Raw genomic sequence first — 63,807 nt, forward strand, 5'->3', positions numbered from 1 at the left:
CTATCTCCAGTGTGTGTGGTGAGACCGGGCAATACAGCAGCCTTCTAATAAAAGCATTCATCACTGTTTAGTGAGCACCTGCTTTCCGTCAGGACCCGGGTTCAATGCAGGGACTCAGAGAAGATTGAAACTAATCGCTCTCCAGGAGAAGCTCGCGGTAGAGGAAAGGTGTGTAAACAGAAAATTACCATATAAATAGGCAAAGGCCGGGACAGGGGTAGGAAGGCCTGGGTTACAAAGCGGAGACAGCCTCCAAGGCAGGCATCCCTTCAGAGGTGGCTTTTGAAGAATCAACCATTACCCTTGCCAAGAAGCAAACACACAAACTCGTCTTACAGGTCTGCAGAAAACAAGGCCTTCACAGGCAAGCAGCCATGGCAGTGGAAGCAGGACACCCCATCTCAGGCCACAGCAGTGCCCACAGTCTGCAAAGCAGTGTGCGATCGCAGAGCCCGAGCAGACCGTGGTCTCTGCCCCCGGGCACAGTGCTAAATATAAGGCAAGCTGCCCTCAGGGTCGCACGTCCTGAGTAGGCGCGGTGAGGACAGGTGAATTTAACTCCGGTCCTGCGTACAGAGATGCGTGGGGTGGGGAGGAGGAGCAGTCTCAGTTGGGTACTGGAGGGGTCGGGGGGTGGAGTGAGGAAAAGTCAAGGCGGAGCTGTAGGAGGTCAGCCCCAAAGAGAAAAAGGGAAAACGAAGCCCAGGCAGGAACCAAGGGATTGGGGCCAAAGGGAGGGTGGGGCCAGTGGGCTCCACCTCCTCCCCGCCTCCCTCTCCCCCCACAACCTACTTTCTTTGGAGTCTGGTCCAGACAGGTGAGGGAGAAACTCCTAAGGCTGGTGAGAGGTGGCGGGAGGGTTCTGGGACTGGGGCAGGGGTGTAAGGAGGGGGGTCTGGCCCCTTTGCAGAGTCTGCCAGTCCTTGCCGTGCAGAGTTCAGGGAACGCCTGACAGGCTGGTTTGGGGATTCTGCCACCTCTGCGTTACTGCTGTGTTGCAAAGGAGAGAAGCCTGCTCCCCACCAACCTCCCAGCCCCTGTGGTAACTCCAGGCAAAAAACTCGAAATCTGTGTCAGAGTCCGCAGAGGGTGGAGGACCGTCGCAGAAGCGGGGGAGGGGGGGTGAAGGGGGGCGGGGTAGAGTGTTAGGAGGTATCTGGCTTCTGTCCGTGGCCCTAGGCCTTTGTCTGTAAGACTCTCCCATAGCTGGGGCCCTGGGGCGCTGTTCTGTCTATAAGCATTTTTTTCCCCTCCAACTGGAGCAAAGGCCGATTGGAGGAAATGGGAAGATGGGGTCAGACACGGGGTAAGTCCCTCCCCCTACTTGCTCCAACAGGGTCTTACTGGGGACCCCTGATTAGGAAGCTGGGGGGAAGGGTGGAGGTCCAGTGTGAGCAGAAACGGAGAAAGGGCAGGACATACCCCTTCGCCTGTCTTCTAGAGATGCCGCTGAACCCCAAGGCCCCAGGGCCCACCCAGGACTGGATCCAGGATGTGGAATGGTAGAGCTGGAAGGGAGACCCAGGGAAGGAAAAAGGAAGGCAGGCAGAGCCGTGACAGGAAAGTGGGAGCCAGAGGTCTTGGGCAGTTTTCCTGGCTTATTCCACACATACTGATACCTTGGGACAAGAGCGTGGTCCTGCAGAGAATCACAGAGCTGGAGAGGTCACTGCCGATCACTTATTTTAGCCATTTATTTGATTTGAGATTGAAGAACCTGAAACCCCCAAAAGGTGTCTAACATGGTTACTTTGGAATCTGACCCGGTGGTAATGCCAATTGCTAGTTTAGACACAAAACAGCTGTGTATCTTTTTGCAGGAGCCTGGGGACGGGCCATGGTGCCCAGCCAGTTGTGGGGGAGACTGGAGAAGCCACTTCTCTGCCTGTGCTGCGCCTCCTTCCTCCTGGGGCTGGCTTTGCTGGGCATTCAGCCGGACTTTGCCCCTGTCGCTTCCTTCCTTCTGACCTTGGGTTGCTTCTTCTTGTTTGCCTGCCTCCTGGCCTGTTTTCTGGAATGGGTATTCAGCTCAGTGCAGCCAGAGAGTCCAGGGGCCTCAGACAATGCTTGGTGAGTCAAGGGGGGGGGGGGAATTGAAGGAATACTCTGTACCCACTCTCCCTGTGTCTCTAGTATCTCAGACATATGGGCTCTGCTTTCCACCTCTGTCACTGCTATCAGTGAGAGGAGGGGCCTGGGGCTTATGGAGTGGGTCTTTTCTCAGTAGAAGAGAAAAAAGGGGAAAGGGGCTCCTTTGGGGAAGTCTCCAATGACCTTATTTCTCCTCCCTCAGGGATAATGAAGACTTGGAGGTGCCCCCCTACGGAGGGGTCACGGTGTTAGACCCACAGTGCTGCCCCCAAGAGTTGGATGAACCGCCTCCTTACAGCAGTGTCGTAACCACCCCAAGACTTGTAGAGGGACCGCCTTGCCATCCACAGGGGCCCCCGAGAGCCGGAGTGGAAAGGCGAGTGGGCTCAGAGGGGTCTATGACCCGGGGAAGCCCTGGAAGGGCTCCAGTCAGCCTTCGGCTTCGGGGACCCCGAGTCGTGTTCACTGCTCCTGACCTGCAGAGCGTGGACACGCTTCCCAAACGGGAGCCTCTTACTCCACCCCCTGACTATGACGTCAGTTTTGGTCACCCTGATGATGACAATGTTTTCTACGAGGACGACTGGATACCCCCCTAGCGGATTTTCCCAGGATACGTCATCTCTCTGCCAGACATCCCTTCATGTGACCACGTTTCCCAGAGCTGGCTACGTATCAGGAACATCACAAATGGGGGCTTTAACCCAGCAGGGAGTCAGGCTAAGGTAAGCCCTTCCCAACTGAGGTGTAGGTGGCACGATTTGAGTTTTCAGGCAACATTCAGAAGCCCTACCCATGTTCCCTATTTCCAGAGTTAGACTGACGGAGAGATGAGGCCGTGACCCCGAGAACCTGGGGAGGGAAGAAGAGAGTCAACCTCTGAGTGACAGTTATGTTGCTTCTCTTACGGGCACTTTGCTTCTGTTAGGTCACTGATGCTTCTCAGCCTCATGAGGTATTAGTACCCTCATTTGAGAATGAGGATTCCAAGCATCAGGGAAGTTTATTTGCACAAGGGCATAAAAATAACGTCAACTCTGCTCTTCCGATCCCAAAGCCTCTTACATTCATTCTCAAAACAAGGTAGCCAGGCCATCCGCACATCTCTCAGTCTGTCTTGGACAGCTGCTGGTGAGGGGTGGAAGACTTCGTGTAGACGGAATGGGAGACCAGCTTTGTCTGCAAACCGGGTGGACCTAGTAACCCGGAGTGTGCCCGGCCTCCTACAGGAGCAAACCTAATCAAAGCTCTGACGGCCCCTGCTCCACATGCGGAGCAGTTCTGGCCCAGGGGCTAGAGAGCAGTGCCCAAGGAAAGGGTCCCCATCCTATGGGGAAGCAGTGAAGTAAAACTGCCAAGGTTAGGGTCTTCCTATTGTGAGAATGGTGGATAGGTGGGTCAGCTGGGATGAAGCGTGTGCTGCTTGACAGAGATGGCGGAGTACCTAAGGATACTTGAATCATCCCAGGTGACGCCTCGAATCCCTTACACTGACTCTAATCGCTTCAGCCTCACCCCTTCACGCCCACCGCTAGAGTTTTACCCCAGTCCCCGGCCGGCTTCCTCAAATCCCAACAAAACACGACCTTGTCTGGAATCACGTGCTGCGGCTGTGGTGTAGGTTTTAGCCACTAGGAGGGGTTCAATCACCGCTGACCCACCCTCCTCTGGGGTGCGCTCCCCGCTCAGGGCTTCAGTCATTGCGCGGGTACCCGTCGAGCGCCTCCTAGTGCTCTCCGCCTCCTTACCCTGGCCCCCATATTTCAATAAAGTAAGAAGTCGGCCACATCCGTCTCTGCAAAGTTCTTGCAATAGGCCGAGAAGGCAGAGTGGGAGGTCGGGGGCGGGAGCCAGGATTTCCGCGGGAACCCAGGGCCAATCACATTCCCACGTAGGGCGAGCGCGGCTCCAAACTCTTCCCCGCCCCTTCCCTTTCCGCCGGGTACGCTGTCACTCCATTGGACGGCGCATCCACCGCAGGGCTGTGCGCCTGCGCGCACACCAGCGACGGGAGGGGGGCGAGGAGGGCCTCGCTTAGGGGTGGTGCCAACAGAGGTAGGGCGCAGGCGCGGTGTCGGCCGCCAGCCAGGGGAGGGATGCTAAAGACGTTAAGGGTTTGGGTTTCTTGGGGTTGTGGGCGGTGCGCTCAGAGCCCGGGAAAAGCGAGAAATGGCGTCGCCGATCGCGGGCTCGCGGCCCGCCCTGCCCCTGAAGGGGCTAATGACCGCTGACAGGGGATGCAGGTGAGTCAAGGAAGATCCCAGGGGTCCTCAGTGGGGCCCAGGGAAGGGGATCGCAGGTCCCAAGCGTGTGGCCCAGGGAAAGGGATGGTGGGTCCCAAGCATGTGGCCCTGGTGCCTTCCCGACCTTGGATCCCCTAGAAGCAGCCTTATCTGCGCTTCCTGCGATAGGCGGGAAGCCGGGCTCCTCCCCGAGGGGCGCACATCTCGGCCTTGCCCCTCGCTGTCCCAGCCTCGTTTCATCCAACCTAAGGGCTTTGAACAACGGGAGTTCTTTTCAGTCCTGCCAGATCTCGGCTTCTCTTAAAGATTCTCCATCTTTAAATCTTATAGAGGCTTTTTCTTTCCCCTGCTTCCCTTCTGAGCTATACTCAGCCCCCTTAGTCGATGACACCCGCAGGCCTCGGCATCCGGTCTAATGTGCACTTGATTTGCATTGAATAGATCATGAGCCGTATTGTTTTGGGTATAATGACCACATTTTCAAAGCAGTCAGCACAGGCTTTGGGGTGTGAGTACCTTCAAAGGACAAGGAGGTTCCGGAGGCTCCCAGTGTGTCTCCGCCTCTGCCCCAGTTCTTTCCTGTAATGGCAGACCTCACCCGGGATAACATTTTAAATGCTTGCTGGCCCAGACTCAGGTGATTAATTTAGGACATCCTAACTGGAACCTGGAGGAGCACACAGAATCAAGACTGAAGCATTCCCTTTGTGTCCTTTCCTGCACTCCTTCTCCTTGCAGAGGCGTTCTAAGGCTCTAGGTTACTTTGGGAAAGTCCACCTTTGAGATTCTCCACCTAATATGGAACAGAAAGGAGCAGGTGTGTGGAGAACAGATGAGACTTCAGATTAAACCCACGGAGTTTTTGATTGAAAATTCAAGTCTGGAACTTGAAAGAGTTAAGAACCGGGAGTCTATTAGGGACTTGTATGGATGAGACAGACTGGGGGCAGGTTCTTTTGGGGAGTCAGGGGTGGCTTCTCAATAGATACCAACATTCAAGGGCGGGCCAGAGGCCCTCTGGAGGACACAGGAGCCTGTGGGCAGAGAGAGGACCTGGAGAGAGTGGTGTAATGGGCCCCAAGGGAGGGGAACATTGTTTTTTGTTGTTCGTTTGCTTTAGGTTTTTATTCGTCAAAGGTTAACAGCAACAGGTACATACTAAAATGAGTATGGCTAAGCCTTTGACATGTGGCTTTACACTCAAACTTCCAAGAAAATGGCTGTTCAAACAAAGTAAACAAGAGTCTTTTAGAGTAACTAAAAGAAAGTGCTGGTTTCACTTAAAACTAGATTACAGCTGGGCTTGCTACACATAAAACAATGTAAAACAGAATACAAAAGTGGAATGTTTTAAGTTTAAAATGAGTCCTTAGATTTTTATCCTGGAAAATTTCTGTTCACATCCAAAGGCCCGGCACAAGGTTTCACCACGGGGTGGGACAAGAAAAGGCACTTTTTCCAAACCTGAACAAGTCTGGTTGCTTAGCTTTGTGCATAGTTTACGGCAACTGGGGCAGCCTGTTAGAGGCTGCCTACAGGGAGGAGAAAGCTTGAAGAAGAAAATGCTGCTGGTAAGCTAAGGGAAACCAGGGTAAACCTGCTCTGCCATTGGTGTGTATCCTAAGGAAATAGCTAGACACCCGGCTGCATGTGATGTTATCTTGTGGTTGGCCTAATTGCACTTATTTTTACCAGAGTTCATACATATCACTGTTACTGCTTTAGTGTGTTTTAAGGTGATTCTTAAATGGGGGTTTTGATCGGGGTGTCCAACCTTTTGACGTCTTGGGCCATACATTAAATACATTGCGGCACATGATCACACACACACACACAAAATCTCATAATGTTTTAAGTAAGTTTACAATTTTGTGTTGGGCCGTGTTGGTAGCCATCCTGAGCCGTGTGCAGTCCATGGGCTACAGGTTGGACCCCCCTGCCAGATTGTGTTGTTGCAGCAGGTTTTTACTGAAAGTTTAAGGTAACGAGAGTATTTCAGGGAACAAGATGTTAAAATGGAATTCCAAATATCACTGTTCCAAACCCAAACTTTAACCCAAGTAGGCTGCTTCGGTTAAACACTCCCCACCCTGAGAGTGTTTTCCTGACCACCTGCCCTGCCCTAGGATCCCACGTGCCGTCTTCCTGGGTCTCTCTCAGCTCTTTTTCCAAGACCACATTTTTCTCTCCTAACAATAAATCTCTAGCTGAGAGTTAAGCCAAGTGCATCGTATAAAATGCGTGGTATTTCACCGATTCTAAGATACACATTTTAACATCTTTGACTCAGGATGGATCTTTAAATAGGGTTTTAAGTTGTAAACTGCAGCTACTATCCCTTTCCCACTGCCATCAGGCCCACACTGTTGTCGTATGTTTGGAAACTGACTAAACAGGCTGGCGAGCTCTAGATTTATATAAATTAGGCACAGAGATGATATGCATTAAAATGGGATTCTTTTAGTTCATTGAACAGAAACTGATTTCTTTCCAAACCAGTCGCAAAACTAAGGAAACCTTGAAATGGAGACATCCCTAGTAAACTAAATTACCAGAATAGTTTAGCATTTATGTGCTTTGATTCTTAAGTCATTTCAAATTATGGTGATTGTGTCCATCGTTGCTATGTAGCTACTGTGACTTTCTCTCATACTTTGTACTTAACCAGTTCTTAGAGGATTCTGATCCTTTAAAACTTATACTACTTTCAGCAGCTTGAATAAGTAATGTGAAGTGTTTTCTGGAATAATCTCTTGACTGAAATTGGTCTGTCAGAGGACTATTCCTTCTCAGAATATGTGTGCCTTTCTGTGAAGACAGCTATTTCCCTCCCCTAGACAGACCATTTGTCTCAGACGATGCTCTCAGTTGGACGTATTCCATGAAGAATTATGTACACCATTTCCTTATGCTCAATGTGTCACTGCTTAATGCTTCTTTGACTTCCACCCATTGCGACAAAGTGTGCCTCATCTTGGTTCTTGCAAGTCCTGTCCCTTTTGTTCTTCCTGCGCCCGCCTCTTCCACGCCCCGCTTCCATGCCGTGTCTGCCATACTCGACAGCCTTCTGTGCCTTGCGTCGGCAGGGTCCTGGGCGTCTGTGGCATGCATCCCCACCATCAGGAAGCTCTGAAAAGGAACCGAGTGGTGCTGGCCAAGCAGCTGTTGCTGTGTGAACTGTTAGAACATCTCCTGGAGAAAGACATCATCACCTTGGAGATGAGGGAGCACATTCAGGTATCTGGAGGTGAAAGGGAAGAGCCGGGTCAATGGGTCGTAGGAGAAGGAAGAGAGCTTGGTACTCGTGAAAAACAGGCAGCGCCCTACTGAGGAAATGAAGTGCCCTTCTACCCTAGAGCATTTAGCAGAAAAGATGGGTAACTCAGGAATAATGGAAAGGACTTCACCTTTTTTTTTTTTTTTTTTTTTTTTTTTTTAATGAAAGGAACTGATGAGATGGATGGTGACCTTTTTAGGAAGCTCAGCTGGAGAAATAGAATTATAGCTAGATAAGTAAAGAGGCCTTTATATTTTTTTTCTTGTATTATAGGCCAAAGTAGGCAGTTTCAGCCAGAATGTGGAACTCCTCAACTTGCTGCCCAAGAGGGGACCCCAGGCTTTCGATGCCTTCTGTGTGGCCCTGAGGGAGACCAAGCAGGGTCACCTGGAGGATCTGTTGCTCTCAACCCTCTCTGGTCTTCAGCACGTTCTCCCACCGGTATGGAGCCCTAGGCGTGTGGTGTGTTGAGAAGGGTTAGTTTGGTGGGAAAGGAATTTTTGAAACAGGGGAGACGAGATCTGTGTTTTATTTGGACTGGACCATCTCCCTAAGACCTGGCATGGGCATCCTGATTTCTTTCAGTTGAGCCGTGACTACGACTTGGGTCTGTCTTGCCCGGTGTCTGAGTCCTGTCCCCCTCACAAGCAGCTCCGCCTGTCTGCAGGTGAGAATTGATGGGATAAAACAGGTCCCACAAATTAACTTCCCTTTTCTGACCTGGCACCTGGCTGCCCTCATGATGCCTGTTTTCATTCACGTTGGGAACAGTTTCCTCGCTGAATTTGTTTGGGACTAGCAGAGCAGTTTAGATAGGGGACTGCTTAGACTGTTTCCATTCTCTCACAGATGGTGTCTTTTTGGTAACTGGCCCTTGGAACAACTTGTATAGGGAGGAAATTCCTGCATATGGTTGGCCTGTCTCCTCTCTAAAGCTGAGCTGTCATAAAATGAGAATGGCCTACATTATGGGCCACTAGCCTGCTGATTGAGTTGCTTCGTGATTAGAACAAGGCTTTTCTCATATCTTATTCAGTCATTCAGCAAGTTGAACACCTACCGTATACAGGCGGAGTAAACAGGTCTCTGCCCTGAATGGATCTTACAAATTAGGGAGCAAGACCAGTAATTATTAAAACCCCAGTTCAAAGGGTGCCTGAAGCTGCAAGGTACTAGGGTTAATGCATAGATCGTGAGCTAGTTTTTCGGCTTTCTATGCCACAGATACGATGGAACACTCCCTAGACAACCGAGATGGTCCTCCCTGCCTTCAGGTGACACCTTGCACTCCCGAGTTTTATCAAGCACACTTCCAGCAGGTGAGTCTGGCAAAATGGCAACTGGAAAAGAGTTGCAAAATGAGACACCCTTCTTGGGCATCTGGACTTAGTTTGCGTGTACATTTTCTCCCTGCTTTACAAGTCAGAGAGCCTTTGCTGATAGAATGTCTTCTGTGGGCATGTTTCCATCTTGACCTGGTGGAGTTCAGAAGAATCTGATGTCTTCGTTTTCTTGAAATGTCTCATGGGAGGGCATGGTTTCTGTCCCCAGGAAGCTCACAGTCTAACTGACCTCCATTCCCCAGGCCTATAGGCTGCAGTCTCGGCCTCGTGGCCTGGCCCTGGTCCTGAGCAACGTGCACTTCACTGGAGAGAAGGACCTGGAATTCCGCTCTGGAGGGGATGTGGACCACAACACCCTAGTCGCCCTCTTCAAGCTCTTGGGCTACCAGGTCCACGTTCTGCTGGACCAGACTGCACAGGTACCCGCCGCAACCTTCAGGGCCGGAAGCGCCTGCTGCTCCTCCGCCTGCTGGGCTCTCCCAGACTAGTTACTGCCTCTCCTCACCTTTTTGCTCACTCTTTTCTGCCTCTCACCCGCAATCTAGTTAAAAAACAAGAACAAGGCTTAGCCAGCTGCTTCCCTGTTGACCCCCTGCAGTCGCTATGCTCTCCCCCAGTAAAAGTCCTGGGTTGCGTTTTCCTTTTTCCAGGTTCAGCAGGTTAATCCTCAGTCACTCAGGAGGTGGGGGGACACTGAGAGTCACCCAGCCGACTCAGAAAGACCCTCCTAAGCCAGGGCTGCACAGTCTATTGTTGTAAAGGTGACTTTGGCGGCTAAAATTCTTAGAAATGAAAGTTTCCTGGAACTGTCCTTGTAAATACTGTTTTGGGCAGTTGAACAAATTGGCCTGTGGGAAAATCCCTTATTTTTATCATTGTGTGGCCACAAAGCAGATCTCAGGGTGGATTACTTCTGGACTAGATTCCTGCACATCATAAGCATTTTCATTATAGGTTATTCTTCGTTAACCTCAATTATCCAGCTGCATGCCTGGCTTTATTACCTCTGGCTATTTCTGCTTTGAAATTGATAATAGCCTCTTAGTGAATTAATACTAATTCTTCGCTTTGATTCCAGAATAATAGTACTTTTCCTAAACTTGCTTTTGGCAACGTCAGTGGTAAAGTTAACGTTTCCGGGAGATTTGCTTTGATGTGTGGAGGCAGGGTCTTGCTTTGTCTTCAGCGTTGTGTGTGGTCTCCGCTTCTGTTTTCCAGCTGTCTTGCTTCTTGGGGAAAGTTAGGTGTCGCCCCACTTTTGGTGAGGTCAGGAGGCACTCAGGCGCCCTCCTTCCCAGCAGCCGCCGGTGCAGAGGCGCGAAGCCACGCGGGCCTCTGAGCCGGGGCTGGCAGAGCCTCGGTCGGGTCTGCTGGGCGCGGAGGGAGCGAGGCAGGGGCGTCGGCCACGGTTCCTGCAGAGGGGAGCCTGTGAGAAAACCGCTTAAATGCTCTCCACGCTCCCTCGCCGCTTTTGCTCCAGTCGTTCCTTTCACTGGGAATTGGTGATGTCCTGGTTTTCCAAATCGTGTCCAGTCGTTAGGGCTCTTACGTGCATGACCGTGAAAGCTGCAATCCTGAACAGTCCTGAGGCACCAAGGCAGCCGTACGCTGCTGTTTCCAGAGACAGTCGCCAGAACTGACGGACCCGTGAGCCCACTTCACCAGCGCCATTCCTGTTGGTGCTAAACCTGACGCAGACTCAAGGACCTCCTGGACCCTCGTCCCCTGGGCACAGTGTTCTGCAGTGGCGGAGCATCAAACACTGAGAGTGCCTTAGCGTGGGGCAGGCTGTGTTAGGTGCCAGAGATTTAAAATCTGGGCCTTGAGTGCTAGGGACCTCGGTTGGAAAAGGAAGCACATCTCTTGTATTCCCAAGAGCCAGGCAAGATTGGAGACAGTGTCTTCGACAGGAGTTAAGAGGAAGAAACAATAGCAGGGGTAGATATGGTCTGAAGGATAAATGGAGACTTGAACCAGCCTGGAAGGATAGAAGCTCCTAAGGAGCCAGGAGCGGTGCAGGGAGTCTAGTCCGGGAGTGCCAGCTGGAGGAGGTGTGTGTGATGTTAGGGACCTAGTGGGTAAATCAAATGCCTAGGGCAAAGGAGTGCCAAAGATAAAATTAGAGATAATGGGACCAGATGCACAGGGCCTTGAAAGTCTTCTCAGAGGAATTAGATGTCCTTGTTTTGACATTAACATCATTAGCGATTCTTGAACGGAAAGTGACGGAGGCGTTATTCATGTGATGGTTCAGGAAGACTACTGTGACGCTATCGTAAAGAACGGAGTAAGGCCAGGGGAAGGAAACCCAGCTCGGCGTGAACACCATCATGGCAACACGAGATGGCGAGGGCCTGGACAGTGCAGTGGACCGAAAGGGAAGGGATACACGTGAGAAGAGTATAATGACACAGGTGCACTTTCCGTGGCTGGTACATACAGAGGGGGATGGGAAAACTAAGTAGGAATTGAGGGCCTCGGGAAGTCAAGACCGGGGCTGAGTGAGCCAGATTCTTAAGTTGGGCTACAACGTTGACCAGTAATGGGTTGTTTTTGTGAAAAAATGATCATAGTGTTACCCTTCAGTAGACACGCACATATTAGTGGCAGATCTTTGCAGTTTGTGCCAGACATAGCTACAAATCCTTTTTTTCTTCTTACAAATGGATATTAGAGCCTTGAGGGGCTTAATAACTTGTACCAGTTTTGAATGCAGGGATCAAACTTCAGTTCTTCTGAACCTGTAGTCATGGTGCATGTAGTCCTGGCCCTGACAGAATCTTCCAGACAGCGTGCTCCTCCCTGAACCGGCGTTTATACAGACAGCATTGCTGTCCCTGGGCACGTCAGCGCTCAGAAAACAGCACAGGGGGACCGGTGCTCTGCCATCGTAGTTCCGTTAGCCCTTTGTCGCAGAGCAGTTTGTTTTCTCATAGCCCCGTAGGTGACCCTCATTCACGGCTCCACAGGGGCCCCCGCTCCCCGTGCCACTCGTGTGCAAGGGCGTTAGGTGATTGGGGAATGGATAAAGTTAACTAGCTCTTGATTAGCTTCGTTAGTGACTTGCTCTAATCCAGGAGTTAACCTGTCGCAGTCTGTGAATTTGGGGCAGTTATAATCAGAATTCTGGTCTAAGGTCACGCATTTTCTGGTGAGTCCCTGCTGGCTTTAGCCTCTCAGAGGGTCTCTGACTTCATGTATCATTGACCACAGAAAAGCGTGCAGCGGTGCCAATGGCAGCAAACAACACTAAAAGGGGTCTTTCTTCCAGGAAATGGAAGAGAAACTCCAGAAGTTTGCCCAGTTGCCCACTCACTGTGTCACCGACTCCTGCATAGTGGCCCTGCTCTCTCACGGCCTGGAGGGCGGCGTCTACGGTGTGGACGGCAAGGTGCTTCAGGTGCGTGCCGTGGCGGGCACTGCTCGGAAGGCGGCTCGTGCCCCCCTCGGCTGCCAGCTGCCCAGCGCTGGCCGCTGTGGCGGGTGCAGCGCTCGGGGGACCCTGCTGAGCACTTAACCCCACTTCCTCCTCGTTTCCTTCTGGCAGCTGCAAGAGGTTTTTCGGCTCTTTGACAATGCCCACTGCCCGAGCCTCCAGAACAAGCCGAAGATGTTCTTCATCCAGGCCTGCCGCGGAGGTGAGTGCCCGAGGCCCGGCCCGGGGAGGTGGCTCCTGGGCAGCTCCCCCAGCCCTCACTTTCCTGTTTGCTCCTCTCAGGTGCTATTGGATCCCTTGGGCACCTCCTTCTGTTCACTGCTGCCACCGCCTCTCTTGCTCTGTAAGTGTCCCCGACGCATGGGGTGTGCTGGGACTTGGCAGCCCGTGGCTCTCAGGTCGGTCAGCTCTCTGCACCGCCAGGCCCTGCTCTCAGGGCTCTTGTTGCTGTCTTTGCCTCCTTTTCTGAGGACTCTGGCTTTTTTCTGTGCTTATCAGTAACCCTGATGCGCTTTTTTTTGTTACCCCTTCCAGTTACGGATTTTCCGCCCCTCCTTCCTGTCCCCCTCGCTTCATCGCCTTCCTCTCTTCCTTCCTCCCTCTCTCGTCCCCCTTTGCACTTCCTCCTTTTCCTTCCTACCTGCCCTGCCCATCTCGCCTCCGGCCCCTGTCCATCACCCATGCGCCGTGCAGGAGAGCAGGCGCCAGGTCTGCCGACCCTTCTCCTGAGCTGCGCCCCTCCCTCTTCTCTCTTGCCCGCAGCCTCTGCCCAGGAGTCCCTGACAAGGCTCAGCAGACGCACGGGCGTGCCTCCCACCGGGGAGGGAGCCCGTAGGAATGCAAGTTCTAACTGCATGTCAGATTCTGCCTCTACCCCTGACTCGCTAGGTCACGTTAGAGAGGCCACTTGATGTCTGTCTGTTTTCATTCCCTTGATATAAAGTGTAGATAATCATCAGGCCTATTTCATGGAGTTGTGATTATTAAGTGAAGTAATATGTATAATCTGTTTGAAGGGCTTGCGTAGCACGGTAGCTGGCTCTTAGTAAATCCACAAAAAATGCCAGCTGTGGCTGTTGAAACATGACCAGCGCCTTCAGGGGGCTCGTAGTTGGATTTAAGTTCACTCTGTCCAAATAGTCAGATAATTTTTTTAAACCGTTGCATGTTCAACACATGTCAATGATTGATGATGTTTTTATTCTCCTCATATCACCAAAGAATATAATTTATTAAGGTCCTACAACAAGACCAGGACTACATTAGGTACTATCACAAAAGCAAATGAAAATGTGGTCTCTCCAGAGCACCTACTAATTACTAGGAAAATAAAGCAAACGTACATGAAGTACTTTCAGAATCGTTCAAAGGCCTCAAGTCAGCAAGGGTGAAATTAGTGAAATACAGACCGTGCATAAGAAGACGTAAGCCATGAGGAATGGGTCGTTTTTAAGTCAGCTTAGTTTGAAGAGGTTTTGTGGCTAGGGTGAGGCTTAATTTGGACCCATACGTGTGGAGCAACAGATAGAGCCTTTCAGGAGTAAAGGAGGAATATAATATGACCGTGGTTGGATCAAGAGAAGCCCCCCGCCCTCGAATGGTGTGCTGAGTCAGAAGCAAATGGATCTAATGAGTATGTAGTGAGTATTTAGTGAAGTGTGGCTCACCACATCAGGTCAGCCAGCTGATGATAAACATTTAGCCACAGCTGAGATTTTTGGGGCTTCTGCAGATAATAGTATGGAGCTTTTGGGAGCTTAAGTCAGAAACTAGGTGATTTTTTTTTTCCTGGGCATCACCATGGCAGGAAGCTGCACTAAGAAAAGAGTGTGTGGGGACAGGAACTGGCTTTTATTCACCTGCATTCCTGGTCCCAGAGCGTTGCCTGATAGATATATGTGGTAGCCCTTAATAAATAATGAATGGATGAAGATTCTTGCAATAACACAGAAAACAGATATGGGAATATTGTAAAGAAAGAATCAGTAACATTTATTGATTCATGGATCTGAAGGCAAGAGAGGAGTCTCCTTTCTCTTGAGGGACACATGCAGCTTGTCCTAGTTCCTTCAGGTCGTATCACCAGCAAAATAAAATGAAATACACAGTCATTGTCTCCCATATTCAGAGAGACATACGTTTCTAGACCTCAGTAGAGAGAAATTGTTCTTTTCTGGGGCAGTCGGGGTCTTCTCTTTAAAATTACATACTTTAGGGGACGACCAGGAGCTAGCTGTTCCGTGACAACAAGCTCACCTGTCTTCTGTATTTAGTTCACGTAACCGATGTCGGTAGAAAGTGCCACCCCCGGCCCCGTTGCCTGGTGCCTCAGCTGGAGAGGAAGCTCTGGGAGGCAGAAGTCTTTATCCCTACGGCTTAGCGCCAAAGCAGTGCCTGGCGCATGGCGGCTGCTCAGCACCTTTTTGTTGGATCAGTGAACCTTGCCCATTTCCCCCGCAGTTCTTCCAGCTTCTCTTTCCTTCTAGGCGCTCTTGAGTGTTGCGTGGAGCTGCAGCGTTGTGAAAGAGCATACTTTCCATCTTTCGTGTGATGAGCTCTATCCTGCCTGTTTCGTTCCTACCAGTGTCCCCCTCACACACACCCCCACAATAAAACATGAAAATAAGTGTATGTCTGGGAATAGATAAGGCCTTGGTCAGAAGTGGGGCAGGGGGTGTGCTCAGGGTAGGTTGAGAAACTCCTGCTAAAACTGAATAGTAGCGTTAGGGTTTTCCTCTTTAAATTGCTCTGAAATCTTGGATGCCTGGCACAATTTGATTTATGAAATTAATAAACAAGTGATTTAAAAATACCAAAAATGCCTTGGAAACAGCTGTTTGGGCTTTGTTTTATAATCTTTTTATTGATACAGACTTTACATGGCACACATGTCATGATCTTATTTTTGGCTTATTGTTCTTTCTTTTACAACAAAACTAAATATATCTGCCCTGCGGAGTGTGCCTCAGTGGATTGAGCGCTGGATTGCAAACCAAAAGATCGCCGGTTCGATTCCCAGGCAGGACACGTGCCTGGGTTATAAGCCAGGTCTCCTGTAGGGGGCACTCAAGAGGCAACCATGCATTGATGTTTCCCTCTCTTCCTTCCCCTCTCCCTAAAAATAAACAAAATCATTTAAAAAATTTTTGTAAACTAAATGTATCAATATTCTGTTGTGTATTACAATAAAAAGCGCCATGACTTCCAGGTACATTGTTCAGTGAGCAAGTGAATAATGAACATAGACCGTTTCAGTTCTGTTTACCAGGGGCTTGGGATGCAGCACCTCCCCCGCCCATAGGACGGATGGCTCAGACCATGTGTGTGTGCACCCCAAGCATCGGATGCTTATGGGGAGAGGGGGCTTTCGTGTTTTAATTCATCAGCCCTAGGTTGGAAGCAACCGCTGGAAATGGCTCTTCCCAGCCAAGGTTGTGGGGAACTTGGGCTTGCCTGTGACGGGCCCAAGAGAGATGCGAGGAAATAACATCCTTGTCCATTCTATCTGCCTTCCTACAGATGAAACCGATCGTGGGGTCGACCAGCAGGACGGAAAGAGCAGTGCCGCGTCCCCTGAGTGCGAGGAGAGTGATGCCAGTAGGCAGGAGCTGCTGAAGATGCGGCTGCCCACTCTCTCAGACATGATATGTGGCTACGCCTGCCTCAAAGGTACTGCGAGTTCCAGAAGAGCGGTCCAAACGATTACACTCTCTTACACACTTGCACCTTTTCACATAAGGCTCTCTGATGGGGGTGGAGGTGGTACAGGGGGCCACGGACGACTAGTTTGGAACGTCCAGCTGTGTGAGGAGGGTATCCTGTGACCTTCACACTGGTTACTACTGTCCTGGTTGCAGGGACTGCCGCCATGCGTAACACCAAACGGGGTTCCTGGTACGTCGAGGCCCTCGCCCAAGTCTTCTCTGAGAGGGCTTGTGACACGCACGTGGCCGACATGCTTGTCAAGGTCAGTCGGCTCAGCCTGGCCCCGCGAACCTCGGGGCCCCCCGACGGTGTTCCCCCTTTCTCCTCCCCACACTGTGTCTCACAGCCTCTCCACCCTTCCTGTAGTACTGATACCAGGAAAACACCCGGTTCTCAGACTTTGGACCCTTGGGGGGGGTTTTTGCCTTTCCAGGTAAATGGACTTATCAAGGAGCGGGAAGGCTACGCCCCCGGCACCGAGTTCCACCGATGCAAGGAGATGTCGGAGTACTGTAGCTCCCTGTGCCGCCACCTCTACCTGTTCCCAGGACATCCTCCCATGTGAGGCCACCTCAGGCCAGGACTGCAGGAGGCGTGGTGGAGCCTCTTCAGGATTAGACGTTCTGTCCTTCCCCCTCAGGGACTGGGGGTCCCGTGACCAGCGTCTTCGCCGTGGAGTCGGGGACTGTGGCTGGCTCCTGCTGTCGGGGGCTCGCTCCCCGGGGGGCCGGCGGCCCTGGCTGGACCGGTTGCCGGGAGCTTGGCTGCAGGACAGGAGCCTGGCAGCAGGTGCTGGACACACCGTCCTGACAGGGAGCGGCGTGCAGTCTCCTCGATGGGTGTGCTCCCTTTCTGCCCCGGCTCCTGCAGGTGGCACTTGAGTCACTGCTCTTATCACATCGGTCAAGACATCTCAGAGGTCACCCCCTGTCCTTCCTATCCCGGCCCACTTTTCTAGGAGAGTTTGGAAGGCGTTCTTGTTTAATATAGGCATTAGAAGGGACAAACAGGACCAGAGACAGACTGTGCTGCTGTGTGTGTGTGGAAACGACCTGCGTGCTCCTTCAGGATGGCAAGGCCACCACGGAAGGGACAGTCTCCCGTGGGCTCCAGGCATCCAGGCTTTCGGCAGAGACGGGGCTGGGACCCCTCGCATCTGTCACGCGTTGGTCTTGGCCCAGGGAAGTCCAAAGGTCTTTCCTCGGAGCTTTGACAGAAGCAGGCCCGACGGAGAGTGCCAGCCAAGGTTACAGGTATCGCTGTGACCTGTCTCCTTATCTTCTTCCTAAGAAACGTCCCTTTCTATATAGAGCTGCCTACTTGTCACCTCCCTGCTTCCTGTTTCTCCTCTGTTCATTTCATCCTGTTCACAGCTGCCTCCAGACCTGTCTAAAATGCAACTTCCTTGGGCCGTGGGGCTGGTGAGGATGCAGTGCAGCACCCTGTCCCCGCTTCCTGTTTCAGCTCTGAACCCCCGTTTGATTTTGTCTGGCCTCTCTCCCTGTCTCCACGTCTCTCCAGTTCAGGAGGCCTTTGCTCTATTGGTGTCCGTGTTGTTGACCCTGGGAGCTGGCTCTGTCTCTGTGGATGAGATACCCCTTTGGTGTCAGTATGACAGATTTTGGGTTTTAAATAAAAATCTGATCATCTCACTCCCCTGCTTGGAACCCTTTGGTTTCTTATTAAACCTCAAATAAAATCCGAACTCCTTACCTTGGCCTGCGGGCCCCTGCCTCCTGCTTAGACCTCCCCAAGTGTGGCTGTCCCTCTAAGGGACACATACTCTGAGTCCTTTCCTGTCCTGGGCCATCGCAGACACTCCTGGGCCTACTGAGTGCCACCCCTCCCCACTCTGGGCTTAGGTGGTTTTTCTCGAGTCCCAGTTTGAATGCCACTTCCTTGTGGAGGCCTTCTTAAGCTGTTCTCTCTAAATGGTTTTCTATGTTTATCACTGTGCCCTGTTTATTCCCTTTGCTGTGCTTTTCATAACCTACAATGATATATTTACTTGCTTGCCTGTTCATTTCTGTCTCCCCCACCAGGCTGTAAGCTCTATGAGAGGAAAAAGTTTGTCTCTCTCGTTCAGCAATACGTACCCAGTGCCTGGCACTTCAGTAAACGTTTGTGAAGGAAGCAGCCCTAGCTAGAATCCTCCCTTTTGACAATACGCAGTTTGAGATTAGTACTCTGGATTTTTCTTTCATGTGTTTTGTTTCATCCACTGGTGTTATGAATTCCTGAAGACATGCATGTCACATGCGAGACAACGTCCTCCACATCTCAAGGTGCCTGGCACAGCGCTCGGCCTGTATAATAGTTGAGGTGCTCAATAAATACTTGTTCCGCGAGCCACGGTGGTTCGGAGACTTGTGGCTAAGTCCCACCTACCCTTGGATCAGTGTTGTATGCAGATAAAACCTTCCCAGTTCCCACTGCCAGGATGTTGTATTGCTGTCAGGTGCCAAATACATGCTCTTATTTATTACCGAGTGTGTCCGATGTCTCTGTGTCCGTAGATAATCGCGTGATGCCGGCGTGTTTTCCTTGGCCCAGTACAGGGCGTACCCCTTCTCACTCTGCCGCCAGATTGTTTTATATGAACAGACCCACACCTGAGATGAGCTCGTCTCAGTGGCATGACCACAGGCATCTGCCCAGTACGGCCAGCAGTGGGCTGTCTCACGGTCAGAAGAGACGGAAGTCATCAGCAGGCCATGTTGGTCCTGGATTATTTCAAGTGTGGGGTGAGGGCTGGAGAAACACTGGGCTGGAGTCGGAGGACGAAGCAGCTCGTAGAATTCCTTGCCTCACGTGGTCTGATTTCGATTGAAGATTTTCCGGGGTGGGCGCTGGGAAGAGGATTCTCGGGCAGCCAGCGTGCGACCTCAGCAGTGGGCTCTGTATACTTTGGGGAATTCGGGTGTGACGCCTCCGAAGGGCAGACCTGGAGAGGCAAGCGCCCCAGTGCAGACGGGCTGTGGAAGCCTGGCAAGAGGTGGGACGTTCCACAGGAGCCTGTAGTAGGAAGAGCCCTGGGACTCAGAAGTTGAATACAGAGGAGAGAGAGCAAGAAGGGACTAAGACTGAAGCACCCCACCTGGTGGGGGAGGGGAACTGGCTGGAGCGGAGCCCTGGGGGCAAAGGGCATGAGGAAGGGCTTGAGGTTGGCTGTACTGTGAGAAACGACAGTGGGAAGTCCTCAAGGGAGGGAGGAATACAACGTCTAGGAGAGGTTAAAAAAAGTACTGGAATAGCGGGAATAAGCTGAGTCCCCATTTTCGGGACAGGAAGGCTTTAGGAGGTATGATAAATGTGGGAATTATAGGGCAGCATCTGTCTGAGCTGGATTCCATGGCCTCCCCACCCCCGCCCTTGAATACGGGTGTCAGGTGGAGTTTCACCGTCTGTGCCCTTCCCCCCATGCCCACCTCTGCCAGGGGATTCTCTTCTAAAATTAGCTCCCTGAGCCAGGGGCTGCCCTCCCGGCCTCCTCCAGCCTGTTTCCTCCAACCGCCAAAGGAACAGGAAGAAATGAAGCGAATGGGGCATGGGCAGAAGGGAGGCCTCCACGCTGGGGAGGGAGGCTGCAGTAGCTCCAGCCGACCGGAGTGTCGCGGGCACTGTGCCTGCAGCCGCTCCGTCCTCCCTGCAGTCCCACAAGGCAGTCGCTTTCCCATTTCAGAGAAGAGGGAAATGAGGCTCAAAGACTGCAATTATACAAACAAGGAGGGAATGACCCTGTTGGTTGGTTAGAGCATCATTCCTAATACGCCAAGATAGCCGGTTCGATCCCCGGTCAGGGCACATACAGGAGTCAACCAATGAATGCATAAGTTAAGTGGAACAACAAATTGATGCCCCCCTTTCCTCTCCAAAATCAATTAAAAATTGTTTTTTTATTTTAAAAAAGGAAAAAAATGAAAGGACATGAACTAGGAATCAAATAGATTTTGAATTCTGACTCACCCTTTGAAGATACTAGAGACCTAGCTGAGGTACCTAACCTCACAGAACATCAGTCTCCCGTATCTAAAAATGAGGAAAATTATTTCTACCTTCAAAGGTCCCTATGAGGATTAAATGTGATGGCGTACAGTAAATCGCATGGTGTTAGCACAGTAACTAGCTCACAAAATGAGCTTCAGTTTAGTAACCCGAGTTCACGTTCACCGCGGGAGCGAACACTATGGTAACTTTTTTGCGGGCATTCTTTTATCTCCATAACCCTCTGAGTCACTGCCTTTCTGAGGACACTGAAGGCAGCCTGCGAAGCAATCTCACCTTGAGCGCACCCGTTTTGCTTCTGTGACTTTTTTTCTTAGCATGAGATTTTTTTTCCCCCTCCTCACCTTTGGAAGCTATAGATTTTTTTTCCCACTGAGCTGGGAAAATGAACCGGAGACCAAAGACTTTATTATTATTCCATCTCAGCCCTAGTTAGGGAGGGAAGAGGGAGGAAAAAGAAGTGTATCATGCTTGAAAAACCAGAAGAGGGAGAAAGAGGCCTGCTCAGTGCTATCGGTAGGGCCTCTTGCTGGGCACGGGAAGGAACCAAGGATGTTTCAAGGATCTGGTAGGCAGGGTCCAGTAAGGAGTACGGGAGGAATGATCGTCTTTCGGTCGCTTCGACAACCTTCCTTCCCATAGCAATTCCATAAGCCTATAGGTTTTACTCTTTTAGTATCATGGACCCCAGAAGAATATGTATCATATACAGTATTTGTATTTTATAGAATACACGCATGCTTATGAATTTGTTTCCAAATTGAGCTCGTCACAGAACTCCCTAGAAATCCATCTTTGGGATCCAAATAAGAGCCTAAGCACTAAGAACCGACAAGGGGGTGAGTTGGGGAGGGTGGGCATAGCCTACATTTTATTCTCTTGTTCTCTTGCAGGATGATAACCCGTGAGATCTTAACTATCTAGAGTTGCAAACTCAAGGTGATGCCCCTCACATCCTACACAAGCAGCTATAGGTTTCCTTGACCTTCCTCATTTCCGAGTCTGGTTCTCAGAAAAGCAGCAGGTGCTTCTGCTCGGCTCAGTCCAGGTTGAGAGCTGCCCAGTCCCACAGATCCAGCCTCCAGCCCGTGGAATCTGTAACCAGGACCTGACTTTCTCTGGAAGAGTGAAGAAATAGTAATTGCCTTAGATATTTGTTTCTTGGGATTATCAAGACCCTATAGAAGCTGGAGACCTTCAGGAGAGCCATACTCAACAAACAGGTGAAAATCTTTCCTGCTTCTGATGTGCGCACCCCCCTCACCCCCAAAAGTAATTTCACTCTGGCACTGTATTTTCTTAAAGACGGTATTCGTTTCATCTCACGCCAAACCCATAAAACTCTTTCCTTATTTGCTGCCTGCTGAGGTGGTAGGCGTCACAGAACTTTTGGTCCCTCAAAGGGCCACGCGGTTATCTTTGTGGGTGGGTCACAAGCCTCCAGCTTGGAGGATTTGTGTGACAAAAGGTGCTTTGGCTGGTTTCCGTCTTCCCACCCGCTTTGGACAGGTCCATTTGGCCTAGGTCCAAATTCACTTATAGGCCAGATGTTCAGTGTTCCTACGCTAACGTGCCTGAACTTGGACTGTCCTGGGACAGACCTCACTTGGTGATGGACCCTAAACTACACCCTGGCTCCTGTTTCTAGCTTTTCTTCTATCGCAAGGAGTTTCACAGGAGAAAGAATGTCCTAGGAAAGTTGGCAAAAGAAAAAAAAAATGAGATGCCAGATAGTTTGCCCTTGGCCAGAAATGATTTATGGACCTGAAGAAGAGAACAGCAAAGCACTTCCCCATCATCCTTTATATTTGTCATGAGAATTACTCCCCGCCGCCCCGTCCTCCTACCCTTGGCCCCCTTCCCCTTCCTCTCACCACCTAGCCCCACCAGGTAGGCCAGCGGGTGCTCCTCAGTCCACGCAGAAGCCCAGCCGCTCCCCATAAACCCAGGCTGCTGGTGGGGCTGACACCAGACTGGGAAGTGGGAGAAATACCAGAAGCCTAGGCGCCCCCACCCATATTCCCGATAGCGCCCCCCCACCGAGTGGGCGAGAGATCAGGTGGGGTCCAGGGGTGGCACTGAAGTGTGATGAGCAGCCCCTGGTAGACAGGAAAGGCAGAGCTGGAGGGGAAAACGGAACATGGGACGGGTGGGGAGAGGTGGTCCAGCGGATGAGGACTGAACCTCGGTTAGATACGGAGCTGGAAAGCACCCAGCAGGGGAAGATGGCTCAGGGGCCTCGGTTACTCCCCCAGGTGAGTTACTGTCCAGTGTTTCCGGGCATTGGAATCACTGTCCAGCACGGAAGCCTCACCTTCCACTTACTGGAGAAGAAAGATGGGACATTTTCTTTCTTTTTCTTTCTTTTGAGAGACGGGACACTTAACTGGTGCAGGTTTACCACACTCTGGGAGCACACAGGTTTGAGAGCATGCTAAACAGTTTTCCTTCCTGGTCTGGGCTATATTTACAGAGGGACCAGTGGCTTGGGGCTGGAAGCCTCCTAGTGCCCAGGGAGGGGGCAGTGCTGCAGCCCAGCTGAGGGAACTCCCTGTGGGGCTGTCCCTCAGGTCGTCACCCCCAGCCCCCTCCCCCGCAGCGCGCTCACACCTGCTTCGACCCCAAGCAGATCAGATGTGGCAGTGTGGGGGGTCATGTGATGGAGAGATAGCTATAAATAGCTGGGGGTGGGCATGCTGCCCCAGACGCCTTGGGGACAGGCAAGAGGACAGGCCTAAGGAGCTGTACTGGGGGAAGCACGGGGCAAGAAGGCCAAGACCTGGCCGGGGGAGGGAGCATGGATCCATCAGGGTCCCAGCAGCGTGGGGGCGAACAAAGCTGGTGGGGCAGTGCCCCCCAGTACCAGTACGTGCCCTTCGAACACTGCACCAGCTACGGACTGCCCTCCGAGAACGGGGGCCTCCAGCACAGGCACCGGAGGGATGGCGGCCCCCATCCCAACACCCACCCCCGACAGGTAAAGTCCTACGGGGAGGGGCGGTGGGGTGGAGGAGCTGGTGGGGGGACTGATTAGGGGAAATAGGAATTGGGTGAAAAGAACTTGGAGCACTGTTATTTTTTTTTTTAACTTAAAAAAGAGAATGGCAATATGTTCAAAGTATGACGAGCGTTCAAAGGGCTGGGCCCAGCTTGGGATACACATGTCTGTCCTTCTATAACAACTTTGCCAGCAGATCCCCAAAATCCTATGGGGACGGCAGAGCCACACATGCACCAGGAGCTCATGCTTATTACATAAGCTACACGAGTGGTTGGCCGAGGAGCCCATGGCTCTGCACGTGCAAGCTCCCGCACACCCTCGCCCACAGGCAGGGCCCGCCACACGCGGCTGCGTTCTCGTTAACCAAACCCGCACGCAGCTCCCCTTTCAGACTGGACGCCTCCTCCTCTCCGCAGCCGGGCTTGGCAGCGGCGGTTGGCCCTGAACCAGCCAGCACAGATTTGACTCCTTCAGTGTTCTCTGGGCTTGGTATGGAGCCTTGGTATGGACCCTGGGACCCAAAGGAGTGAGGCAGCTTGTGGAAGGGTGTGCACTGAGTGCCGCTGCTAGGTAGTGTCTTTTCACTGTGTCCCAGGTGGGGCATGGACGGAAACACTACCTCCCTGGATCACTAACCTCATTCCAGGACATGAAACTGCCATGAACAGAGCAATTAGTGCATGCCTGTCCACTTCTCGGGCTTCAGCTCTGCTGTGTGTATTGTGAAATCAGATCTCTCCTACCCGGGCTCTCCCAGAACCTGCGACAAGGCCTGGCCTGACCCTGGCCCCAGGGGAGGGAGTTGGCGCAGTGCGGGTGGGGCCGGCTAAAGGCAGGTACGGCCCTGGCTCCCTCTGCCCCCAGCACGCCTGCTGCACCCGGGGATGGGAGCGGACGGCTGCTTGATCTGCGGGGCGCGCCTCCTCCCTGTTCACATTTGGGGGGGTATCTAATGACCCTGCTTGGGAAGAAGTGGATGGACCTGCCTTCTCAGGACTGGTCCCTGTTTGTGCACGCGCGCCCAGCGGGTGAGGGGCAAGCTCGGCTGAGCTTCCGAGGGCCCTTCAGCAAGGCCATGTACACTGGGGGGCGCCACCAAGAGTCTCCACGTCAGCAGTCCTAGGAGGGGACATTAGAGAGACAGGCTGAGACAGAGTAAACAGAGAGATAAAGAAAACTCATGGACACAGAGGCACAGCCTTCTAGCTCTACTTCAGTGTGGAGATTGGCCTCCTTGACGCAGGCTGCCAAGCACCAAGCTCAGTACAGATAGAAAGAGGGCAAGGGCGGGCAGACGGGGGCACAGAGAGGGGAGGGGGCAGTGGACGGAGAGGGGGCCGAGGGGGCACCGAGGGCCGTGGAGAGATCTTCCGTGAGGCCCTCAACACCCAGGTTTGGAAAAAGCTGTTCTTCTCTGTGAGTCTGCGTGTTTCCCTCTATCCCTTTTGACTCTCCCACATAACAGACATTTCCCATTCTCCTTCTGTCCAGATTTATGGCCATCGCAAGGAACAGTTGCCAGACAAGGAGCAGGACACGGGGACACCCAAGCAGATGGGCTCCAGGGCTACCGTGGACAGCGCAGAGGAGGACCACTACTCTAAGTGCCAAGGTGACGGGACCGAGCAGGACAGGAACGTGCAACAAAAGGAGGGACAGGGCTTTGGAGAGTAAATGGGAGGCCCCGTTGCATGGGTCCCACCCTGCCCTCCGGACGGGTGCCACAAAGCCCTCCTCCCAGGATTAAGGAGAGGCGTCTTTCCTGTTCCTTCTCCTATTGCCTTGTTCCCCACCTTCCCTCCCACCCAGCCCCAAGAAATGAGCTTTGGAAAAGTAGTCAAGGATCCAGTAGGGAACTGGCCTTCAGTGCCTTTGGAAGGGGCAGCACCTGGCAGAGAAGGGAAGAGAAACTCGGTGACTGAGACACGCAGACAAGACCCTACGTGACTGAGTCACAGAGACGAGACCTCCCCTCCAGTCCTCCATCATACACCTGAGTAGTGACTGCTTCCCCTCTTCTTCACCCCTTTCTCTTCCTAGACTGTATGTGCCGCCTGGGTCACGTGGTGAGAAGGAAATTGGGGGAAGATTGGATCTTTCTGGTGCTTCTGGGACTGCTTATGGCTCTGGTTAGCTGGAGCATGGATTATGTTAGTGCCAAAACCCTTCAGGGTAGGTTTCACCTGGCCCTGTCCCCTCGGCCTCTCCCTACACGGTGACTGTGTCTGGAGTTTCTGCTCAGGACAAGCTGGGAGTGTTCTGGGAGGGGGACATTGCACAGAGCTGATCAGGCCCAGAACAAGACCAGATTGGACCAGACTTAGATCCAATCCTCCTGCCCCTGCCACCCGCCACCAGCCAAGCTGTGGATGCCCCTCTATTACTCACCCCAGCTTTCTCAGGACTTGCCCGGTTTGGGCACCGAACATCCTGGGACCCAGTAGCGCCTCAGCTCTGCGCACACCAGGGTGGATGGTCACCTCTGTGGCCTCTAACATCGCAGCCGTGGCCCCAGCTCAACTGTGGTGGGCATCAGGGATTCCACCTCCTACGAATGGCGGGAACCGGAAGGGGGTAGAGCACCTCCAGGCACGCGGGTGTCCCACGCACAGGTTCCATGGGAATAGGAAACCATCTCGCAAGATTCAATGGACTAGGCCTGGCGAGAGCGAGCTCCTGTGCGGTGGGGTGGGGGGGCCGCGGGGTGGGGTAAGGGGCAGAGGAGGGTGGAGGGGGGACACGGCGACCTCACATCCACGCTGCCCTGAGCCCGGGCCCATGTCTCTGCAGCCTACAAGTGGACCTACTACCAGATGCAGCCTAGCCTGCCGCTGCAGTACCTGGTCTGGGTCACCTTTCCACTTATTCTCATCCTCTTCAGCGCCCTCTTTTGCCACCTCATCTCTCCCCAGGCTGTTGGTGAGAACTTCCCCAGGGAGCCTCCCAGGTCATGTCGTCAGCATAATCTCCCTGTCCTGTGGACCCTCCCCGCCACTTCCTCCCCCACCCGGCCCTACCCACAGCCCTTGCCTGCTTTGTCACTGTCCTTCCCCACCACAGCCCCCTCCCTGCCCCCCATCCCCATGTCCACTGTCTGGGTGGTCATCTCCCCTTTAACCTCCAGCCTGAACCTGCGCACAATCATTTTGCAACCCTGTTAGGCTCTGGGATCCCCGAAATGAAGACAATCCTTCGCGGGGTTATCCTGAAGGAGTATCTCACCATCAAGGCCTTTGTGGCCAAGGTTGTGGCGCTGACTGCGGGGCTGGGCAGTGGCATTCCTGTGGGGAAGGAGGTAGGTGGTGGTCCCTGAGGTGTGAGCTGGGCACAGGGTGGCTCCGGCAGCAGGCGTGACACGGGCACAGCGACCAGAGCCAGGGCCAAGGGACATCAGGGAGGGGGAGTTCCTGGGAGGGTCCTGGTCCTGGGGCAGGACAGCTGAACCGGCAGAGCTGGGAGGGCCTGAGAGCAGCCCCTTCCCCACCTCAGTCCCCACCCCCACCCACCTGGGCACCGTTGGCATTTTGAGCTGGATAATATTGGTTCAGGGGCGCAGCCCTGTGCACGGGATGATGTTTGGCAGCATCCCTGGCTTCTGCCTCCTCGATGCCAGTAGCAGGCCCCAGGGGTGGGAGTGGGGGGAACTTCCCCAGTTAAAGAGCACAGCCTTAGAGACACTCCGGACGATGCCCTTGTTTTAACAGGCAACAGCGGGGACCCAGCGGGAGGCTGTGCTTCCTTCAAGCCCGTGCTCATGCGCATTCTTGTCCCGGGACAGGTCGATAACCTGCACAGCAGCCAGGGCCATCTTTTCAGAGTGGAATCAGCAATGTCTGACCTCTGCCCAAAACTTCCCTCATGGCTTTCCATTCTTAAAATAGGATCCAGAGTTCCCGCTGGGGCCTCTCAGGCCTGTGGGGACCTGGCTCCTCTCTGTTCCCCCTCTGGCCTCCCAGCCTGCTGCTCACTCACTATTTGGGGGCGACAAGGCCTTCTTCCTGTCCCTCTGCCATGCCCGCATGTCCTGTTCTCGGGGCGCCTGCACTTGCTGTGCGTCGCCCCGGCACACACTTCCTCCTGACTCCCACCGGCGCTAGCACTCCTTTCCATACACGACTCATCTGTGACCTTCCCTGAGCACCTTCGCTAAGCACATCCCCCATCCCACCTCATCTGTCCCGTCTGGCTCTGTCCCTTTGACCTCCCTCAATCTCTTCCCAGCCCTTGGAATTTTCCAAAGTGATAAAATGCCTGTGTATCACCCCTCCCCCGCTCCCCGCCCCCGTCCTTCTCTCTGGGATGAAGTTCCATGAGGGCAGAACGTCTGTGGTACTCAGTTCTGAGTTTCCAGCACCTAGTACAGCGCCTGGAACAATAAGTGTCAGCCCAGCAAATGCCGCCGGAAAGCCCCCCTCGCCCCCCCCCCCCCCCCCCGCTCCTGACCCCGCCCCTCCGTCTCTCCCCCAGGGCCCCTTTGTCCACATCGCCAGCATCTGTGCTGCTGTCCTCAGCAAGTTTATGTCTGTGCTCTCCGGGGTCTATGAGGTAAGGCGGAGACAGTAAAATGAGGCGGGGCTGCGTGTCCGGGGCGTCGGGAGGGCTGCCTCTGCTCCAGGCTGGCCGTGAGGTGACGCTGCGGCGGAGCATGGCGCTAGTCCGCGCTCCTCTGTTCTCCACGTCCCCACCGCCTCTCCTCGCCACCTGGTGCCTCTGTCTAGCCTCTGTCTGTCCAGTAATGCCCCGTCCTTCTTGCTCTGCACCCCTGCATTGGAGCCCGCACACGCCCGCTCCTCTGCTAACCGGCCAGTCCACACCCCTCCCTCCATGTCAGTTCCCTTCCACGGTTCCCTCCTGTGCTGCCCCTGTCCCTGTGTCCTCCCAGTTCCTCACCCCGTCTCTCTCACGCCTGCCCCTTGACCCCAGCCCCCTGCCCTCCTCGTCCCGCGCGCTTCTCTGTTGCAGACCGTGGCTGGGCAGCTTGACCTCCTGGTGTCGGCCTGCGCAGTGGGCGTGCGATGCCGCTTTGCAGCCGCTGTCTTCGGAGGCAAGTCCTACTTCCTCCCACCCCTGTTTCCTGAGCATGACTTGGAAGGGGGGTCTGGGTGGCTGCCACAGCTTTGGGGGAGAAGGGGTTGCTGGCTGAAGGGACGGGTAGGTGGGCCTTCAGCCCCTGGGCTCCAGGCACCCGTGCTTTTCTACCAAGGGCCATCTGTTCTCTGGAGGCTGGTGGCTCTCTCATGCAGGCTTTATTGATAGTGCTGTTTGTCTGAGGTCCTTTCCTGGCTCTTTTCCTATTGACACCCCTCTCCCTGATTGTCCCCACCTCCAGCCTCACTCTAGTGATCATGTATTGGCTTACCTGCCCGCCATTTATTTACCTAACTTTTATTTCATTTTCTGTGTTTGGCCCTGCTCTACTATGTCACTTCCTGCGTTGGCCTGGGAATTGCAGGGGGCAGTGGGACCACTGTGATTCCCTGTGACTTAAGCCTCTCCTTCTGCCTCATTCCCTACCCTGGTTTGTTCTCCCTTCCTCTCTCTGCCCCTCTTCCTCCCTGCTCCCTTCTCTCTCCGTCTGTCTCTCCCCTAGTAGCAGCCATACTATTACACTGATATGCTGACGGTGGGCTGTGCTGTGGGAGTCGGCTGTTGCTTTGGCACCCCCCTTGGAGGCAAGTGATTTACCCCTCCTACTCCAGTCCGCATGCCTGACTTGCTCCCCAAACAGTTGTCAGCATCCCCACGTGCGAGTATTAGCCGTTGAAACAACGGTATAGCGAGAAGAACTGTCAGTGAGCGTTTATTATGTGCAGGCAACGTTCAGAGCGCTCTACACGTATTCCTGCCAAAAGCTGCGTGAGGCTGAGATTAGAGAAAAGAGAGGAGAGAACAGTATTTTCCCCATCCTGGGTGACTGCCAAATAGTCGTGGTCAGAGAAAGCAGTGCTATGTGTTTATTTACTCATCATTTTCTGTTGTAATCAGACTAGCAGAGCAGAGGTTATGTTGACCAGTCACTGGATTTGTTGGTGACAGAAGGACACCAAGTTGACAAATAGAGAAACAGAATTTCAGGAAAAGCGTATGTTTCTTAAAGGCACCAGTTGTTACAGGTATCTTTCCAATTATGAGAGTGTGATCAGTCCTTTCACAGAGGAGCCTTCCGGTAGCTAAGACGGCTTGGCCCAGGAATGGTATATGGAGAAGCACTCAGAGTCCATGACAAAGTACCGCATGCGCTCGTCCTGACGCTGAGCCAGTGTGCGCTGCGTAGGAGGTGAGGTCAGCTGACACCTCAGCGGGCACCCTGCTGGTCCGTCTGTTGTCAGCTCTTGTCATTAGAATCATTAGTCCCCATTGAGGAAGGGTAGTATGTAGGAATTTCTGCAAACGTTAAATTTCACACTGAATGTTTATGCCTATTTTCACCTTCATTTACTCTTTCATCTTACAAATCCAGAATATCTAAAGGACATTGTTAGACAGGTAAAAAAAATTTTGTTTTCATTTTTGTTTTTAATTAGGTTCTTTAAAAGTGAAGAGAATCTGAATTTTCTGCCTAAGATTGGAATTTCTGGGATGAATGTAGAAGGTTTTTCTTGGTCCTGCATATGTAGAGTATTGGAAAGACCACAGGAAAACTACAGATAAAACATGGCTCTAAAGCCCACAAAAACAAACAAACAAAATATAGCTCTTAACACAAGAAAATGTTAAGCATTGGAAAGTTAAGATGCCATTTCCAGAATGTTTGTAGTAAGTGGCAAATATTAAATGGACTTGCAAATAACATTACTTGACTAGTTTCATTTTATGAACATGGTTTACAAAAGAAAAAACCAGTGTTAAGATAATTTATTCGCTATCTAGTCAACTCTTAATTCCTTACATGGTTGAAAAAAATAGACTTCAACATTCTACCAAAACGACAGCCATCTTTGTGCATCCCATACTGCCGTGTGCCTTGTGCTGCGCCCTGGCCACTGTGCTGGAGGGATCCTGTGCTCTCTGAAGCTCGCCTTGCAAAGCTAGACAGGCAGGCAAGCAAGCAGCCCGGCACTCACAGGAGGGTCTCCATGGCAGCTGAGGCAGGTGTGGAGGGAGCTTTCTGCTAAGCTGCCTGGGTCAGGGGTGAGGGCTTGGCTGTGGAGCTTTACAAAAGATAGTGTTGACTCTGGCTGGCTAGCTTGGTTGGTTAGAGCGTTGCCCCCATATGCCAAGGTTGCAGGTTTGATCCCCAGTCAAGGCACATGCATAAATAGATGGAACAACAAAGGCAAGGTTTCTCTCTCTCTCTCTCCTCCTTTCCCTCCCTCTTCCCACCCAAATCAATCAACAAAAAATGTTTAGAAGAGATAGTGTTTGATCTGACACTTAAGGAAGAGAGTGAAGGTGGGGTATTCTGGACAGAAGAGACAGCATTGCAAGGGCAAGATTTTGGGGGCTATCCCTGGCCAGATGGCTCAGTTGGCTGGTTTATCATCCTGTGCCCCAAAAGGTTGTGGGGTGGATTCCAGTCAGGGCACATACATACCTAGGTTGTGGGTCAATCCCTAGTCAGGGAGCATATGGGAGGCAACTAACTGATCAATGTTTCTCTCTCACATCGATGTTTCTCTCCCTCATCAATTACAAAAACATATCCTCAGATGAGGATTAAAAAAAAAAAAAAAGACCCAGGGGCTATAATTATAGTCAGCGAGTATTACTAAAAGATGCAGGAGGAGGAATAACAGGAAATGAGTCTAGACAGGTAAATGGGGCGAGCTCATGAAAGTCCTTGTAGACTCGCACAAGAAAGTAGATTTTATTTATTCTCCCGGCCAGATGCCCAAATGTGCTTTTAAATTTACTTTTCTCTTTTAACTTATTATTTTTGTATTACAGTTGAAGTTCGATATTATATTCATTTCAGGTCACAGCATAGTGGTTAGACATTTATATAACTTACGAAGTGATTCCCCTCCCCCTAAGTCTAGCACCCACCTGACACCATCCGTAGTTATTACAATATTTTTAACTATATTCCCTATGCTGTAATTTACATTCCCATGACTGTTCTGTAACTGCCAATTTGTACCTCTTAACCCCTCCCCCTTTTCCACCCAGTCCCCTAATGCCGACTCCTTCCAGGCGACCCCAGAGAATCCCTTTTGCAAGGGCCTTCTCAAGAGACTCATAGCATCTCTTGGACTTGACTTTGGGAAATGCCGTCAGAGTGCAGGGGAGCCATGGAGAATTTTGAACAAAGAAGTGACTTGGCCAGCTTTGCATGGTGATCCAATCCCTTTGACATGTGTGTGCAGGATAGAACTGGCCTGTGGATTAACAGGTTTAGTCCAAGATTAACAAGAAGACTACTCTCATTGTCATGATGCTAGATGATGAGAGGCTGGACTGGGCAGAGGCAGGAGAGACAGAGAAGAGGATGACATATTTGTAAAGTAAAGTAAGAAATAAATTTAAAAAAGTAAAGTTGATACGACCCAGTGATGGTCAATGTGAGGATGTGAAGGGGAAGAGAGAAGGAGGAACCTCAGCGGACTCTTAAGCTTATAATAAGGAAACTTGGGTGGCCAGTGGTAGCAACCAAGACAGGGAATCTAGGAAGTAAAACAGGTCTGGGGAGGTGATAATTTTCACTTTGCATGCGCGGAATTTGAAGTTGCTGTGGCATATCCAAGTGATATCAAATAGGCAGCTGGGTTGGTAAGCCTGAAGTTCAGGAACTAGGCTGAAAACATAGCTTTGTTAAACAGTAGCCTGTAGGTGCTAGTTGAATCAATGGGCATACATGAACTTGAGAGAAAGACCGTACCTGTGAGTAGCAAGAAGAGGAAGAACAAGGCCCTGGGTTGGGCAGAGGCAAAGGAGGCAGAGGAGAGGCAAGAAGAACCTCCGGGGCCGGAGGAGAGAGCGATGCCGCAGGACTGAAGGCACCAGAGCATCTTCCTGAGGCTGCTTGTGTTTTGCTGCCGTGTTTCCTCAGTAGCACAGTTTCTGTTTGGCTCCGGCTAATATTAAAATCAGTTCTCATTCCTGAGTGTACAGTGACACACTGTTAGGGAACGTGTCCCACAACCACATCGTGGCAGCCTAGGATTTCAAACAGCAGTTGTAAAACGTTCGGCCATTGGATAGTTTCTACCCAGACAAATCAAAGCCGATTTTGGTTCTGTTCCTGGTAAAGGACAGAGACTCCGTCCCCCTGATTCTCTACCATGTCGATCCTCCTTTGAGGCCAAGAAGGCAGCTGCCTTACCTGCTGTGCTAGGAGGAGCAGGGGCAGAAGGGTGGCTGGCAAAGCCGTCTGCCCCAGATTCCCCAATCCCTCGCTCAGTTTTCTGAAATTCCACCCATCCTATCCTCTTCTCTTCTCTTTCTTCCTTCCTTCTCTCCTCCCCTCCCCTCCTTTCCCCGCTCCTCTCCTCTCCCTCTCTGTCCATCCATAGAACAGGCATTGAGCCCTGATTGAGTACCAGGCACTGTATTAAGTGTTGGGGTCCAAGGCCCTGTCAGTCCTAGGGGAAACTCAGCTGTAAGCTAGTAACTCCATCTGAACCTGCTAAGTGCTCTGATAGTTCAAAACTCCCAGAGAACGAGGTGAGGGAGGGGCTCTTTCTACCTAAGGATAGGGATCGGGGATGGCTTCCTGGAGAAGGCGACATTTGAGCTGAACTCTAGGAGTCCTCTGCCAAAATGCTATGGCCACTTCATGAGGGAGTGGCCATCAGGCCACCTTCCTCTTGGCACATGTGACTTACTCTAACTATTCGCTGTCACCTGTGGAAGAGAGGGGCAGGGGGCCTGAGGGATTCAAGAGATGGGGCTTTGAATGTGGAACAGGCAGAAGAAGGTGGTTAGGATGCGAGATCCCACCAGAGGAGGGAAGCAGATCGGGGAGTGGGGTTATAGAACAGCAACCGGTCACCATGGGGAGCAAGGAGCAGACCAGCCTTACATAGTTCATGATCTTTCTTGCGACCAGGCCTCCTCCACATTCACCTAATTATGGGCTGTATTTCCTTGGTTTCCCTTCCTTGTTTCTGGTCAAGATGAGGCTTAGCTAGATTTTAGATGATTTTTTCATTGAATTTTATTTTGCATCTACTATGTTTGAAGATGATTTTCTTCTCACCCCCTGAATCTTGCTTTCTATGCCTTGTTAAGAGTTCCTAACTTTGTCCCTCTAAGCCCTTGCTGTTTTCCTATATGTCCGCCTCCTAATTTTCTGTTCTAGCATCTACTCTCAGAAACAGTACTACTTAGGACTATTAATTAGCTTTCCTTCTGCCTCACCCGCCCTTTGTAAGCACAATTATTTTTTACTTCCTCTGGCCTCTTCATTTTTTCCCCTCGTTTTTGTCCTTTTAAATCAAGTTATTAATTTTTTTTTTTTTTTAATGTGGATGAACCCTCTACTTTCTTTCCTGGGAATATCAAGTTCTGTCAGCTCTTGGGAAGACCTTTCCTGTTCATTCTTCTTATTTCTCCCTTACAAAGTTGCCCCGGGTACATGGGGCATGGGAGGAGGGAGGAAGGATCGGCGGGTTGTTAAGGAGAGTCGCTGTCCTCTTGAGCCCAGCTCGGCAACTCCGGCGAGCAGCTGCTCGGGATGATTTCTCTCTCATAGCTTTTCTGCCGAATAGTGTCAGTGGCCCTTAAATCCCTGTGGATATCTGACGTTGTGGATCTCACCCAACCCTACTTTCTAAGGGATGGAGGGAGCATGACCACCTGGTCCTCACATTTTGTGGGCTGAGGGCCGCCCGTTTCCCATCCTCTCTGTACCTTGTTGAACCACATCCCTGGCCTGCAAAATGCTGCCACTGTGATTAGATATATGGGTTTCACGGCATGGCCTTGAAGAGGTCCCCGGCACCGGGGTGCGGAGAGAGCCTTTCCCGTTTGTCCACACCTGACCCCACATTTATGCCCCTGCAGGAGTGCTGTTCAGCATCGAGGTCACCTCTACCTACTTTGCTGTGCACAACTACTGGCGAGGGTTCTTTGCAGCCACGTTCAGTGCCTTTGTTTTCCGTGTGCTGGCCGTGTGGAACAAGGATGCTGGTAACAGGGGGCCTGGGGTGGAGGCGCATGAACAGGGAGGCACGTGATGGGGAATGGAGGGAAGCTCTGTGGGGCAGCGCAGGAAAGGACCGCATGGCCTTATTTGGGAAGTGGACCAAGGATACAGGACAAGGAGATAGGCCATGGAGCGGGAGAGTACTGGTTGTGCATAGAAAGAAGAAATTAAATAGCAGAGGAGACACTGGGCTTGCAAGAAGAAAGGAGTGGATCCTTAAAGCTGATCACCATTGGTTCCCTCTCTGTGGGTTTCTGTGACGCCCTCGTCCTGATCCTTGGCCTTCCCTTCTGGTAGTCACCATCACCGCTCTCTTCAGAACCAATTTCCGGATGGATTTCCCCTTTGACCTGAAGGAGCTCCCAGCCTTTGCTATCATTGGGTCAGTGAGGTCACCTGCCCTGGGCGTGGTGAGGGGGTGGGTGCGGCTGTGGGTGGAAGGGCCCCCGCTGGGAAGAAGGCGGGGCGCACAGGGATGAATGGTAAATGGTTGGGGGGAGGTGGGTGGTGGAAAGGGAAGGCAGATGCCTGGTGTTTGTCTCCCCCACGGCTAGGTCCGAGGGACGGGTTTCATTTCTGTGTCACTTACACCCCCAGGATTTGCTGTGGGTTCCTGGGAGCTGTCTTTGTGTATCTGCACCGTCAAGTCATGCTGGGTGTCCGAAAGCACAAGGCCCTCAGCCAGTTTCTTGCTAAGCAGTGAGTCACTGCCCTTCCTTAGCCCTCCCCACTTACTTTCTGGTTTCGCCACCACGAGTTCCTTTTTTTTTAAATCTTTGTGAAAGGCATTAAATGCTTGTCGGTGGCTTGTGACAAAATAGAAAAGCCCTGACACTATTCATAGGGAGTGAGTGGTGCGGCTTCTTCCCCTTTTAAATATAGCATTTTGGTGGAGAGAATACTCTGGGTTTAAAGAACCGAAACTATTGTGGACCACAGGCAACTTCAGCCTGCCAGCGCTCCGTGTGGTGTCTGTCTACCGTGCCTGGGTTAAACTCAGCGGATCCTTCATTGTGTTTCTCTCTTCCAGCCGCCTGCTCTATCCTGGAATCATCACCTTTGTCATCGCCTCGCTCACCTTTCCACCAGGAATGGGTCAATTCATGGCTGGAGAGGTCAGCTGCCAGGGAGCCTGAGGGTGGGGGCAGGTCACTGAGCACGTGACCCCGGGAACCAAGCCAGGACTGGGCCACGTGGAGAAGGGGAAACAGCACAGATGTTCCTCAGGTGTACTTTTGGCCAAGAATAGAATCTGTCCCTGAGAAAAGAGCAGAAGGGACCCCTGAAAAGTGAGACCGGGAATCAGTTCTCCAAAAGAGGAAGTACCGAGCATGCCTGGAGAACTATCCCCTTTTGCTTCCCCCTCTGGCAGTTGATGCCTCGTGAAGCCATCAGCACCCTGTTTGACAACAACACGTGGGTAAAACACATAGGAGACCCCGAAAGCCTGGGCCGGTCGGCTGTGTGGATCCACCCACAGGTCAACGTTGTTATCATCATTCTCCTCTTCTTTATCATGAAGGTACCTTTCCCTCCACTCCTGGTCCAGGGCTTCTGTTTGTTTTCAGCCTTGGATCCCAAGCTTTGCACAGGGTGAGAAAGGGTAAAACTCCACCTGGTGTTCGTCTAACCCAAAATTAAATAGCTTGGAAACCACGGCACAGGTTACTCACGTATGAAAATGAACCAATATTTAGGTTTATCGTCCCATTCACGTCACCTTAGTGATGGTGCCATAATTCTTATGACCTTTCCAAAGGTTCCACTTGCTAAATTATTAAGACATTGCAGCAGCCAAATAAACAAGGACAAGATGGAGTTCAGCAAAATAGATAACTTTGTAGAAACCTCAGATAAATTAACCACATTCCCCCACATATTAGATAATTAGGCACTCCATTCTCCATGTATCCATTTTTAGTGGATTTGCATATCCATTTCCCCCCAGACTAGTGGGTAATCTCGTTTCTAGAATTGCAAAAGAGATAAAATGCTTAAATCATTTTTATTAGCGACTATAGACAGTTTTTACTAATGTTATTAGTCTGTTAGCTAGTGAGAGCTCACTTTCTTCTTACTCCAGTTGGGAAAGAAAAGCTGATCCCTTTTTACATCGGCTCGTTTTCCTATCTGCCCATCAAGGATTGTTATTTAGAGACTTCTCAATTACTGCCTTATACAAAGATGTTTTTGTTTTCCACCCTCATTGTGACATCTATTACTATTGCTGATTGCATATTTTTCTTCCTGGATAAGTGCCTTATTACTTAATAGTACGTCTTGCCTGAATAATCTAACATTTCTCTCTGTATACTAGGGCTCTTATTCAAAAGTCTGTCCACTCTGAACTTTCATGTTTTGAATTCTTTGCTATTAACTTATTCATGATACCTTTTATGAATCTGTGTTTCCCCAGGATATGAGTCACTAAGTAATAGTTATATTGTAATAGCTGTAGTGAGTTCATTTAGTCATATAATCAATACATGTTATTATATACCTTTATGTGCCAAGTATATAATACTTGATTGATTGCTGACCTTTGGCAAATCTTGTTTTATAGTTGAAAAAAATGTTTTTGATTTCTTCCTTGGTTTGTTGCTGTTCATTTGATCTACTTGTCAATGATCTCATGCTTAGAGGTGCGGGGTGCTGGACACACCTGTTCCAACTCTGTAACTTACAGGATTTGCTGTGGGTCTCTGTGCTCTTTCCTATTTCACTCCAGGTAGACTAACTGGGTCTACCACTTTCACATTTTGCATATCTACCTTATTAGTTTTTTTGTTTTTGTTTCTTCCTTCAAAAGATTTGACATTTTTATCATAAAGCAGCTCTCAGTGTTTTATTAGGGATTATATTTAGGGGGGAGACTTTCATTATAGAGTTTATATTCTCTAATCTGTAAATCTCAACTTCCTGGAATTGTTGTTGAGTATACAGACCCACCTGCTGTAACCAAGAACAGGTTTTGGTGGCATCTCAGAATTTATTGCTCAAGGATAATAATTGTGTTTTTCTGGTATTCCTCTAGACTGAGCTGTACGGTAACTTTGGGGACATATATACTCCTAAAATGTCAAGCTTTTGAAAATTTTTGGAGAAACAAAATACTGTGTATTTTTCAACATTTCCCCCACACCTCACCTCACCTCCCAGGGTTTCTGAGTATGTATTTGGATACCACTTCATGGATTAAAGTTTATTCTGAGAAATATACTAGATTATAAAGAAAGACTCAACTGTATGTCATTATTATTAATTTATCACTGAATTATATCTTTGAAAATGTTTATATCATAAGTGTATCAGGAAGAGAAATTCACTCACTTCTTGGGCTATATTTCAAGCCCAACAGTTTGCATCAAGCCTATGATTTTTATAATATTTATAAACATAAAACCATTCAAGGCTCTTAAGTCCATGATATTTCTTAGTTATGACTGCATATTTCACTGTTCTCTGTATCATTGGACACATAAACATACCCTTATTACTTCCAGAGCACAGGCAAGCGGCCACGTAGCTAAATCAAAATGTAAAAGTGGCTAAAACTGTTTTTCCACAGTCTGATTTCAAACGTATGTGGTCTCTGGCAGTACCAGAGCAGGCGGGTGAGATTCTCAGTTCAGAACTTTTATTATGTTGACGAAGGGAACATCCGTCTTCCTCAATCTGAGAACATGGAAAGTGTCATTATGTTGTAAGCCAGGAGCTTTTACAATGAGTGTGGATATAATTACAACTCCTCGGTTTCCCTTTCAATAATTCTACCATGATTGCTGAGGATCCCGGAGCTCTCAGCGCGCCTGAGGCTCTGCGGGATTTGTCTTTGCCTGATCCCCACAGGGCTTCTTGTTGTGAAGGGTCTAAAAAAGGTGGAATCTGTGATCATGGCTCTCTAGTTTCCCAGTTCTCTGGAATTTAAAATCTTGGCAGTAATTGGTGTTCCACGGCACTTACATTGCTTCTGGACCTTTCCTTCCATGTGCTACGTGCTCCAGTTTTTGGCTCCTCTCACGTGTCACTCTTCATGCTATAGGAGTCGGTGCTCCAGCGTCCTCTGATCCTGACACTGTTCTTACACACATGTCGGAGGCTAATCTGAGGTTCATCCTCTGAAATCAGATCTACCTATTGTCTGTGTTACAGAAGCGTCCAGATTGACCTGAGCCTACAAATCCCCATGGCTTTGCAAAATCCCTTCTGTATTCATTCCAAAGATGTGGTGCAGAAATAGGTCAAGGGGTCTCAGACTGGCACAGGTCAGAGTGGCTTAAGAAGCTCCACAGCAGTGAACCCAGTTGTGTCTGCACATCTGTTGTTTAACCTCAAGTTCCCCTTGAGCTTAAGGTCACTGTTGGGTATTTTAACAAGTATCAGCTCTGAGAAGTTTTCTTCTGTTTTGCATGGATACTGTCTGACCAAACTCTCTTCTTTCTTTCCTCCTTTCCTTCCTTCCTTCCTTCCTGCGGACATACCTACATCCTATCCGCATTTACCGGGCACTCTGCCAGAAGAGAGAAAGGGCAGAGATAATAGGATACACGCAAGGACTTCTCAGTCTATGTTCTCTTTATTTGTACATTTGACTTTTCAGTTTTCAACTGTTCTAAACAGCCATATTCCGACAGGAAGAAGTATGTATTTTGCCTTTCTCAGAGTTTCTGGGAGGAAACCTTCTCAGTGCCTTTGTCACTTTCCCTTGAGGTCAGCCCTGGCTTGAGGGAATTCTTGCTAAGGTTCAGGAAATTAAGAGATTTATTTCTCATTAGTTTACAATGCAATTGATGCCATTTTTTAATTATAAAAAATTTGATCCTGGCAAGCTTATTCTGACCTTTAGCTGGTACCATCGTTCACCAAGTCAGTTTGAGATCCTTTTTCCAAGATTGGCTTACTTGTTTTGGAAGGGATATGTAAACTTATTGCATAATTTACCTACTATGTCTCATAAAAGTTCAAGCACTACTCCTTTTCTCGCTCTATTTCTCAGTTCTCTTGCATTCTTCATCACAAAATGCACGTATTGCATTTTCTAAAATTATCCCAGTTTCTATGGCAATACTACCTAAAAAGCCTTGAAGGTCTTTTCTGTTACCCTGTCTGGCTTGCCTGGCTTTCTCCATGTGCCCTTCCAATATGGCTAGGACAGACCCTTTGTTTCAAGTGATTTGACGTCATAGGAAATGGCTCAGGCAGGGCACTCACACCAGTTTCCCCTGGGAGGTTCCCCATATAAATGGCTCTGTAAGTAACTGCATTAGAGATCAATTAGTCACGCAGTAAGTCACGAAGACTTTAAGGTGCCTGTCATTTCCAACTGGGGATCTTTTGTGGAAACATAACCTGACCAAGAAAAGATATCTTTCAGCTTCAAGAGTTTCATGCTCTTCTACTGAGGTGATCCTTTGAAGCAAAGAGGCTACAGTGGGCTAGGTCGCTATGGGGGCAGTGACAGAGGACCTCTGAGGCCCCACTCCTTGTTCTAGATTGCCTAATATAGTCACTCCAAGTGGGCGGGTTTGGGCTTAACCATCTGGAGGCACAATCTCAGAGTGTTGTGTTTGGTGATCTCTTAGCCTGAGAACTCCTTGCTTCTTGGTTCTGGATGAAGGGGGGCAGACGCGATGGCCTTCAGAAGGATGAACCATCCTGGCATTTCTGTGGCTCTTGAAGCGGGAAGGAGGAGGATGTGGGAAGGGGGGTGAGTGTGCACGTGTGTGTGCGGGGCAGAGTTGAGAGGGTGTCCTGATGCCTCTTTTTACCCCAGTTCTGGATGTCCATCGTGGCCACCACTATGCCCATACCCTGCGGAGGCTTCATGCCTGTGTTTGTGCTTGGTAAGTCCTGCTGGGGAGCCGGGGCCCCCACTGAGAGCTGCGACCTAGGGTACTGGGGAAGTCAGGAAAGGCCTGCGACGCTGGGGGCTTGTATTTGGTCTCAGCGCCCAAGGAGGGTTTGGCTCTGAAAATACAGAGGATAAGGAACTTGGATCTCTCAGCACCTTCCTTCCTTTGTCTTTGCTCTAGGAGCTGCATTTGGAAGGCTGGTGGGAGAGATCATGGCCATGATATTTCCTGATGGTATCTTATTTGATGACATCATCTACAAGATCCTACCTGGGGGCTATGCTGTAATTGGTGAGACACATTCCACTCTCCTGACACCAAATACTGACTCCCTCAGATGTCCACACTCCAACTCTCCCATGACATCTTCATTCCAGGCTACACAATATGGCTTTAATTTAATGCTATGCAATTCAGCTTCTATTCAAATAATCAACCCTTGGTTCTGACTCTCAGTACCATTTATTAAATGTCTATGAGACTTAGGTTCTTCATGTATAAAAGGGATTATGGGTATTAAACGAGATAGGGCTAAAAGCTCCTAGGATTGTGTGTGAATGTTTGGTAAGGTTTCTTTTCATTTTTTTTTTTTCCTTCCAAAGAATCATGGAAGCAACAATGCAGGTGACAGGCTCAGCCGCTTGCACCTTGCAGATGTGTTAATATTGACGGGACTTAAGAGCACATGACTAAGCTGAGAAACATGGGCTCTGGATCCATTCCTGCCACTTGTCACCTAGATGGTCATGGAAAAGTTAGCTGCCTTTCTGAGCTTTAGTTTCTTCTGAAGTGACTTCTGAGATATCTTACAGCTCCAACATTCTATGAATCTCTGATTTCCTTCATTATATCTATTATGCCATACAACCAAAACCCAGGTCTAACACAGCGATCAATATAAATCCCCAGAGTTATTGTGCCTCCTCCCTCCTTTCTCTCTTCACCAAAATCCCACAACATCTAAATATAGGAGCACTAACCAGCTTTATTGCTCATATGATGACCTTACTCTCCCATAAATTGTTGGCTCAAAACCCGAGGCCCCCAGTAGAATGCTATAACTGGATTTTCAAATGCTCAGTTAAGAGTGATACAAATTCTCTGTCCTGGGTGGTGTGGCTCAGTGGATTAAGTGCCAGCCTGCGAACTGAAAGGTTGATGGTTAAATTCCCAGTCAGGGCACAAGCCTGGGTTGCAGGACAGGTCCCCAATAGCGGGTGCGTGAGAGGCAACCAATCAATGTATCTCTCCCACATGATGTCTCCCTGTCTTTCTCTCTTCCTCCTCCTCTCTCTAAAAATAAATAAATCAAATCTTTTAAAAAAAGAATGATACAAATTTTCAAAAACCAGGAATAGATAGGACATCGCTGTCTTCACTTTATAAATGAAAGTGCAGGCACACACAAGGATTTCATGTCTTGTCAAAAGTCATGGAATGAGATCAAAATGATGATTGTCTAACAGTCCAGCTTTCTCGCCCCTACTCTGGACACATGATTATCTCGGGAGTGTTGGTACCGACCCATCCTGTGTCACTCCCATCACATCCCTATGTGCCCCGTGTGCCAGGGATCGCAGTGTTAATCCACCAGTACATTCCTGTGTCTCGTTCCAGGAGCAGCAGCGCTGACCGGTGCGGTGTCCCACACAGTCTCCACAGCTGTGATCTGCTTCGAGTTGACGGGTCAGATTGCTCACATCCTACCCATGATGGTGGCTGTTATCTTGGCCAACATGGTGGCTCAGAGCCTGCAGCCCTCCCTCTATGACAGCATCATCCAGGTCAAGAAGCTACCCTACTTGCCTGACCTTGGTTGGAACCAGCTCAGGTCAGGGGCGCCAGCTGGAATTAGTTCAGCTTTGACGGGCTGGGGATGGGAGAGTCTGAGGTTGAGGCTGACGTTAGGGTCAATGTTTGCACGCACTGCTTTTGACTTACTTTTATATTCCCATGTACCTGATGACTTTTGTGAATGACCAAATGGCAAACCTCATGGGAGGAATGGGAGGGCCAGCAAAGGGACAGGCCTCTGGTGGGGGGCTAACCCCCCACCCCCTATGCTTTCTCCCTCCATAGCAAATTTACAATCTTTGTTGAAGACATCATGGTACGTGATGTGAAGTTTGTTTCTGCTTCCTGCACGTACGGGGAGTTGCAAACCTTGCTCCAGACCACCACAGCCAAGACTTTACCCCTGGTTGACTCAAAAGGTCAGTGGGAAGAGAGGGAGCTGACTCCTGAATTGGCGACCTGAGCTTAGGCTCCAAAGAGGTGGGGGAGGCACCGTGGTGGGGGCTTGTCTATAGGGGCCACCCAGTCTGCTACAGGGGACTCAGCCTGTGCTCCTTCAGGGACACGATTGTCCTGAGGAAGGTAATATACAGCCGTAACAAAAGCACTACCAGACAATTAAAAACCAAGTAAAGAAATACAGTCAATTCTCATTGTTCATTGTAGTTATGTTCTCTAACTACTGTGAACACTGAATTAAGGATACTACACGGAACCATAGATCCTAGAGGACATATAGGCTTAGGTTCCTGCAAGCCTCTGGTCACAACAGTTTCTTCCACTGATTAATGCATTAACTTGTTTTGTGCATGTTCCTCTTTAAAGACACCTTATTTAATATATATTGTTGATTCATTAACATTGAACTTGCAGCCAGTAGCACAATAGCTCATACCTAGACAAAGCTAATCTAACTCACTTATTTTCTCCATAAGGCACATCACAGGCTTTATGCTTGGGGGCAGTTTGAAACAGCAAAATAGACAACACAAATCACAAAAATGTGAAAAACGAGGCAATAAATGAACCACAAAAAGAACACTTGTTTGCAATGTGAGAGCTGGAGGGGGGAAAAAAACCATACAATGATATAGCATCACTTTGTTCAACCTCAACTAGGAATGTGTGCATGGGGCCAGCCAGATTTTTTTGCTGCTGTGAACATGTCTGTGAAGGATGGCAGAAGCATCACAGAGTATTGATTTTGGGATACAAATGGCGAATTTGCAAGTAGGGAACCTGCAAATAATAAGGCTCAGTTGTAACTCTTACTGGCCCTTACGTGGTTTTTTTTACTTAGGTTAAATAATAGCCATTCTTTAACATACAATGTGAGTAGCTGATGAAACTGTTCCATATGAAGGAGTGAGTGGTTTTAGTAAGGCGTGATCACACACTTCTCTTCCTTACCCATCCTTTCTGCCCTCCGCTGGCACTAAGCCTGCTTTGTACTATTTCTTACGCCAGTGTATACATTTTTGTCTGATTCTCCCTTATTCCTTGAAGGTAGGGACTATAACTTCTGTCTCCGTCAAACTGCCTCCTTATAGATATTTACTGGATATGAAATAAATACTTGCCTAATATTTGAACTGGTATAATTGAGAAGAATCATGAAGGGCCACTTGGAGCCATTCAAATTGTTAGTTCTGACTTCAGGTAATCAGAGTATCCAAATTACTCAAGTGAGGCTAGTTTTACTCTTTCCCCAAATCTCAAATACCTTCTCAGTGGCTTCTACAGCAGGGACTTTTCCTTGGACTAGGGATGCAGCCACTGAGGCGTGGGGTTTTCATGATAACCTCTAAGACTTAAGGGCAAGATTGATCCCAATAACACTGGCCCAATTTTATGGCCTTAGAACTTAATGAAAATGTTAATTATAGTAACAGAATTTTTACCTTCCCAGGAAAAGTAAGCATTTTTTTATCCCAGAGGGACCCAGGCTCTCTAAATAATTAAACATCAGGTATCCATCTCTGCTTATATGAATGGCTTGTAATGTTTTGTTTTTGAGACAGGCTCGATTAGCCTATTTTAGTACCAAGTTCACCTATTTGCTAACAGGCTATATCAAAATAAGTACAAATTAGCACCAATTAGTGTACTATCAATTGGGTCTCTAAGTGCTAAATGGGTGAAATAAAAGAATTGAATGAGGTCAGTCCTGCAAGATATTTGAAATGAGTTTTGAGAAAGAGAGAGTAAAAGCTGCAGGAAAAAAAGAAGAAGAAGCGGGGTCTTAGGTTTTCTGCCCCTGCCTCCATCCTGCTAAGCAGGGCAGAGTTGAGGACCGGTACTGGGCAGGCCCTCAGGCTGAGCTTGGATCCCCCCAGATTCAATGATCCTGCTGGGCTCCGTGGAGCGGTCGGAGCTGCAGGCCCTCCTGCAGCGCCACCTGTGCCCGGAGCGGAGGTTGCGGGAAGCCCAGGACCTGGCCAGGAAGCTGTCTGAGCTGCCCTTTGACGGGAAGCCTCGGCCGGCGGGGGAGGGACGCCAGGGCTCCTCGGCCCCCGGCCGGCCAGAGTCCTTCGCCTTCGTGGATGAGGATGAAGATGAAGACCTCCCTGGGAAGCCCGAGGTGACCAGGCTGTGAGGGGCCCAAGGAGCAGGAGAGATTGGGACAAAGGGAAGAAAGTAGGAAGAGGGAGCGGAGATGGGGTCATTGAGAAAGTCCAAGAGATCGGTGCCTCTGGGTCCCAAGAACCGAAGATGAGGTTGTGGATGGAGGCACCCACCCGTGAGCTTTCAAAGGGATGTAGGAATTCTGAGCTGGGGAGGAAGAGCAGAATGAGGCGGGTTTCCCAGGACACCAGCTGGTAAAGGCAGGAACCACTAGGCAGCCCTTTCTCTGGGACTGAGAGTTTTTCCTGTTCCTTGCAGCTGCCTCCTCTTCCTCCTCCTCACCCCTTTCCTACCGTTCCGCTGCCTCCTGAAGAGCCCAATGGGCCCCTGCCCAGCCTCAAGCAGCAGCCAGAAACAGAAGAACCTGCAGGTGAAGATTCTCCCATCATGCACCTTCACTAAGCCTAAGAGCTGCTACTATGAGGAGCTAAGGTGGTAGCAGAGGGTTCCTGTTCATTGAGTCTCCTTATGGCTGCCCCCAAGGACTGGGGCAAGGGCTGATTTAGGAGGATAGAAAAGAGGGTGTCTATGGCGGTGGCAAAATGTCAGGGGGCCACATGGGAGCCCCTGGCTATTTCCTCCCAGGACGGGTAGAAAAGGCTTTGTGTCCATTTCCATCTGCTCCCCACTCCTCTCAGGTCGAAGATGCTCCATCTTTCAGTCTCTCCTGCGCTGTTTCCTGGGCAAAACTCGCCCCACAAAGAAGAAAACAAGCCAGGTGAGTGGTGAGGGGAAGGGGCAGGGGAAAGAGAGCTTGCCTTTGAAGAGTGAGAAATCCATGGGCCTTCGATCAGGAGGGAAGGGCCCACCAAGGAGAGGACCCTCATCACATGGAAGGGATGGGGAGTCGGAAAGCAGGCATCTGTGGCCCTGGCCAGGCAATCGTGGCTGTGGCTCCATTAGGAAAGAACTTGGACCTATGTCTTTCTTCTCTAGGATTCAACGGACTTAGTGGATTACATGTCACCTGAAGAGGTAAGTAAGGGAAATAGCAACCTGCGTTAGATCGTTCTGTCAAATGAAGATATCACTCCTCTTTTTCTATCTTCTTCGTTGGGTTTTAAGAAGAAGCTGCAAGTCTGGGTGGGAAAGCATTTGAGAGGTTGGAAAGGAGGTGTGATTATGGAGACAACGACGGGCCCATTGTGCAGAGGCGGGGGATACCTGGTGGCATTCTCAGAAGGACCATCGTCATCTCAGAAGAGGGCTATTTTGAGTCTCCGTGCGTACATGGGACCATGGTGCCAAGATGCGCCTCAGGTCTTTTAGGCATCAGGTCCATTCTGGATAGGCGAGGGTGATGCACTAAACGGCACCAGACACCAGCAGCGTGGAAAAGCAGCACTGAAGTGAAATCCGCACCTGGTGGAGGTTATTCTGCTGATGGAGCCAGGCCCGGAGACAATGGTCAGCTAGGGAACACCAGGAAGCAGGACCAGGAAGCACCACCATCGGAGGACAAGTATTCACAGTGCTGGCGCTGTCTCTTGGGGCAAATGCCTATTTTCTGAAAGAGCTGGTTATCGAGTCCATGAGAGGGAAAGCTGAGGGCGCTGATTGGGCTTGTGAGCAGTAAAAGAACGTGGAGCTGTGATTGGGAGCAGTATGGATGGGGACACGCCCTCAGATGAATGCAGATATACAGCTCACTTCAGCAGCAGCCACTCACTCGGGAAAGGAGCATGCAGACTCGAGCTCTGTAGGTGACAAAACCATAATGCATATTATTATTTTACAATAGACATCGGGCATCTGGAATAAATACATGCGGAAACTTAGAAGTCACCCAGGGTTGGAGGAAGGGGTAGGGAGTGACGAGAGAGAAGGGAGAGAAGGGAACCCTCCCGCCCCTCTTTCCACCCCTCAGAGCTCATCCTGATAAATGACTTATAGAAAAGTCAGATAGATGATTGCAGAGGAAAAAGAAACCCATTCCTTCCAGCCACCAGCTGGAATCAGATGGGTCATATCTGCAGTTAAGGAGTGACTTGCTAGGGTGCTGAAACCAATAATAATGATTTTTGTTCTTGTTGTCTTTGTTAATCCACCATAGAGAGGAAGCTGGTTAGTGGATCAGTGAGGCTGTTTAATGACCGCTGAAAATAAAGTGCCACCAGGGATAAAAAGACGAGAGATCTACATTTTTAGTGTATATCTTTCCCAAAGAAGACTTTATTTTAGGCAGCTCGCAGCTTCCATGTGACTCAAGGATATTTTGGAGGAATAAGATCCAATAGAAGTCAGAGTTCAGATTATTTTGAACATGGTTTTCAAACTAGATCAAGGTGACACTTGGCAATTCAAGATGATACCTATGGAAATACTGAAAGAATTCAGTTATAGGTCGCCAGAAGTCCCTGCTCTGACTGCATTCTGCTACCCTGTTAGTACACACAGTTAAAGCTCTGGTTTGTAACCAGCTGAGTTTTTTCAAGTTCAGACCCAAGGGCAGACATTCCCTGCCCTTTGGACAGGAGCTGGGGGCACCTGGAACATTACCAGCAGTCAAGGTCAGAAGCCCAGCTCCACCTCTGTTCAATTTGAATAATGCTGTTGCTCCTTAAGGGAAGTCAAAAATGAAAGTAGGGAAAGCTAGAAAGGTCCAGGGAACAGAACAAGGCAAACCATGGTTGACAAGGTAGCCGGTTTGATTCCCGGTCAGGGCACATGCCTGGGTTGTGGGCCTGGTCCCTAGTTGGGCATGCACGAGAGGCAACCAATGGATGATTCTCTTGCACATCGATGTTTCTCTCCTCCTCTATCTCCCTTCCTTTCCCTCTCTCTAAAAATAAATTTTTTAAAAATCTTAAAAAAAAAAATCGTCTCTATGACGTACCTGCTAAGTAGTCACCATCCTGTGCTGTGAGAGCCTGTCAAACCCCATGCGAACCTTTAGGGAAGAGGAGAGTTTCACAAGATTTTAGACTCATTTAGGAAAGCCAGAGCCATACTGGTTCTTTGGAAGCCTGGGGATTTGGGCATCGCATCTAACATCAAGAGGAGAGTTGGCCTTCTTGTTTTAATGCTTCTGTCACAAATAAATAAAAACGATGGCTCTGCTCAAATTCACTAAGTGCCATGGACCCAGCGCAGCTCCTCAAGTCCAACAAATGCCCGCCCTGATGTGCTGCGTAAGCGGCGCTGCGTACTGTGCTAGTATCTTCATAACTTCACAACGGCGGCCATCTATGCCAGTAACGCTCTCCGAGAGTCTGTGTCCCGTGGGCAGAGGTGGGACAAATCCAATACAAGAGTGAGCGCAGTCCACACCATTTCTGAAAAGCAGAGACCAGCAGAGTGCTGCAGGGATTGAAAACGGGGCAGAGCCCACTGGCCTCGGAGCATCAAGAGTGCAGGGCGGGCAGGTAAGGGAAGCGCAGCCCAGCCGAGGCAGAAGCCAGAAGACATATGAGGAGTGGCAGGCAGCCAGGTTTCACTGGAGCAGAAGTGGAGGAAGTACTGCAAAGATGGGTTGGAAATAATGAGTGTTTGGGATACTGGGATAGGAGAGAAGTGGGGGGGGGTGCATGCCAGCACCCGAGGCTGAAGGTTGATTTGGGCCCAGATGAGGGAGGAACAGGAGGGGCTCTCCCCTGGGAAGAAGGGAGTGGTGTAGTGATCTGCAAGGTCTCTGCTAGTTCGTTGCATATTTCAGTTGCATATTTCAGGACTGGGGGCTAGAGGGCTGCTTGGGGTCAAGGCCTTGGACCTGAGGTTGAAGGGGGCTCTGTGGCATTGGGTGACAGCCCCACTCTGCCTGACAGATTGAGGCCTGGGAGCAGGAGCAGCTGAGCCAGCCTGTCTGCTTTGACTGCTGCTGCATCGACCAGTCCCCTTTCCAGCTGGTGGAGCAGACGTCCCTGCACAAGGCCGGTCTTTGCTTGCCACTCAGGGCTGCTGGGAGGCCAGGGGCGGTGTGGGCCCACTGTGTGCTGACCTGCAGCTCTTTCCATGCAGACGCACACGCTATTCTCGCTCCTCGGCATCCACCTTGCCTACGTGACCAGTATGGGGAAGCTGCGGGGCGTGCTGGCATTGGAGGAGGTAACAGCCATGTGTCCCTTTGGAGCGGCAGGAGGAATGGGTGGAGTGGTGGGGGAGGAATGGTTTTACTCCGCCCCCCGCCCCCATTTCCTTCTCTATCTCTCATGAAGAAGCTATAGGAGGGGGACCAGGGATTCAGCAATCTGGGGATGTAGGTAGAGAGAACTGCGAAGCCCCCAAGGGTTCACAGATCACCGCAGAGGTAGCCCTTGCGATCTTCCATGGCTGGCATGGGTTCGGGTTGCGGTTTAGTGCACCAGTAATGGTTTCATACCATGGAAAGAGGGAAGAGATAGGATGTGGCTGAAGAAGGCCTGAAGGTCACTAGGAACCCGTCAAAGGAGGACCTGGGTCAGGAGCCTTGCCAGTCGCTGCTCTGCAGAGGGTCTGCTGGTCATGTCCTTCTGTCTTCCACGTGGTCCACCTCTCTTGCCGCTCTGTGGCTTTTCCATTCCTTTTTCCTTTCATTGTATCTGTTCTTCTCCTGTGTCTGTCTCTCTCACTCCACCCCACCTTCTCTCTCCTCCCAATTCTGTACCCTCTTCCCCTTTCCCCCTGCTCCCCAGCTGCAGAAGGCCATCGAGGGGCACACCAAGTCAGGGGTGCAGCTCCGCCCTCCTCTGGCCAGCTTCCGGGTCACAGCCTCAACTCCAAAGACTCCTGGGGGCCCGCTCCCTCCCACGGACACGTGGAGCCTGCCTGAGGATGGAACTGGGGGCGCTGAGCCAGAGGACGTGGTTCCTACCTCCCTGGAGCACCCTCTGTCCCTGGCTCCAGCCAAGGCAGAGAATGAGCTGGAGGAGCTGGAGCTGGTGGACAGCCCAGGGCTGGAGGAGGAGCTGGCTGACATCTTGCAGGGCCCCAGCCTGCGGTCCACCGATGAGGAGGATGAGGACGAACTGATCCTTTGACTGCCCCCAGGACCGCCCCATCAGGCTGTCAGGAGGCCCAGGCCCGAGGGTGGGTTTCTGTGGGAGAGGGTAGGTCCCAAAGTTGGAGTGATCGCTCCAATACCCTGACCCCTCCTTGGAACTTTAAAATGTGGCGATGATGGTCTCAGAGGAGGAGTCCGCATTTGGGCAGGGACTAGCCTTGATCGTTACTTAGGCCATCTCCCCCATTCCCAGACACCTCAGTGAAGGGCCCCCGTGTTCTGGGAGCTTCCTGAGTTTTCCCCCCAGTGTGGGTGCGGAGCTCCCTGCCTCCCTCTGCCTCCCCTCATTCCCCACAGCTCCCCGGCGTTCTTGTCCCAGTGCCCTCCTGGCCCTGCCCGTCTGTCCTTCAGTCTCCACATGGGTGGGTGAAGGGAGACCCAGGATGGCCGTGGCCCTGCAAGGGCCACATTGGAGGAGGGGGGACCACCTCACGGCCTTGGGGCCTGATGGCCCCAGGATACATTGCAAATCGTCCGCAGCCCCTTCTCTCAGAGTCCCCCACGCTATGGTCTCCTGCTTCCCGAAATTTGCCTCTAGACTCGAACTGTCTCCCGCTCTCTGTCCCCAAGCAAGGGCCATGACTAGCACAGAGAAAGGCCAGCCCCAGTTCCCCCTCCTTTGTCCTGGATTTAAGCAGTGAAATATGGATAGAAAGATACGATCAGGAGCAGCCTGCAAGAGGGACTGTCACTGAAGGCTCTAGGTGGAAGGGGCACCTTGAGCCAAGTGGTCAGGCTGTCCCCGTGGTTCTCTCTGACCCCCTCCGGCAGACTCTCTCCCTGTCTCGCATCACAGCTTCCTCACCCTCACTTCCGGGTCACTTCCTAGAAAATCCATCGCCTCTCTTCCTGGGGTGGTCACTGATCTGTCCTTCCTGAGGGTCAGCTCTGCCCTTGAGCGGCTCTGGCTGGGGCCGCTCCTGCCAAGAGCCACGGCTCAGGCCGGCCAGGCCCTGCGCCAGGTCACTCAGACACTAGCCCTTAGACTAGTTCTTTGTGCTCTTCCTCTGGGGGTGGACAGCTGGGGGTTCAATGTCAAGACGGCAAACCTCTTTGATGCTTCCACCCTTGGGAAGTCAGAGCCACATCCTCCCCACATCATCAATAGGGCGGCTGCCATGGGCCTGCCTTTCCTGCAAGGGGTCTCAGGGGCTCTGAGCAGCCCAACCCCCTGCTGCTCCCACGCCCCAGGCTTTTCTCCCTCCCTCCCTCATGCCCTCTCGAAGTGACATTCTCCTCCTTCACCTCCCCTAGGCCGTCTCCTCCATCCCCCAAATAAGACACTCACAGTCAGAGGAAGCCACCACGTTGTGTTTAGTGCTGATGAACACAGCCTGGAGCCCTCTCCAGCATTACACCCCTGCCCCCTACCCAGGCCAAGAGAGGCTGCAGCCTGGGGAGGGGGCTGGCAGCGGGCATGCGAGCCCAGTGCCCCTGTGTATATAATCTATAGTATTTATATATATTTATAGAATTCTCTCTGTAACATATGCCATAGAATCTCTCTTGGGCCTGGGATGGGGATGTCACATTAAGAAAACATGCTGAGACTGGCCATAAAAGTGGATCTTCCCCAGACCTGGAAGAGGAGCAGGGGCTGTGTGGGCGGGGCAGGGCAAAGGTCATAAACACGGTCACAGTCACCAAGTTTCCCTCCTTAACACAAGGAAAAGAAGGAAGCAGGGCAGGGGACAGGCGGAAGGGGAGGAATGGGAGGTTTGGGTTTTCCTTTAATAACGTGAATTGAAAATAAAAGTGCACCCCCCACCCCCGAAAGAAAATCATTTAGCAAGAGCAGTTTTCATTCACAATAATATAAAAACAGCCCTGTCCCGGGACTGTTGTAAATCGTGCTGCACAGCCTGTAACCCCAAAGGAAAAGCAACCCTCCCTCACCCCCAACAGCCTCTTCCAGCACATGCCCCTCCCCGCCCCCCAAATAGGCTATAAGCAAACCCCATGCACCCTTCCCCCAGCACCAAAGAGGCAGTTTCTCCCTCCAGAAGAGTCCTAAGAGGGTCCCAGGCCAGCTCCCTGGTCTTCTCCCTCTTCGGAGTGGGAGGGGAGCTCCTCACAAATGCAGACCCTCCCGGCCTTCGGTCTGCGTATGTGCCAGCCGCCCGCACAGGGGACGTGGCGCCCCACTGGTGTCTGAAATCGCCTAGATTCCTTGACAATTCAATCACCTTTCGGCAGGGCCTACCTGAAGAAAGGCTTCCTCAAGTAGGGAGGGAAGAGAGAGCGCTGCTTTCGTCTACCTGCCCTAACTCCCCGGAGCCCTGAGCAAAACCGAAATGAATGAGTCCACTCACTGGAGTGGACGTCCACTGCGCTCTGGGGGCAGAACAGGGGGCAGGAAGAGGGTGAGATTAGAAGAAAGGATGGTGTATCCAGAGAGCAGGTTGCACTAGGTGAGGAAACGGGCTCCCTGGGAGGAGGGAACCACGAGCATGCAAAACCCAAGACCTGCATCGGGAGTATGGGGTGAAGACACGAGCTCCTAGGCCTGGAAGCCCCGGTGCCTCATGAGTCAGGTCACATGATTACACACAAGGGACAGCTCTGGATGAGGTAAGCAACTCTTCACCCACCTGTGCTCACCATGTCTACCCGTGTTTCCTCCAAGACTCACCCTCCCCTCCCCTCCCCTGAGGACATGGGACCCCAGCCTGGGTTGCATTTCAGGACCACGTGTGTATGAAGGTGTGAACTTGACGGGGGCGAGGGGCAGGGTCACAGATGGACAGAAACACAACTCAACCTCCTCATTCCAAAGAAATAGACATCTGGGGACGGGTGGGATAAGGTAGTTTGTGCCCAGGGTCTGAGAGAGATGACGTGCTCCCTTCCCCACAGAGGACAGAAGCAACAGGACCCCTGACAAAGTCTGGGTAGAACACGAGGCCTTGAACCCGGAGCCTTAGATGAGGCAAGAGGGGACGCAGGCAATGGACCTCTCAGCGTCTCCCCCCTGTCCATATTCTCCGCGGGCCAGGAGCCAGGGGGCAGGGCCCCGCCGAGTGCTCCACAGCCGCCACTCCTCCACCCGGCCCGGCCCTGCCGTCAGGGTAGCTTACAGAGGTGTGGGGGCTTTGTGTGCCGCACACAGAGGTCCCCACCCGAATGGAAACCGGGTGTGGGACGGCAAGCAGTTTCAGGGGCTTACGCCTCACTGTAAACCCAGCCTAGAAGGAAGGAGACTCCGCTCCCCTCTCCGCAGGAGGCCCGGGAAGGGGCCGGGGAGCAGCTGAAGGAGGAGAAAACGGGCTGAGTGCCCCCCGGGCGGGGGCCTCACAGCACCAGACTCCTCCCTCCACCCCACTCAACCTGAGTCCCCAAGAAGTTATAAAAATGTAGAAAAGGCAAAGAGAAAAGTGTAAACAGCTCCAGAGAATTTGGGGGTGGATGGAGGGAGGCACAGTCCTCATGCTTCCCAGCCCGGCAGGCCACCTGCATTCTGTGTCACCCGCTCTGGGCGGGAGCTCCTGGAGCAGGGGATGGTAGAAGGCAGACAAAGGAAGCAAGAGCTGGAGCAGCCAGCCCGCTGGGTCCTTCCCCAGACCCTTAGGACCCACCTTTCAGTCACGGGATATTCAAGATCCCAGGACAGGTGGCCATGTGTGTTCCTGGTCCCATCAGTGACTCTCTGGTGTCATGGTGGACCTTGTATAAAGACTCCTGCTTGTGCCCCTGTGCACCCCGGCTGTCATGTCCACCTGCCCCCTGACTCCTGATCTCAGGAGCCGAGCTACCCTCTGAGGGCAGGCTCTCCATCCTGTGAGGAGACGTGGCTTCCCCTCCCCTCGTTGAGCCACGTCCAACAGCCCCTGAGGTCTGCTCTTCACAGCAGGGTCAAGCTGGGACCACAGCCAGAGAAAACACAGAGTCGGGAAAAGCAAGGGTGAATGGAGAAGGGAGGCATTCAGACAGCCACGGTCAGGGCTCCTGGAAGACGAAATCAGGCCGTGAAAATCTGGGACCTAGTCGATGGCCACGGGCCGCTCTGCGCTCCTGCGCCCAGGATACAAACTGGAGCTCCAGCGTCACAGACACAGAAGCCCGCGGCCAAGCCAAGCTCACAGCCATCTGGTCGCCTGGGCCTCAGTCCCCGGACCTGTGGTTTCTACGGCATAAGCCTGGACAGAGTCCCATCCTGGCCCTCCATTTTCCTGGCGAGGACTGGCAGCTCCTGGGCCCCTCGCCGTCTTCTGCTCGGGTTGCAGCTGCACTGCTGGGGGAAGGGAGGGTAGTGTTGCAGCCATGCCCCTCAGGTGGGAGTGGAAGGGAGGGCACAGAGTGGGAAGAAGCTAGTTGTTGGCCTCGCCCTCCTCCTCATCAAAGGACTGCACACCTGAGGATGTGACATCAGACACCTTCCGGCTGAGAGCAGTGGCCATCTCGGCGTCTTCTCGTGGGGAAAGAGACTCCAGGTCCCGGCATCCCGCATCCTCTTCCTCCTCGGGGGCCAACGGCCTCTTCTCCTCCTCTGCCGGGCCTCTTACCAGGTCCACCCTGCCCACCCCTGGAGCCCAGTCGGTGTCTCCCCCCAGCAAAGGTGGAGGCTCCTGAGCAGAGTATCCTGATGCAGGCTGGGCAGGCCCCATCTCATGCAAGCTTGGCTGTGAGTCATCAAACGCAGGGCCAAGATAGGAGCCTGTGGCCGGAGAGGCAATGAGGGATTGGTCGCTTGCTTCCCAGGCATCTGATGACCCCAGACAGTACATGCCCTGGGACACATAGGAGTGAGGCCATCCATCCATGGGGGCTTGAGTGAGGGCATCTGTAAAGAGAATCATGGATGTTGGTGGAGGCACATGCTATCCGAGGCAATAGCAGCAGCACAGAGAATCAAGGGTGAGACATCAGAGGAGGAGGGGAGTAGAAAGCTGAGATGAACAGACAGTCTTGGAAGAACAGAGATGAGCCCTGGCTGGTGTGGTTCAGTGGACTGAGTGCTGGCCTGTGAACCAAAGGGTCGTGGGTTCGATCCCCAGTCAGGGCACATGCCTGGGTTGTGGGCCAGGCCCCAGTAAGGGGGCACACAAGAGGCAACCACACATTGATGTTTCGCCCCCTCTTTCTCCCTCCCCTCCCCTCTCTAAAAATAAATAAATAAAAACTTAAAAAAAAACCCAACAGAGATGAATACATGTAGCCTAGATAGTTGGGGAGGCCCCTTAGGTCCCAGGGGTTGGATTCTGGAAGCACCCCTCCCTCACCTTGACTCTCCATCAACTCCTGGTAGTTGTCACTGTAGTTGCAGCCCAATGGCTCCTGTGCAGAGTTGACACTCATGTCCTCACCATCCATGGAGGACCAGGCCATGAGCGTGGCCTCGGAGATGGCAAACTGTTCCATGACGCCTGCAAGAAGAAATGTAGTCAGCATAAGACGTTCACCTTGCCATAGTGGGTGGGGCTGGAGCGTCAGTCCCTGGCCATCCCGAAGTGTGCCTCTTGAGGCTTCAGGGAACAAGTACCTGCGAGGAAACGTGCCTCCTTCTCGCCATCGCTGAGGTCGGAGTAGGCATCGGTATCCCTGCGCACGGCCTCGTGGCTGTGTTGCGGCTGAATGGCGGGTGCCTTCCCCCAGCCCTGCCACTCAATCATGTGGGCCACCCGGCCTTGCCCCATGGCTGTGGGCTTCGTCACATGGTCCTTCATGCTTCTCGAAATCCCTGAGGGGCCAGACATTCTCCGCATCCTCCAGAGCATCACACAATACCCGTAACGGGTCCCCCCCCATCCTCATCCCAGTCCCTGGGGGCTCCATCCTTGGGGGCGGGACAGGCTCCCCTGGATCTCCCTATATGAGGGCGGCCTGTGGATGAGGGAGGCTTGACAGAAAAGACAAATAGGTCAGGGATAGGAAATAGGAAGATGAGGGTCCTCTTCAAGCCCGAAGGAGCCGGGAGACTGGGACCAGAAGCCTGTAAGCATCTCCTATCTGGATGCGTCCCCAGGTAGGCCATCTCACCTGAGAATGAAGACTTGGCCAGGGCCCCAATGCCATAGGCATTCGAGTTTCTCTTAAGCTTCGGAAGAATGGAAGTGGTGTCCTCCATGGAGAGCTGGAATGGGGAATGTGGGAGGAGGGACAGAGGAATAAGAGGGCGTGGGGTGCCTTCTACGTGGGGGGCTCATGGTTTCCAGAGGAAGGACCTGAGCTCAGCAGGTGATAAGGAAAACCATTATACCCAGGGATGCCAAGGAGGAGTATCCTCCGACCATCCTTGAAACTGGGGGGGAGGCAGAGCATGGGACTGCTCGCAGCGCCTGCTGCAGTGAGCGCGTGCTCTGTTACCAAAGGCTAGAAGGCAGAGGAGTTGGGCTGCTCTGGGGAAGGCTAGGGAGGGCCGCACTCACATTGATGCCATCCCAGGAGAAATCGGTTCGGGTTTGCTGTGAGGAGAGAGAAGACAGAGTGGGCATCCCAGGCACTTCCAGGACTACTAGGAACCCCCTCTCCTTCCTCAGAGGGACTTCCAGAAATGCGTGAAGAAGGGAGGGCTTTCTTCAGATTAGCATAGGGAGTTAGGGTGTCAGTGTGGAGGGATATTTATTTGGAGGAATGTAGGAGAAGTTCTCGGGGTGTCCATCTGAAGGAGCATCTGGGATGTTGACTTTGAATTTAGAAAGAGATTTCAAGGCTCAGGCCACTGGGAGGCTTTGCTCCACGGCCTTTTAGGGGTTCTCTGGTGAGGAGGCGGCTGGACCCGGATCCCCGGACCTCACCTCCGTGGATGGCCGGTGGAGGCTGCTTCCGTGCAACGAGCTGGTGCTGTCCATGTTGATTTGGTCGACATCCTTCAGGCCCTTCCAGTCCACGGCAATCACCTCATTCCCTGAAGTGTCCAGACAGTTAGTCATTCCACGTCACCCCCCTGCGCCCCACCCAAAAGGCCCCTCCTGGTCTCAGATGCTGAGGCGCACACTGAGGCCGCCCCTGCAGACCCCTCCCTACCCTGGGGTACCACTCCTTCTTCCCATTGCCCGTTCCTTCTACATCCCTACTCTCCTCACGTCTTTGGTAGAAGAAATCATATTACTGAGCCAAAATAGTCAGTTTGAGCTCAACCAATAGTGCAGTCGGAAAAAGCGGTATATGGCCGTACTTATTGTTGCTTAAGTGAAGGGTCAGTGGTTGGGTTTTAGCAGGAAAACTGTTGTCCATCTTGCCCTGACCGATCCGTGAGGGTTTCTGTGTATGAGCATGCACGCGGGAGCTATGCATTTTATCTGTTATGTTTCTACGGAGAGGGGCGGGACTTCTCTAGGGACTGGCTTCTCTATGCCTGGCTTTATTATTTGTGAGCTGGAAGGAACGGAGAGGACCCTCTGTGGAAGTCAGTGAACTTGATTGACAGGAAGGATTTGGAGAGGATAGAGGCAGGAGTTGGGTGCGTTCACCCAGAAACAGCCAGAGCAGAGAAAACAAAGCGTGAGATGGAATCTCCCGACTGTTGGGAGATAAGTGATGGATTAGAGGCGTGGAGGTGCGACCACAGGAGGAGAGCAGGGGACTTTTTAAAATAGGCACCGAAAGAACAGGAATGGGAGGGGTTTGAGGGTTTAGGGGGACCTCGAGGGCGGAGGAGGGAGGCGAAGCCCGTGCCCCAGGGGAAGCGAGACTGAGATCCAGGCAGGCGGTCAGAAGGCTTGGGGAAGGACCTCCTGCAGAGTTGTAGGGACCCAAGTCAGGTGGCTGTGAAGCATCTGACTGTACCGATCCCTTCCATACATGAAGTTTTAGATTCTGAATTTCAGGTGAGGGGTCTGCTCTTGAGAAGGGGTCCGCGGCCTGAGGAGGCATTCAGCATGCATCAACATAGCTGGTGCTGAAGGCAGAGCTCCCGGTTAGGGGGTCCGAGGGAGGCAGGACCCCTCCGGGGCGGCCCGCTGTCCCTCGGGCCTGCAGGGGAGCGCTGGGATGTGTCTGACCAGAGGCTGTGCGCTGGGGGGAAGGGGAGAGATGCACCTCTGGGCAGAGAGAGCGGGAATGGGGCAGGCAGAGAACAACCTCACAGAAGGAATTTGGGGCCGGCAGAGTGGGAGGGGGGAGGTGGCCTTTGTAGAAGAGGGAGAGCTGAGTCAGAGCGGTGGGGGGCAGGGAGGGGGAGAAAGAGGACCGGGGAAGAGGTGAAGCAGAGGAGGAGGGGGGTATCCATGGAAATAAATCAAATCTCAGAGAAATCAGGCTTCCGTTGAGCGAGTTTCTCTGTGATAATAATACGAATTATTCTCTCAGCCTGAGGTCACTGGGGCGTGTAGGCGGGAGAAACGGGGAGTTGAAATGTGAAAAAATTGGGGGGGTTGGGGAGAAGGCTGGATTGATTTCTTGAGCTGCGAGAGAGGAGCGTTCAGGAGGTGGGGGACCAGGGGGCGGTAGCAAGGCAGAGGCCGAGGGCGTTAGACGAACTAGGAGGCGCCGGTTTTCCCTCCCCCAGTCAAAGGTAAATAAAGGGCCGGCTCCGCCCCCACTACCCCCCGCTGACAGGTGCTGCCCAGTCCCCGGGATCCTCCCAGGCCCGGCCCCACCCTGCTGGGAGCTGGCTCCCGACCCCTCCAGGTCCCTTCAGAGCTCAGCCTCCTCCCCGCGTCCACCGGCTGTAACCCCCCAACAGCCAGCCCGTCCCCGTTCCCTCCCGGCGTGGAACCCATTCCCTCCCCGAGGCGCATCCCGCCCCCGCTCCAGAGGGAAAATGCACGTGAACAAAGCAAATCCGGGGAGGCAGGAACGACAGAAAAAGGCAACGAAGAGGGAAAGAGATGGGGGCAAAACATCCAAGCCAGATGGAGGCGGGAGTGGGGGTGGGGTGCGTGCGGAAAACAACTCGGGGCTGAGGTTGTGCCGCGAGTGTTCTTAGAAGAGGGCTGCTCCAGAAATGGAGATGGAGGTGCGGGGGCGCCGAGGCAGGCAGAGTCGGGCGGAGGGCCTGGCAGTGGCGGGCGAGGGACTGGAGACTAGGGGAGAGCGACGGAGGCGAGAGAAGAGGCTGATGGAGAGATGATGGAGAGGGACCGCGCCTGGGGGAGGGCGATGGAAGGAAGCCGGAGGGAGACGGAGAGAACGCTGAGAGCCTAGAGGGATGCTCGCCCTGGGGGCCCGAGATGAGAGCGGGAAGGAGAGGCGCGGGGGGAAAGTGAGGCAGTCAGGCCGCGCAAGCGGCGGAGAGCGCGGTCCCCGGGGGGCACGGAGAGGGTGGGGGAGGGGCCGGGGGAGCGGACCCGGCGAGCCCAGCCTACGCCCGCGCCCGCCGCGCCGCGGTACCCACCCACGGTCCGGGAGCCGATGCAGCCCATGGCGCGGGGCCTCCGGGGCCGGACCCTCGCCGACGCGCGGCGGGCGCGGGGGGAGCACCGGGAGCCGCGCCGCCGCCGCCCCAGCCTCTCTGCAGCGCCGCGGCTGTCTCCGCTCGGCTCCGCTCCCCCCGCCCCTCTCCATCCCTCCCCGCGCCCGCCGCCGTCGCCGCTGCCGCCACCGCCGCCGCTAGGCTCCCCCGCCCCGGCTCTGCTCGCGGCCCGGGAGGGGGCGGCCCGGGGATTGGCTGCGCCGGGCACCTCCCCCAGGCCCGGACCCGCCAGCGCGCTCCCCGCGCACCTCGCCGCGCTCCCTCCGGCAGCCCTTCCCCAGCCCCACCCGGGGTTCCTCTCTGGTCCCGGCTGGGCTCGCGCTGGGGTGGGTCGGTGAAGTCCCGGAGAATACCGGCCTGGGGTCCCAGAACCGGGTAAAGAGCCCCGGTACCACCCTTCGGCTCTGGTGGATTAATTTTTTGGGTCGGGGTTGGGGATGCTCAGAAAGTGGGGTGGGGATGAGTGTAAAGCCGGGATGAACGGCCTTGGCCACTCAATTCCGCAAACACTTGTTTTCTTCCAGGGGTGGCGTGATTGGATTCCGTTTAGGATGCTGTGCGTTTCCTGCGCACGGTTTGTCCACCCAAACGGATCGCGAAGTCTTTGCAAGTGGATCCTGTATGAGACTTCCCTGGGCTCGTCGCTCGCTGGCAATTGTGGGGATGGATGTACGGTGCAGATAACCTAATTCCAGGCCTGACTGGGGATGCGGGAGGAGAATGAAGCTAATTCAGTCCCACCTGAAGTGAAGTAAAAATATCAGGACCCGAGGCTGGCTAGATGTCATAGTTTGAAATGCAGTTTAACTTTTCTGAGTGTTGGTCTTCTCTGACAAGTAAAAGCATGGATGTCAGGAAGCAGTCAAGATCAAGAGAGAGGATGCCCTCTGGCTAGTGGGGAGGGTCAGGTAGGTACGAAGGGCATCCTGGGAATGAGAGAGAGAGATCTAAGTAGCAAGGGTCAAGTGGGCAGATGGTGACAGCCATCTAAAAGTGGAGCCCAGAAAAATCCCATGAGAAAGGGCAAGGAGACTTGTCTAAGCTGCACCCAGAAAACCCAAAGTGTGAGAAGGCAGAGTTTCAGCACCAGTGCCCTAAGCCAGGGTCTATTTGCTACCCACCTGCTTTCATGCACCTCCTGAGGTTGAACAGGAAGTAAGGCAGTGGACCAGGGGTCCCTGGTGTGTGCATGTAAGGGAGAGAGACCAGGTCTTCGAGATGCAACTGTTAACCTTTAGATTACGGATGGAAGCTAAGGATGGAAGCTAAACTTTAGGGTGATAACCATTACATTTGGTGGCACCCCACGAGAGATCTGGGAGATGATGCTAACCTAACTGCAGATCTGGGAGATAGGATTGTGGAGAGAACTGATCTTTGGTCTCTGTGCATGAAGAAATGAGCCAAATCTACATCTATAAAACCACAGAATAGTCTGTTGTAGATCTGCTTAGATTTTAATTGTCCAGTATAATTTGTGGCAGGATCTGATAACTTCTTGGGACAGTGGAAAGAATTAGAAAGTATTTCCCCCATATCTGCTATTGTTTATTTTACAAAAGAAGTATCAGGATTCTGCTCTCCTGGCATTTATTGTCAAGCTGCACAGGAAAGGAAATGGAAATATGAACAAAGAAAAGAAAGGAACAACCTCCATTACTATAGCAGCACCACCCAGACCCTCATGGTTGGAGCGTGGGGATTTCCAGGTCCCGTGCGATGGGCCAGGCCTTCCCACCCAACATTGCTCTCCCTTCCGGGTGCTTTCATTCCCTCTATTACTCTGATCCAAACATGGATATAAACCCCTCCTGCACCCCCTTTAGCACAGCTGTATAAGGCTGGACTTAGCCAAATGATTTAAATCAAGGTCAACACAAGGGATTGCACGTCTTGGAGACTCAGTCTCATCCCATGTTCTGTCTTAAAGGTATTTTTTTGCACCCCAGAAAAGTAGAATGTCATAGGCACAATGTTGGCCAGCTTCCTTCCTGCTTCTTGTGTGGGCTCTTATTTATCACCATGTAAAGGCATTCTCCTAGTGTCTTTGCCATCTTCTGAGTCAAGGTCAAAGATTCCAGTCCTGATGTGACCAGGAACAACCTTCCCAGGGGACAATGTGATGGTACTGATGAAAAAAATCTTTAAAATATGCACTGATGATGTTGTTGTTGTAAATAAGTTGTGACACAACTGTTCCATTTATAGAAATATTCTAAGGAAATAAAAAAATGTGGACAAAGATTTAATCTACAGCATCCCTCAGAGCTTTATTTACATAACAAGGAAAGATTGTACACAAATCACATGTTTGAACCTGGGGATTAGTTAAATAAATCATGGTAAATATCTATAAGTAGAATTCTATGGAGCCATTAATAATATCTTATGGCTGTATTTGTCGGCAGAAAGTTATTCATGATATATTGTGACATTATTTAAAAAGCAGGTTTTAATATAAGAATGGCACATCGATTTTTGTTTAAATATCACACAGGCACACACACATTCTTCTAGCAGGAAGAAGGATGAAGCAGACAGTCAGTAGGTTGCACATTCGGTGCCAGGACAATGGGATTCCTGTCTGATGGTGCCTACTTTCTTGGAGAAGTAGGAGGTGAGAACATCTAAGACTTTGGGAGTGGGGAAGATAGAGAATAAAATAATAAGAAATAACATGCCAATATCACTTTACAGCTGACAAAGATTTTTCAGTCTCTCCTTAGAACAACCCAATAAGGAAGATGTTATTTTTTGCATTGCAGTTGCAAAAACCTGTGTTTCAGGCTGATTAACTTTCCTTTCCCCCGAATTACCCAGCTGGAAACAGAAGAATCTAGAGCTTCAACTCAGCCCCACAAGTGGTAATTCACCCTGGATGCTGCCTGTGGGTGTCCAACCTGCGACCCGTGGGCTGCGTGCAGCTCAGAATGGCTATGAATGTGGTCCAACACAAAACCGTAAATTTACTTAAGACATTATGAGGTCTTTTTTGGTGATTACGCATCACAGTGTATTTAATGTGTGGCCCAAGACAACTCTTCTTCCAGCATGGTCCAGAGATGCCAAATCTATTTCTTGTGTATTTGTTTGTTTTAAAATGTTAGAATGACTTAGTCCAGGAAGTTTTATTCAATACACATTCTTTCACTCTTGCCTGTCTTTAAGGTAAGACCATAATCTGAAGAGAGGCATGGAACTGTCTATATTCCTAAATTTTGAAATGGAAAAGCGATACTCTTTCCTCAGGAGGACTTCCGGCCCCGCTGCAGGTCTTCGGTGCCATCATAAAACAACGAAGACAAGAGTGGTTCCTACTTGTCGAAGTCTGTGCATTGTATCGGAATCTCTGTGTCTCGGGCGACGGGGAGGTGACTCTGGCTGTTCCTAAGTTTAGTCAGTTTTCGGGCAGCAATTCGGGGCTCACAGGAGGCATTGTTTGCTTAAGGCACAGGAGGTGAGTATGCTGACGCTGGGAAACTTGGGGAAAGGGCTGCAGGTGCACCTGGACAAGGGTGGTGGTCTTGGGGGGAATCAGATGCCTGCGAACAAGTGATGGAGGTCTGTATTTCTTCAATGGGATAATTTCCTTAATAGTAAACAAGAAAACAAAGAATGGAGCTTGGGGGCTAGGTTGCTGACGTGAGTGTTGGGGGCAGACTTGGACCTAGGTCACAGATGGGGAGGAATGGTTGGTAGGGTGTAAATTGTATTTCCACCCAGTGGGAGCTGCCACAGAATCTGTGCTGGTCAGCTATGGAGTGAGTGATCAATAGGTGAGGCTCCCAGCCATTGTGCTGAGGCAGGGCCTTTCCTGGGCCTAGCAAGTTTGCTGAGGAAGAAAGGATGCGCCAGCAGGGCTAGTTATATGGGAAGACACGGTCCATAGCAGAAGTTCTCTGGTTCCAGTGTTGGTGGTGGGGACACAAAGGCCTCATTTGACCAATCCCTAAACTGTTGGACTCTGGAAGAGAAAATGTTTCATTTCATTTTATTTGTTTTTTCATTATTTTTAGAGAGGGGGAAGAAAGAGAGAGAAAGAAAGAAAGAGAAACATCAATTGGTTGTCATCTCCTATGGGTCCCAACCAGGGGTCGAAGCCACAACCTGGGCTTGTGCCCTGACAGGAAATGAACCTGTGGCCTTTCGGTCCACAGGATGACACTCCAACCAATGGAACCACACAGGCCAGGATGATAAGACCTTTTAGGCCAACATAGATCAATGCTCGTTTGACCTCCAGATGACGTTTTAAACTTTTGCAAAATATTAGGGAGCTAAGGGGAGCTCATTGCAATGTGTAGTGAGATAAGAAAGCTTGGCAGCATGGCCAATGCTGGTGACCTCTCCCCCCAACCCCACCCCTGTGGTGTGGTCTCTAGGGACACAGGGGCAGGTCAGCATCACTGGATCCCTATTTTGCAGGATCCTGTGGCTCCATGCAGCAGAGGAGAGAACTAATAGAATCTATTGTTTAAATTATGGGAGGAATGCACTTGCCCTGTCTGTTTTTTGAAAAGTGATCTATGGGCAAGCCTGGAAGAGAATCATTTCAGATTTGGGGGTTCCGTCCAAATGTCTGATGCAGAAGGCCAGGCCAGGGTTCTGGGCTAATGGGCTCCCACATGCTCCTCAGAAAACGGGAGGATTGGGTCCAGAGTGCGTGGAACAATGTCCTCGTCAGGCCCCAAAGCATACTCAGGGCCCTGTGGGGCCATGCTCAATTCCAGGTCACAGGCAGCAGCAGACTAGGCAGGAAGCCAGGACCCAGGAAGCAGGCCCGGGCCGCCACGCGTCGGAGGCCAAGTAAGCACTGAAAGTGGAGTTCATCAATCTCGGAGCCGGAGCGGATGTGACCATCAGGGGTCAAGCGAGTGCTCAGCACTCACAAATCCCAGAGCCACTGGCGGAGAGAGGGAAGTATTAAGTAGGTAGTACCAGATAGTTGCTTCTTCCGCCTCAATGTCCCTACCTGTCAATTTTATATTCTCCAGGACCAGTGAGAAGCTGGACTTGGGA

At 51.7% G+C, this 63,807-nt stretch overlaps 4 protein-coding genes across 9 annotated transcripts; 3 read left to right on the forward strand and 1 right to left on the reverse strand.

The window, feature by feature from the left end:
• The first annotated feature begins 1,713 nt into the window (after window positions 1-1,713).
• Window positions 1,714-2,690, forward strand: TMEM139 (transmembrane protein 139). The gene is made up of 2 exons (XM_054564064.1): window positions 1,714-2,070; window positions 2,294-2,690. Exons 1-2 carry the CDS (start codon window positions 1,838-1,840, stop codon window positions 2,688-2,690), a joined length of 630 nt encoding a protein of 209 aa, XP_054420039.1. The 5' UTR covers window positions 1,714-1,837.
• An 83-nt stretch (window positions 2,691-2,773) lies between these two features.
• On the forward strand, window positions 2,774-18,553 carry CASP2 (caspase 2). 3 transcript variants are annotated; one of them, XM_054564036.1, is made up of 11 exons: window positions 2,774-2,816; window positions 7,421-7,571; window positions 7,885-8,052; window positions 8,197-8,278; window positions 8,836-8,930; window positions 9,197-9,373; window positions 12,226-12,354; window positions 12,502-12,592; window positions 15,910-16,059; window positions 16,248-16,357; window positions 16,529-18,553. In XM_054564036.1, exons 1-11 carry the CDS (start codon window positions 2,782-2,784, stop codon window positions 16,658-16,660), a joined length of 1,320 nt encoding a protein of 439 aa, XP_054420011.1. In that variant the 5' UTR covers window positions 2,774-2,781; the 3' UTR covers window positions 16,661-18,553. The 3 variants fall into 3 exon arrangements, with proteins under 3 accessions (XP_054420011.1, XP_054420010.1, XP_054420012.1); XM_054564035.1 differs by lacking the exon at window positions 2,774-2,816 and adding an exon at window positions 4,218-4,334; XM_054564037.1 differs by lacking the exons at window positions 2,774-2,816; window positions 9,197-9,373 and adding an exon at window positions 4,218-4,334.
• A 4,256-nt stretch (window positions 18,554-22,809) lies between these two features.
• On the forward strand, window positions 22,810-52,258 carry CLCN1 (chloride voltage-gated channel 1). 2 transcript variants are annotated; one of them, XM_054564287.1, is made up of 23 exons: window positions 22,810-23,077; window positions 24,593-24,713; window positions 25,142-25,273; window positions 25,892-26,020; window positions 26,263-26,396; window positions 27,569-27,646; window positions 28,695-28,773; window positions 34,046-34,171; window positions 34,485-34,569; window positions 34,785-34,886; window positions 35,218-35,302; window positions 35,560-35,709; window positions 39,961-40,030; window positions 40,220-40,330; window positions 41,657-41,870; window positions 42,119-42,252; window positions 44,170-44,414; window positions 44,717-44,828; window positions 45,097-45,176; window positions 45,395-45,433; window positions 48,223-48,327; window positions 48,416-48,502; window positions 49,069-52,258. In XM_054564287.1, exons 1-23 carry the CDS (start codon window positions 22,898-22,900, stop codon window positions 49,411-49,413), a joined length of 2,943 nt encoding a protein of 980 aa, XP_054420262.1. In that variant the 5' UTR covers window positions 22,810-22,897; the 3' UTR covers window positions 49,414-52,258. The 2 variants fall into 2 exon arrangements, with proteins under 2 accessions (XP_054420262.1, XP_054420263.1); XM_054564288.1 differs by lacking the exon at window positions 48,223-48,327.
• FAM131B (family with sequence similarity 131 member B) lies at window positions 52,246-58,793 on the reverse strand. Of its 3 annotated transcripts, none has more exons than XM_054564290.1 (8): window positions 58,711-58,793; window positions 56,171-56,280; window positions 55,802-55,837; window positions 55,413-55,506; window positions 54,916-55,113; window positions 54,656-54,799; window positions 53,788-54,216; window positions 52,246-53,664 (listed from the first exon to the last, which is right to left on the reverse strand). In XM_054564290.1, exons 1-8 carry the CDS (start codon window positions 58,736-58,738, stop codon window positions 53,513-53,515), a joined length of 1,191 nt encoding a protein of 396 aa, XP_054420265.1. In that variant the 5' UTR covers window positions 58,739-58,793; the 3' UTR covers window positions 52,246-53,512. The 3 variants fall into 3 exon arrangements, with proteins under 3 accessions (XP_054420265.1, XP_054420264.1, XP_054420266.1); XM_054564289.1 differs by having other exon boundaries at window positions 52,246-53,667; XM_054564291.1 differs by having other exon boundaries at window positions 53,524-54,216.
• Window positions 58,794-63,807: the final 5,014 nt, after the last annotated feature.

The sequence above is a fragment of the Pteronotus mesoamericanus genome, unplaced genomic scaffold, assembly GCF_021234165.1.
Source record: "Pteronotus mesoamericanus isolate MK-2021 breed Mesoamerican mustached bat unplaced genomic scaffold, CSHL_Meso_final scaffold_85, whole genome shotgun sequence".
Classification (NCBI taxonomy): domain Eukaryota; kingdom Metazoa; phylum Chordata; class Mammalia; order Chiroptera; family Mormoopidae; genus Pteronotus; species Pteronotus mesoamericanus.

Excerpts from the sequence above, each read along its gene's own strand:
- CASP2 (XM_054564035.1), top strand. The coding sequence starts at position 4,261 with ATGGCGTCGCCGATCGCGGGCTCGCGGCCCGCCCTGCCCCTGAAGGGG. Across the intron at positions 7,572-7,884 it reads AGATGAGGGAGCACATTCAG|GCCAAAGTAGGCAGTTTCAG; the intron begins GTATCTGGAGGT and ends CTTGTATTATAG. Across the intron at positions 12,593-15,909 it reads CATCCAGGCCTGCCGCGGAG|ATGAAACCGATCGTGGGGTC; the intron begins GTGAGTGCCCGA and ends GCCTTCCTACAG.
- CLCN1 (XM_054564287.1), top strand. The coding sequence starts at position 22,898 with ATGGATCCATCAGGGTCCCAGCAGCGTGGGGGCGAACAAAGCTGGTGG. Across the intron at positions 41,871-42,118 it reads CTTGGTTGGAACCAGCTCAG|CAAATTTACAATCTTTGTTG; the intron begins GTCAGGGGCGCC and ends CTCCCTCCATAG. Across the intron at positions 42,253-44,169 it reads ACCCCTGGTTGACTCAAAAG|ATTCAATGATCCTGCTGGGC; the intron begins GTCAGTGGGAAG and ends GGATCCCCCCAG.
- TMEM139 (XM_054564064.1), top strand. The coding sequence starts at position 1,838 with ATGGTGCCCAGCCAGTTGTGGGGGAGACTGGAGAAGCCACTTCTCTGC. Across the intron at positions 2,071-2,293 it reads GGGGCCTCAGACAATGCTTG|GGATAATGAAGACTTGGAGG; the intron begins GTGAGTCAAGGG and ends CTCCTCCCTCAG.
- FAM131B (XM_054564289.1), bottom strand. The coding sequence starts at position 58,738 with ATGGGCTGCATCGGCTCCCGGACCGTGG. Across the intron at positions 54,217-54,655 it reads GGAGTTGATGGAGAGTCAAG|ATGCCCTCACTCAAGCCCCC; the intron begins GTGAGGGAGGGG and ends TTCTCTTTACAG. Across the intron at positions 53,668-53,787 it reads GTCTGATGTCACATCCTCAG|CAGTGCAGCTGCAACCCGAG; the intron begins GTGTGCAGTCCT and ends CCCTTCCCCCAG.